At 39.2% G+C, this 72,089-nt stretch overlaps 1 protein-coding gene and 1 pseudogene across 1 annotated transcript; both read right to left on the reverse strand.

Moving 5' to 3' along the window:
- Positions 1 to 10,611: 10,611 nt before the first annotated feature.
- LOC133763534 (histone H1.8-like) lies at positions 10,612 to 40,262 on the reverse strand. Its single transcript, XM_062197287.1, has 2 exons — positions 39,871 to 40,262; positions 10,612 to 10,882 (listed from the first exon to the last, which is right to left on the reverse strand). Exons 1-2 carry the CDS (start codon positions 40,260 to 40,262, stop codon positions 10,612 to 10,614), a joined length of 663 nt encoding a protein of 220 aa, XP_062053271.1.
- A 31,795-nt stretch (positions 40,263 to 72,057) lies between these two features.
- The window catches only part of LOC133763540 (heterogeneous nuclear ribonucleoprotein A3-like), a 23,845-nt pseudogene continuing 23,813 nt past the window's right edge, over positions 72,058 to 72,089 (reverse strand).

Here is a 72,089-nt window from a genome sequence, read left to right on the forward strand (position 1 = left end):
ATAGGCAGGTACTTGGTGCAATGTTTGCAAAAATGATTGAGATGCCCATATTCTATTTTGGAGTGCCTGGGTTCGAGTTCTGACCCTGCTCCAATTTCGATTTCTTGCTAATATTCACCCTGGGAGGCAGCAAGTGATGGCTCAAGTGGTTGAGTTCCAGCTACTCATGTGAGAGACCTGGATTGGGTTCTGGCTTCATATTTTAGTCTCACTCAGCCTTGGCTGTCCAGGGCTTTTGGAGAGGGAATCAGAAGTTAGAGGATTTCTTTTTCTGTTTCTCAAATAAATATAATTTTAAAAATGAGATCAAGCACATAGAGGGAATTTTTAGAATCTAGGCGTGGATAAATTGAAATATCGAATCTGTTAGGTGAGCCAAATGTAATTTGTGACCATAGATGTGATTGGGGTGATTCTGCTTGTGTGCTCCCTGCAATCACACAGCATACCCTGTGTCCTAGTCACAATGGCTTTGCTGAACACCGTATCATCATCCTCAGAAATGCAGTGATGCTGGGTTCTTAATTATTTTCCACTATACATTTGGCACATCAACTCTAGTAGGTTCACAGCCAGTGAGTTTCAATATAAATTTCAGTATTTTGGATAATAAATTTTGTGGCCCTATACAGCAATGCACTGTCCAAATTATGCAATGCACCATTAGAAGAAAAAAAATCATAATTTTCAGTATAACTTTTTACTGTATACTTCTAGATAATTTCCTCTCAACCTAAAATTTTTCTAGTTGGTCAACTACAAAGAGAGAAACTAGGAAAAAGAGTCCTGTAGAATAGTTAAAAATTCTCTGACTCATTTGCTCATAGAAGCAACTTTTCATCACATAATGATGAAATCAACACTTACTGCTGTGATCCCATAGCAACTCGATTAATGTTTCAGTCCAAAATTTTCCTAATCAACATCTGCAAGAAAATGTGAAACAGAAAAATAATTAATAACTGCCTAGAGTTCTGAAGAAGGCATTGAGTTACACACAGATTTCTACTCGCATTCTGCACAGCCAAGAATGGGTTGGTATATTGAATCACAAAGCAATAACAAGAATTGCTTTCTCATCTGGTCTGGCATATGAGAAAACCACCAAACAATGCATGCACTGACCCTGCAGGTGTGCAGACTTCACCATAACAAAGAAACATTATTCCCCAGACTCTTTCTAGTGCTATCATCATTTGTGCTGAGACACAAAGAAGTAAACAAATGCCCAATGTTGGCTCTGCTCCTGTGCTTCCCTCACTCTGAGCCTGAATTGGGTCAGAGAGGAGTCAAATAGGAGAGGGACTGTAGGCCAGTTTTAGCTGTCAGCTGATACATTGGAAAGGAGGAAAAGGGAAAATAACTGGACACAGTGTTTTAAGACCATGATGAAATTGAAAGGTTATTTTAATTTCTTTTAAAATTTTTTTCCATGTAAATTGGATGTATTTTAGTAATAATGATCAGGAAGAATCTTTAATTTCCTTCCTACTGCCTATCAGCAGTTTGTATTTCAGATGTGGTTGACAACCCCATGGGTTTCATTGCCTCATTGTAAAAGTTTTAAAACAGGAGACACATCCTCAGGATTCCTCCTTCTATAGTGTTGAGCCTAACAAATTGTCAATTGAAATTGTTAGATTTAACAGTTTAATTTTATATAAAGCTCATTAGGTGAGCTGAATTTACTATTTAGTTGCTGAGAAGTCAAGAAAGTCTAAGTGCCACTGTCACATAGTTTGATGAGAGTTTTGCAAATACTTTGAATGGCTCTGTTGATTTTATAGATGCTTACCTTTAGCTTCTATATCCCATTCTTTTAATAGCATTCTGGAAATTATAAACTACAAACAATCTTTTTACCACACGAATCATATTTCTAGAAATCATTCTTCAGGGCTGTATGCTAATAAGGTCATGTTTCCAGGGCTGGCACCAAGACTCACTTGCTTAATCCTCCACCTGCGGCGCCGGCATCCCATATGTGCACCAGGTTCTAGTCCCAGTTGCTCCTCTTCCAGTCCAGCTCTTGGCCTGGGAAGGCAGTGGAGGATGGCCCAAGTGCTTGGGCCCCTGCACCCACATGGGAGACCAGGAAAAAGCACCTGGATCCTGGCTTCGGATTGGTGCTGCACCAGCCTTAGTGGCCATCTAGGGGGTGAACCAACGGAAGGAAGACCTTTCTCTCTGTCTCTCTCTCTCACTATCTATGTCTCTACCTGTCAAATAAATTAAAGAAAAAAAATAAGGTCATGTTTACAATAATATTCAAATCATGATCATTGAAGGCCACACAAGACCTTAATAAATCTTAGCCCTTCTCCTAATGCCAATGAGATGTTTCTGAATTTCCTGGGGGGAATTTCCTGTATTATATAGGTTTGCTTAGTGCCCAGATCCATACCTGTTTTTTTGTGGTATTTCCTTGTCATGCTGTAGGTCATCCACCAGTTCCTCCCCACCTCAGTGTAATCAATCCAATGGTTGAAAGGAAAGCCAAGGAGGATCCCCTGAATAGTCTCATTCTCTCACTTTTCAGTCTAATCTACCACTGTTCCCTATAGACTCATCCAACCCTGTCCTATTTCTACTTCACAGTCATTTCACATGCCACAGTGAACTCCCAGCTTCAGGTATCTGCCTCTCTAATCCTGAGGCCCTCTCACTTCAACCCCTAGAAAGGCAGATTGACCTTGAAGTAGTTGGAAGTCTTGGTGGGGGATTAACTCCCATCTTCACCAGCATCCCTCAAACAATGATTCTCAGAAAATTTGTCTATAAGGTTCTTGATATATCCATTAGAATAATTCAGAATGTGTGCTATTCAGTTTCTGCATGAGGGTAAAATCTATCCACTGTCTATTGCAGTGGTTGGCTTAGTAACACACCATCACCAAGTGCCTTCCTTTCCTTATCTTCTATTCCTCATTCTCTTAACAGTGTGCTGGTACCTTCTGGATAAAGTACCTACACTTAAATCTTTGTCTAAGAGTAAACTTTTAACACAAACTATAAAATCCCCACATCCAAGACACATCCTGAATTTATTGTTCCATATCATCTACCTTGCTATTACTCTACTCCCTGCCTTGACAATAGGAAGAGCTCCCAAAATGATATGTCAGCTCAAATGTTTTGACTACTGAGGTTACTCCTGAATGTCATCATCTTAAGAGTTGCTTGAGAGGTCAGTGCTGTGGCACAGTGGGTTAAAGTTCTGGCCTGCAGTGTCAGCATCCCATATGGGTGCCGGCTTGAGTCCTGGCTGCATCACTTCTGATCCAGATCTTTGCTATGGACTGGGAAAACAATAGAAGGTGGCCCAAATCCTTAGGCCCCCACATCCATTTGGGAGACCCAGAATAAGCTCCTGGCTCCTGGCTTCGGATCAGTCCAGCTCTGGCCATTGCAGTCATTTGCGGGGTGGAGCTGTGGATGGGAAGACCTCTCTCTCTGTCTCTACATCTCTGTAACTCTTTCTAATAAATAAAATAAATCTTAAAAAAAGAGTTGGTTGAATAGATATCGTTGCAAAAATAATCACTCATTCAATTCAACTATATTTTCATAATTTTTTTAGAGTATCCTGCTGTAAATGTCTAAAGAGTTGATGAAAAGAACATTCAAAGAGTGAGAATGGGAATTCTTCCACAGGGGTCACTCGTGTTTCTGGCCCAATTTATTCTTAGAGCATTGATCTGAATGTTCTGCCTAGTCAGTGCTGTCACATGCATATAATGAAATTTTTCTCCTTCCCCCTGGTAGGGATAGACCTCTACTGTTCTCCAACAGCAGAGACTTGTTTTTCAGAGTCATTCCAAATATCATCCAGTTGTCCTTGAATGTAAGAGTGATACTTCTATATTTTCAATGCTTACATCAGAATCTACTTTTTGTTGCTTTATATTATATAACATATTTTATATACATGTGGGAAGGCATAAAATAATTTCAAAGAGGAATGAAGCTGGATGAGGGACCTCAACAATGTTCATGGAAAAAGCACATTATCTTTCAATTCTGTTTTTTACATAAACTTTTTTGAAGCCTCCTGGTGTGTATTCATCTGAAGCATGCTGCTAAAGAATTTGTTCCCATCCTTTTACTATTTATATGCACATATGGAAAAACATATTAATTTGCTTTCCATGTTGATCATCTTTGCATTTTTGGGATGACTTTTGGTTGGGCATGGTGAATTTTCCACTTAATTCTCTTGTGCAGTAATTGAATTCCTAGGACTGTGGTTTCACTGTATTTAAGGATTGTGCTTCAGTAGCCACTTTGATGAGAAAAGAAATGCATGGAAAAGCAGAGGTTTTTGTACACACACTCCTTCAGTTGAAACTTATATTTCATTGTTTCATGTATTGCAATTTTGTATTTGGGGGATCTGTAAAAGGTTCTTTGATATGGGAGATAGAGTTTTTTGCCTATATGAAAGCTATTTGGCAAACTTCATTCTTTTTGGATACTAGAACCTTGATTTTGTACCAATGTAGCTGGACAATGATCACAGATTAAAAAGAGGAATCTTAATTCAATGAAACAAATTAAGGTACTCCCAGTCTACTTTGCCATTCATTGAGGTTGGTATAAATGAGTGGTACTATCACGGAGATAGGAGGGGAATCTTGTGAGATTCTTTTAGTTGAGATCTTCTGCCCTGATACAAAGAAGGATTTGTAAAGAGTGTCTAATCCTCTCCATCCACCTTTGGATGTATTCCTTAGGATGAAATGGTTTCAACTGGGATAATCATCGTACTACATGAAGTGAAAGTCACAAGGAACAACACAGACCCATCATTTCACTAGTTTTTGAATGGACCCTGACGTAACCTATTTCTGAATTTGTCTTTATATGAAAAATATCTATCTGCTGCCTCTATTGTTTAATCCATTTTAATCAAATAGTGAAATGTAGTCTAACTAATGCATCTACTTAGAAATAATGTTTTTAGATATCTGGCATATTTCACTTCTTTTTTTAATTTGATACATTAATCATCCTAGATTAGTAACTCCTCTGAAACAAGACTACTTTAAGGGCAACCTCTGGCTATAAATATGCATTAATTCTGATCATTAATTAAGACAACAGTTTTTCCATTCATGTTTAATAACATTGGAATGTAAGAATCTGATGTAACAGGAATATAACTATGTTAAAAAAACTGAATTTGTGTTTATTTATTCTTTTGAAAGATGGGGAGAAACTTTTAGATCTCCCATCCACCTGCTCAGTTTTCAAATGGCTGATTTGGCTATGTGGATAGACAAGACTGAATCCAGCAGTTGGGAACTCAATCTGGGCTTTCCATATGGGTCAGAGAGATCTCCTGGTGTACTAGCAGGAAGCTGTGATCAGTTGTGGAGCTGATACTCAAACCCAGGCACTCCTATGTGGCAAGCTGGTATCCCAAGCTGTGTCTTTACCACTGCATCACATGTCTTTTCTTATGTTTTCAGAAATTCTATTCCTAAAGGCTGTTACCAAGGACTTTACTGATTCAAGTTGCAGCTAACTTAGTCTCAGGTAACAAGAGGACAGTTAAACTCAGCTAACACATTTTCTAGGTCATCCTAAATCTGTTGTTTAATTTTGATAATTTTGTATTTCGACAAGTATTATTCACATTATATCACAGGATTGATCAATACATAAACTTAATTGAAGTACAAAAGTAGTGATGAAAATAGTTGTTATATACAAATAGTGCCCCGAATTCCAGTGGAAATTAAATCTATATACTCTGTGACAAATTTACTTGCAAGTGTGAAGATGTTACACAAGCATTTGTGAAAGAAAGATTAAACTACTGCAATGGGGTGATTGACATGTTTCTTCCACTTCCCTTAACCTCCTTGTCCTCTCTATGTTGAACTCAGTCAAGCAGTAGTATGAATGTTTTTTCTCATGAATTCTTTCCACAAAACTGAAAAGTGATCTGCTGTATGGAAAATTAATGGAAATTTTCTGGACTAAGCAAAAAAGAAGTAAATTAAGTTATTCTTTTTAAAAGAGAGAGAGAGAGAGAGAGATAGTTCATGTGGCAGTATTCGAGGTTAAATTTCTTAGTACAAATCTAGGTATAAGTCATCCTATTATGAAGATACTTATAAAACTAAGAGTGAGGATGAGAATTCTTTTACAGGGGTCACTCATGTTTCAGTCCCAATTTACTCTTAGAGCATCGATCTGATGTTCTACATAGTCAGTGACATCACAGTGACTTCAGTCAGTAACAAATTCTATACTTACAGAGAAAGCATAAGGAGTCACTAGTTACTTCCTTTGTCAAAGCAACATTGTGGGACTTCACTGTCATAGCCCAAAAAGGAAGGGTTACTACCACCAGTCGAGCTGCCAGTGAAGATCTTTCCTTTCGGAGTTGGCGAAACCACCAGTGGGCAGAAAATGAGTTTTCTCTTAGCAAATGAACACAACTAGGTGGGTCCTTACACGTGGAAGAAAAACACTGGCATTTGTTCTCACTAGCAGTGAGAACTTTATTCTTTTTTTGTTTTGTTTTAAGATTGATTTATTTATTTGAAAGGTGGAGTTACACAGAGGGAGAGATGCAGAGGCAGAGAGAGAAGCCTCATCTGCTGGTTCACTTCCCAAATGATTGCAATGGCCAGGGCTGGGCCAGGCTGAAGCCAGGAGCCAAAAGCTTCTTCTAGGTCTCCCATGTGGGTGAAGGGACCCAAGTACCCAGGCCATCTTCAGTTGCTTTCCCAAGTGCATTAGTAGGGAGCTGGATCAGAAGTGGAGCAGCCAGGATTTGAACTAGTGTCCATATGGGATGCTAGCACTGCAGATGGCAGCTTGACCAGCTATAACACAGCCCCCATCAATACACTTTAAAACCTACTTGGAAAGTCCTTTGGGGACTTTTATGACTCAACAACAGAAGCAAAATCATTGTCTTTGGTTTCAAGTGGCAAATATCTGGCTTAGAGTGGCAATCTTGAATAACATGAATGGTGTGTATGAGACAAACAAGGCCTAAATAATATAGGTTTATTTTATTTTATTTTTAAAGATTTATTTATTTATTTGAAATTCAGAGTTACATACAGAGAGAAGGAGAGGCAGAGAGAGAGAGAGAGAGAGAGAGAGAGAGAGAGGTCTTCCATCCACTAGTTTACTCCCTAACTTGGGGCAACAGCCAGAGCTGGGCTGATCCGAAGCCAGGAGCCACGAGCTTCTTCCAGGTCTCCCATGTAGGTGCAGGGGCCCAAGGACTTGGGCCATCTTCTACTGCTCTCCTAGGCCTTAGCAGAGATCTGGATCAGAAGTGGAGCAGCCAGGACTCAAACTGGTTCTCATATGAGATGCTGGCACTGCAGGTGGTGGCTTTACCCACTACACCACAGCGCTGGCCCCACAGCACATAATATAGCTATTTTTTATTAGTAGGATTCCAAAGTGGTTTTAATTATGATGTACATACCATTAAATCTTTTAACGTTTGAATTTTTCCCACTTGTTAGACAATCAGTGACACATTGGTATAAGTCAACTACAAACAAATGCATCTACAGAAAATCTAGATTATTTTACAAAACAGAATTCAACCAAAGACTAGATTAGGAATTTAATCCTTGCTAATCCAAAATTGAAAATTCCATCCCCTCCTTTTTAAAGCCTTTGCTATTCACAGAGCAGACAGTGTCAAGGAGCTGTTCCAGTGCCTGAGAGTCAGATCATCATTGTATTTATGACACAGCATATCTGTGAGGATTCAATAAATGTATGCAGATAAAGTATCTAGAATTTTCCTCAGATGAGTGACAGCAGTTTATTTGCACACATTATACTTAACATCTTCAGACAGAAGAGAACAGTGTTCAGTGAGAAATTTCTTTTTCATGTCAGTTGCCTTATCCAATTCAAACACCCAAATGTGTTTTATGGCCACCCAACTCTTGTTGTATGTTCCGATGACCTGCAACTAAGGCGCAAACTTTTCTGCTGTGGTGAAAATCAAGACTAAAACAGCGAAGAAGAAAATAAAGTGATCCATGATCCGTGCTATGCTTTCAGATAACACTTAGAAACACCCGCAAGTCCATATCTCATTCAGGTCTGTCACTGATTTGATGCATGTCCCCTTACATGTTCTTAGAATCTGACTAATTTTCCTTGATTGGGTTTTTCATATGTTTAGAACTGAAGAGCCTATATCTCGTACCTATCTCTATTCAGCACAATCCAGCTGGATAAAATGATCCATTACTGAACCACAAATGAAGATTATTTTCAGAAGGAAATATTTATCCCAAGTGAATAATAATTGAAAAGGTGTAATGATTACTTTTGTTCTTCTCAGTCAATGTTTTAAGGTTCAAGGAAGGTATTTAGAATGAGTTTTATTTAAAAAAAATTCACAAGAGTCCCTTCTCCATTGTGAACGACTCCTTAGAGAGAAGAGTGGCCATGTGCTTGTCGATGAGCAGTCTCGTCAAATTTAAGGAGATAATAATTTTTGATATGCACTATACATTCTAAGTCATTTTGGAGAAAATATTGCTACTGTCAGGAACCCCCAAATGCAGTTCTTCTATACCTAAAACTACTGAAAGAGAATTTCTGTAGACCGGAAATTTCAGAGGTAGGGAACAATAATACGAAGCTGGTATTTTCTTCCCTACCATGGTGGTGTGTATGCCCTTATTTTCATTTGATTTCTTGGATTTTCTTTTCAATCAGACTCATGGGTTCTGTTCCCAAAATCCTTATAGTTAGGCAATACCAAATTTTCAAGAATATTTTCATTTGGAACCAGTCCAGTTCTCAGGAGAATCATTTGCACACAAGTATCGATGCTAATTATAAGCATCGATAGCATTGGGGGCAGACAACCATCATGTTGGAAAGAGATCTAAAGTGCAAAGAAAACCCATGCCATTAGAAGAATCAGCATAATTTTCTAAAGCATACCTTGTGCACTGTGGTGTCCACCAACAGGCACCATTCAGATTTGTTGGAGAGTCCCAGCCGTCGTTTGGGATCTCCAAAGGAGAGAGTCCTTTGCAAGTAGAGTCCCAGCATTGTTACTGAAGACACACTTAGCACGTTTCAATGTTTAGCACAGGCCCATATCTGTCAAACACAGGACTCCCCTAATGGGTAACCTGGCTGCAAAACTACCCATTGGCACAGCCCAAAGATTATTGAGCGATGCAGCTTTCTTAAACACTTCCTACCACCACTCTACCTTTCCCCCTCTGCCCCTGACCCTGGGTCTCTATCTCTCTCCCTCACAGGCATGCTCCTAACAAACCTCTTGGGCTTTAGTCCTGCCTTGGCATCAGCTTTCTAAGAGGCTCACGCAGACACTGATTGTACATGCATGATAGCATAAATAGCATTTTGACCAAGAGAAGGGAACTACAAAACTATTAACCTGCTCCTTTGCGCTTGTTTTTCATGCTAATGTATTGACAATATTTCACCATTAATTATTACCTGAAGATATGCTTGAATTTTTTTCAAAGAGGCTTATCCATTTACTTATTTTACATTTTAAAATTTTTAACTGACATGTAAAATTTGGAAATATTTATGGGATATCATATAATTTTTTAGCTTCTATCAGTTATAAATTGCCTGATCAGGGTATTTCCTTTCCTAGCTCTATTTTTAGAGCCATATGCCGTACATTATTCTGACCAGTAGTCACTCTACTGTGTAACAGAACCCCACTACTTTTTACTCCTCTAACTTAGTACCTATTAATCAACTTTCCCCACTTCTTCCTCTTTGTCGCTCTCTTCAGCCTCTGCTAACGGAATATTTTCTTCTCATTTTATGGTAACGTATTTTCTATTAGTTGTATAGTTTTCTTTTCTTTTCTTTTCTTTTTTTTTTTTTTTTGACAGGCAGAGTGGACAGTGAGAGAGAGAGACAGAAAGAAAGGGAGAAAGGTTTTCCTTTTGCCGTTGGGTCACCCTCCAATGGCTGCCACGGCCTGCGCGCTGCGGCCAGCGCACCGCGCTGATCCGAAGCCAGGAACCAGGTGCTTCTCCTGGTCTCCTATGCGGGTGCAGGGCCCAAGGACTTGGGCCATCCTCCACTGCCTTCCCGGGCCATAGCAGAGAGCTGGCCTGGAAGAGGGGCAACCGGGACAGAATCTGGCGCCCCGACCGGGACTAGAACCCAGGATACCGGTGCCGCAGGTGGAGGATTAGCCTGTTGAGCTGCAGTGCTGGCCTAGTTATATAGTTTCCTTAAATTTAGCCATGGACAATATAATATTTCAACTGATATAAGTTATTTATATTTATAGTCATTTATATATTACTTCCTTATTCCAAATAATTTTGTATACTCATATACTCCCATCCCTTAAACACAAACACACACGCAAACATATATGCATTAGGGTATTTCTAAAAATTTGTGAGAAAATAAATGGATAAGTTAGTTTTTAGGAAAATTTGTGTTTTTTTTTTTTTTTTTTGTTCTCTGTACATTTCTTTTAATTTTTTTCCCTAAAAAAAGGAAAAAAAAACACGCTTGTGTACTTTTCTAAACAGAATAAGGTAAAACAGCACAAAGTTCTCTTCTTTCTGCCGAGTTCACTGACTCTGGGCCGGGGGCTCAGTCCAAGGAGATTATGTCTGGGATGATGCCGAAGATGGACGCCGTGTCCGTGCCGCTCCTGATGGCCACCGGGTGGCTGTGGCTCGCCCGCAGGCTGTTGGAGGACACGAGGCTGCTGTTACTGCCACTGCTGCTCCCGTTGGTGGTCGGCAACGAGGTGCTGCCTCCTGCACTCAGCTGATCCAGAAACATCTGCGAGGAGGTATACGGGAAAAACCGCGAGGAGTGCAGGAGGTCAGCAGCGAGGTGTTGTAATGCTGATTGTCTCCTGATAAGAAAGGGAAGAAATCTAATCCTTGCAGGTCGTAAGGCATGGGTGTCATGTGGAAAGGATGCCTGTAGTCTTGGATGAGGGACGTGTTGATGTAGCTTGTGTCTACAGCAGGAAGGCTGGGGGTGCGAGATACTGGAGATGCTTGATGTGGAAGACTTAAAATGCCTTTATTATTTAGTGGTGACGTGGGGGACAGGGAAGGGCAGGTCCTCTTGGCAGATGGCTCTTCCTCCTCCTCATCAGATGAGCTATCAATGGTGATCAATCACCTCGACTTTCTTGTTTTTATTTGAGGACGAGTGGTGGGAAGTCACCTGATGCTCCAACGTGGAGCTCAGGCATCCATCAACTCCGTTGTAAGAGGCAGGAACTTCCTGTACTTCCTTTTTGGATCTCATGGGTGCCCAAGAGCCATCCTCCTTAAATTGTATTTCATCACAGTCTGTACAGTATTTTAGGATTTCCATAAATAAGCCATCTATAATAAGGTGTTCATATGAACACCTTATTATAAATTTGTGTTTTTAAATCCATTCATAAGAACCATCTTCAGAAAGAATGTGAAAATGTGTATTGTTAAAAAACTATACATGAATTTAAAAAATTTTGCACCAAAGCATCTTTTAATTTCATTTCCACTAACTTTTTGAGGTTCCCTTTTGTATACACACACACACACACACACAGACAGACATGCATTCCTCTCCCTTCCATTTTCAAAAGGACCTGAATAATGCCATTGTCTTTGAGGAACACTCTCTTGCCTGTTCCTTGCATTGCTATGGGACATTTCACCAAGATCATGGCATGAGTGTTGCCTTGTCAAAGGCTAGCTTTCTTAACTGTAAAATGGGCCTATGGCATGTGTTTTGCAGCACAGCAGGGTGAGCTACTTCTTGGGATAGCTGCATCTCATATCACAGTGCTCGTGTTCAAGTCGTGCCTCCATTTCCAATCCAGCCTCCTATTAATGTGTGTCCTGAGAGATAGATGATGCCTCATGTATTTTGGTCCTTGCCACCAAGGTTGGCGATCTGGATGGGGTTCCTGGCTCCTGGCTTTTTCCTCACTCACTCTGGGCTGTTGTTGGCATTTGGGGGAGTGAACTAGTAGATGGAAGATTTCTCTCTCTCTCTGTTGCTATTTTTCAAGGTAATGGTGAGGAGTTTCAGCTGAGAAGACTTCCCAGGGAGACGTTCCAGAGCAGAAATCATCTCTGAGCTAAAGCCTCATACCCTTTCTCACCTGGAGCACCACAGAACACATTGCTGCCTCTTAACAGCAGGCATTTTGTGCTTTCTATATAACATTCAGGTCTTTTAATATTCAAGTGTAGTCTCAGAGGTTCTGGTCAGTCCCTCTCTATAGGATTTTCATCTGTATTCTATCCCCATCATAGACTTCTCCACAGGAAAATGAGTTTCTTTGAAGTGAGACATTAACCCGACTGGCCAGGAGCTAGCTTATAATTTTTAAATGCAGAAAGAATATTAGTCTGTATCCAACATAAGAAAGTGTGTTATACTGTTTATGGATGTTATTGCAGATAATTTTCTAATTGTGAAAAACATGGATTGTTTGTACTGGGCACACAAACTGGATTATTTTCAATAAATGTATAAAGACTACTGTATTTAAATTACAGTAATACGGTAAATTTATTATTGCCATTTTATCTTCTCAGTTGTAGTTCTTCAGTCTGTCAGCAGGTTGCAGCAGAGGGCTAGCTTTAATTTTAAACTAGCATTTAAAGGGCATTCATGGGCCTTTCTCTCCTTTATTTCTTCCTTGCCTTCCTCTTTTTCTCTTAATTCTTCCTCTCTGTGTACTTGACTGCCCAACTCTTCAGCCCTTTCTCATTCTTCCTCTCTCTCTCTGTTTACAATCTGAACGTGACACTGATTATGTTTTGTGAATGGAATTGGCTCAATAGAAAAATGTGTGTGTGGGACCCACATTGTGTCACAGCATGCAGGTACAGCCACTGCATTTGACACCCGCTATGGGCATCGATTCGAGTCCTGGCTGCTCAACTTCCAATCTAGATCCTGGCTAATGTGCTTGGGAAAGCAGCAGAAGAAGGTGCAAGTGCTTGGGCCCACACATCCCCATAGGAGAGCCAGAAGAAGCTCCTGGCTCCTGGCTTCAGATCAGCTCAGTTCTGGCCATTTGGGGAGTGAACCAGTGGATGGAAGTTCTCTCTCTCTCTCTCTCTTCCATCTATGTAACTCTGCTTTTAAAATACGTAAATAAATATTTTTAAAAAAAAAGAAGAAAGAAAAATGTATGTGTGTGTGTATTTGAAGTCAACATTTGGTTTTAAATGATGTCACTGATATCTGTTTCCTAATTTTCATTTTTATTTCTCTCTCTCTCTCTTTTTCTTTTTTAGATAGAGAGATAGAGAGAAAGGTCCTCCCTCTGCTGGTTCACCCCCGAAATGGTGGCCATGGCTGGCGCGCTGTGCCAATCCAAAGCCAGGAGCCAGGCGCCTCCTCCCGGTCTCCCATGCGGGTGCAGGGCCCAAGGACCTGGGCCACCCTCCACTGCCCTCCCGGGCCACAGCAGAGAGCTGGTCTGGAAGAGGAGCAACCGGGACAGAATCCAGCGCCCCAACCGGGACCAGAACCCGGGGTGCCGGCGCCGCAGGCAGAGGGTTAGCCTAGTGAGCTGTGGCGCCGGCCTGATTTTCATTTTTAAATAAGTGTAAGAGGACAGAAGCCATATACTGAAGACTAGAATATCAAGAAAATCAGAAATTGAACTCTCACTTTAACTAACAAAGATTATCATATGCAAACCCAGATATGATTTAAAATATACAAACTATGAAGATGGCATTCGGCTGGCACAGCATATGTAAATGACCTCCTTTCTGCTGCTCCATTTGGAAATGTGGCAGAGGGAAAAGGCATTTCAATCATAGCTCTCATCAGTCATTCACTGTATCCAGGCCTCTCGGATTGTGTTTCTTTCTTTAATGTAATAGTAAGCAATAATCTCACAGCTGTGCTTTGTAGCGTGAACTCTATAAGCATCTATATTGAGATTTCACACACACACACACACACATAACATAAAAGGAAGAGAAGAGCATCAAGAACACTGCCTGCCCCATTGCAAAATCATACAAAAGAACTAATGACTCTCAGAACAGTTGGTAGAGTGACCAGCTGTCAGACTTGATTTGTATTCCATATTGGAACCTCTGTTCAAAAAGTGATTATTTCAAGGTATACTGCCACTTTTTCTTTAAGACATTGGTATCTTTATTTGTACACTGTCAGTGTAGGTCCCTGGGATGACAGGTACCTAAGCCAAAATTTGTCTTCCTTTCAATTTGCTCATTCAGTTTATCTACCTACAGGTATTTACCCAAAGCTTCCCAATCAATATTGCTCACATGTGTAATAAGTTGGTACTGGCTTTTTCAGTGGTGTTTGAAGATGGGTGCTGGTTGTTACATGGCAAGTGTTTTGAATCTGAAGTGTAATTCACAAAACTGTCATTCTTGGGTAGTTTACAGTGTTCTGCAGGTAGAGTTTCTTAGTATTAGTATGGATATGTCACAATGAGGTGCATTCCGGATTTATCCCACAAGTATTTATGGAGCTGTTATCCCAATCCTTGGCATTCATTAACATGACATGGCCGTGCTCACCTTGGGATTTAGAATGGAGCATGAAAGGAAGACAAATTTCAGCTGATAATTACGCTGATTTTTAAAATGATTGTGATTGTGTTAAGTGCTATGAAGGACAAGGATACTGTGTTATAAGAACACACAGGAAAAGTACTTGAGTGGGGAAATGGATTACAGAAGCTTCCCCGTGTGACTGATGGGGAAATTCATTAGCAGTTTAGAGTGAAGTTTGGTTATTATCTTTAATTCATAATTAAGTGAAAGAAACTATAATTAAGCATGAAGCAAACCTTAAATAATATAGCACATTAATTTATTGTATGGGATAATCATTGTGGTAAGTAGCAATACTTGGTAGAGTGGCCTCATTTCAATTGTAATGGCTTGAATTGTGTGCACAAAGGTTGTCTTAAATTATGGAATGCTCACCAAACTGGGGTTATTCCTGCTCACTTCAGTCAAAGGCACATATTTTAAATATTATGGCCATCTACAAGTTAGGACTTTGTCATTTTAAATCTTGCTGTGCTCTATGGGTAGTAAAGGTACCTAGTGTATTTTCCCAGAATCCATCTTACATATCCCCCACCTTTGAGGGATTTTTTAAATCTCTGCTTTAAAAGTCATAACTGATATAAACTTAGAACAGAGACTCTGTAGCAGTATTTCATGGGATGGTGTCTTCACATATATTCATTCTTAAGTAGAGAGAATTAGCCAACTAGCCTGCACTATAGCTAACTAAATGTGATGAAGAAGCGATAGATAGGAAATTTCATAGCAACAGGACATTCAAATATCATTGGTAACAGAAAAAAAAAGACAAAGGAGTAATAAAGTTATCAGAGAAAAATAAATTGTTATTCTGTAAATGCAAAACAAATGTAAGGCACTGGGAGCTCAACAGAATACATAGGTCGCTCTGAGGATGGTATCTATAGGAGATGATGGGTGTAAAAATGAACGGAAAAAACACCATTTCCAAAATAAATGCTGGAAACAGGAAAACAAATAAAAAGAAAGTGAAGACAGAAATTCACTCTCACCAAAGTAGAATCTTTTGGGGAAACCTGAGATTTTTTTTTTTTTTTTTGGAAACTTGAGTAAAATATATTTTATGAAGTGTGGAACTAGGATAAGAGTAATTGAGCATTATAGAAATGAGTAAAAGCACTTAAAACTGGAAAAAATTAAGTTTAAGAACAAAATAATCAAAAGTACATGAACAGTACAAATGCTGAAAGCTAAAGGATATTTTACTTTTTAAAAAAGAATCCTGTTATTTTATTTATTGTTTATTTAATAGGCAGGGAGCGAGGGGAGGAGAGAGAGATTGTTTACTTGCTGGCTTACTCCCCAAATGCCTGCAACAGCCAGAGCTGAGCCAGACTGAAGTCAAAAACTCAGTCTAGATCTCTCATGTGGTTAACAGGGACCCAGGTACTTGAGCCATCATCATCTGCTTCACCTGGTGTGCATTAGCAGGAAATTGGAATTGAGAGACAAACTCGGACTCCAATCCAGATGCCCTGGTACATAATACAGTTACCCCAAGTAGTGTCTTTACCACTGCACCAAATGCATGCCATAATTGTACTTTTTATTAAAAGAAATCAATATGAGAAAAATGCTAAAGCTAACAGAGTCTAAAACGAGGGAAAAATGAATGGATAATGTGACCCATGGACTGTTGTCATAGATTAATTCCAAGCCATGAGCACATATATAATCTTTTCAAATTTTAAGAATGAGGTTAATAAAATAATAAAAATAGTACTAGAGGTTTTGATGGCTCAGATACTAGAATATTTCAAATAGCAGTGTTCTCTGACATTGGGTTCTATGTATGATCCACTTCAACGTCATTGAGGTAGAACAGATTTCTCCAGTGAAATCTGTCCACAGCTCACCCAACACTTTCTCAGGATGGAAACTGCATATTTGATTATTAGAGACAAACTTACAATTGCCCTAAATCATTTAACTTATTTAAATCCTATGTCAAGCTTCAAAATCTTAATTTCTAGAATTACATTCCAGAGAAAGGAAAAGAGACATTATTTTATTTTGCTATACATTTTGTTACTTTACCAAAGGTTGTAATTAAGTCCGAGGGTCTTTCTGGCAGATTGTTTGCCTAATAGAGATATTCTGACTCAATTATCTGGGAAGAAAAAGAACAAAAGAAATCCATTATGCAAATGTCAGCAAACGAAGGACACACAAAGTTTTCTGGGTTTCAAACAAATTAAAAATTAATATCTAGCCTGTCTTTGCATGTCATTAATATTCTAAGCTCCAAAAGGTAAGAAGAATGGAAAAAATATGAGACATAACTGGGTGTAAGAAGAAGTTTGAGCATACTGTGAGATTTAGGCCATATTCTCAATGTCAGTTTTTGGCTAACTGATCAAGTTCCTAGTGGAATTATTTACAAAATCCCTGTTGCACTTAAAGAAATCCTTAGCTTTAGTTAATAACTAACAATCAAATAAAAAATCAACCCAATATCTTTGAATTACTCTTTCTTCCTTTAAAATCCAGTGATATAATTCAACAAAGAATTGGTTCAAAATTTTACTTCATTTTTTTGATGTGAAAATGGATGGAATTAACTGTGGCAATAGAAACATTAGAGTCTTATATGGAAATTTGAAGGCAAAAGTATATTCAAGTTGAGATAGTATTATATTCTTCAAGGAGCTCGGTATTGTCCCCAGGAAACCTTTATTAAAATTCATTGGTTACCAATCATCAATACTTCCATAAGCAGATTGAATTCCATGAAAAACTATATTGTATATATATCTATGTATAGATACACACATTAATATTTACAAATATATTCATGTACAAAACATTATTTTATGTATATGTTTGATATTATATGCATCTTATACATTAATGTACACATTTATGCATTAACATTTTAAAAATATGTTTTTAGTATGTCTTAATTTTGGAAATTTTTTGAAAATAATCCCCTTGGTCATGGGGCTCTGGGTCATCTTCTCTCTACAGTTAGTAATAATGAGTTCTGTGATATTATTTCAGCCTTATCACTCCTAAATACAAAGGTGATCCATGACTTACTCCAATGAAGAGTTAAGTATCTATGTTTTCAACTTCATGCCTTCTCTTACTCATACATCAGCATTTTTTATTTCCATATTTTCTTCAGTAATTGACACTTTTTTTCAAGTTCTTGTTCAGAAGTACCTCATCTAGAGGTTTTGTTTTCATGGTGAATGAGATTCACTCACTGTTTTCTTCCATTCCTCTTTACCCATTGGTGAGGGAGAAATTTTCTCTTAGCATGTAGAGGGTAACCAGACATCGGACACCCAATGCTGAACAGACAAGATAGATGGCTCCTTTCTTGTTCTTTTTTTAAATTTTATTTAAGTTATACAAGTTTCATATATAAACATATTTAGGAACATAGTGGTACTTGCCCCCTACCCTCTCCCACCCACACTCTAACCTTTCCTCCCCCTCCCTCTTGGATTCCCACTAAAGTTTTACAATTATCCATTTTCAATACTCTTAGATAGTACAGTTAACCCTATTCTAAATAAAAGAGTACAACAAAGAGTTTGAAAAGAAAAAAAAAAACACTATTCTTCAACAGAAGAGACAATGGCGATAAACAGTCATTGAAACTCAAAATGTCTATTTCATCCTAATCTGTCACTTTTTAGGTACTCTATTAGTTACCTAGAATCAGATAAGACATTTGATATCTGTCTTTTTGAATCTGGCTTATTTCAATATGTATAATGGTGTCCAGTTGTATCCATCTTGTTGCAAAAGACATGATTTCATTTTTTTAACATATGAGTAGTACTCCATAGTGTATATACACCACAATTTCTTTATCCAGTCAATAGTTGATGGACATCTGGATCGATTCCGTATCTTTGCTATTGTGAATTGTGTTGCAATGAACATGGAGGTATAGATAACTCTATGCTACACTGATATCTTTTGGTTTGGGTAAATTCCCAGGAGTGGGATGGCTGGATCATATGGTAGGTTTATATTTAGATTTCTGAGGTATCTACATGCTGTTTTCCACAGTGGTAGCATCAGTTTGCAATCCCACTAACACTGGCCAGAGTACAATTTTCCCCACATCCTCACCAGCATTTTTCATTTGTTGATTTCTGTAGGAAAGCCATTCTAACTGGAGTGAGGCAAAACCTCATTGTGGTTGTGATTTGAATTTCCCTGATGGCTAGTGCTCCTGAACATTTTCTCAAATGTCTGTTGGCTATTTGAATTTCCTCTTTGTTCAAATCCTTTGCCCATTTCTTAACTGGATTGCTTGTTTCATGTTGTTGAGTTTCTTTTTTTAAATCTTTATTTATTTATTTAGCCAGGCAGAGTTAGACAATGAGAGAGAGAGACAGAGAGAGAGAGTTGTAGACAGTGAGAGAGAGACAGAGAGAAAGGTCTTCCTTCCATTGGTTCACTCCCCTAATGGCCGCTATGGCCGGTGCTGCGCTGATCTGAAGCCAGGAGCCGGGTACTCCTGGTCTCCCATGCGGGTACTGGGACCCAAGCACTTGGGCCATCCTCCACTGCACTCCCAGAGCACAGCAGAGAGCTGGATTGGAAGAGGAGCAACAGGGACAGAATCCAGCACCCCAACTGGGACTAGAACCTGGGGTGCTGGCACTGCAGGCAGAGGATTAGCCAAGTGAGCCATGGTGCCGGCCTCTTAGGAGTTCTATGTGCTACCTCTACTTGGACTTTCCTTTCTTTCTCCAAGTTAGGAAGAGTTTCTGTAACTATTTCACTATTTAGGCTTTGTAGCTCATTCTCTCTTTCCACACCATTAGGAATTCCTAAGACCCATATATTGCATTGTTTGATAGTATCTCATAAATCCCCAACACTATTTTTTTTAAGTTCTCTTTTTTCTTTTCTCTCTCTCTCTCTCTTTTCTTTTTTTGGTCTAACTAAGATTTCTAAAAATTTGTCTTCTAATTCAGATATTCTTTCTTCTGCCTCACCAGGTCTGCTGTTAAGGCTTTCCACTGTATTTTTGTTTGATCTATTGAATTATTCATTTTTAATATTTCATTTTGATTTCTCTTTAAAATCTCAGTTTAATGGGAAAAATTTTTCATTCACGCCATGTATGTTTTTCTTTAGTTTGCTTCTGATTGCTTTTTTTTTTCTTTTTGATGGGCAGAGTGGACAGTGAGAGAAAGAGAGAGACAGAGAGAAAGGTCTTCCTTTTGCCATTGGTTCACCCTCCATTGGCCGCTGCGGCCGTGCGCTGCGGCCAGCGCACCACGCTGATCCAAAGCCAGGAGCCAGGTGCTTCTCCTGGTCTCCCATGGGGTGCAGGACCCAAGCACTTGGGCCATCCTCCACTGCACTCCTGGGCCACAGCAGAGAGCTGGCCTGGAAGAGGGGCAACCGGGACAGAATCCGGAGCCCCGACCAGGACTAGAACCCGGTGTGCCAGCGCCGCAGGCAGAGGATTAGCCTATTGAGCCGCGGCGCCGGCCCTGATTGCTTTTGCATAATCCTATGGTTAACTTTTGAGTTCCATTTCCAGCATTTCCTCAATCTCTTCATCTTCACATTCTAATATTGAAATGTTGTGTTCATTGGGAGGTCATAGTGCCTTCGTTATTCTTGTTTCTTGAATTTCTGCATTTCCTTTTAGGCATTTGTGGGGTTGATGCTTTTTTCTTCTGATGGCTTTAACTTTGAGCCATACCTCCATGGCTTAGTGGAATGTCTGCACTTTCAGTGAATCCCAAGAGTTGTGTGGTAGGTGTGGCCAAGGAGCTCTGGTCAGTGCTCTAGGGTGGGATAGTATCCAGGGTAACACTCAAGTTGGGCATGGTAGGTCTCGATACCCAGCTATACCTTGCACCTTCTCATGTAACCACCATGATCTCAGCACACAAGGCTCCCACAGTCACCAACTTCAGAGGTTTCTCTCTGCCCTGTCACCCTGTCCTGTCAACAGAGAGGCAGATGTTCCCTAATACAGCTCCTCATAGGCATCTTGACCGTGGGAGGCTGCCCACTGTACCACGTGGGTGCCCAGCCACCTCCCAGCCAGGCTCAAAGTCAGTATGGATTGTGGAGCACTCCATCCACTAGAATCTCTGGATCGTTGGCTAGTCGTTGACTAGACATTGCTCCCTGCCCACCACTATTGCCAGACTGCTGATAAGCATCCTGTCTCACTCAACTGCTGCACACGTTGCACAAAGGCTGCCTTAACCCAAAATGGTTCACATCCTCTCTCAGCCAGGCAGCAGGCACTATTGTGGTGAAGTTGAGGCAAGACAAACATGCCCCCTCCACTTCCACTAGGTGCACAGGCATCTGCCAGCAATTGCAAACCCCCAGGGCTCCAGTCCATACCCACTCTACGCTATCCCTCCAGCTATATTACCATGGGTTGATGCAGCCCAGTCTCACTTCCATCTCCAAACTGCCATCTGTGCCGGTTCTCAACCACTGCAGCTGTTCTCAAGTTCATGCTGCATGTCCACACCTGCCATACAGGTCCACAGAGTTCCTCCTCCCATAGGACTTCCAGTGCAGTTTTCACTCCAATTCTCTCCTAGAAAGTGCACTTGCTACACTTCTCTCTTCACTGTTTTTCTTCACTGTTTTTCAACACAGCATGTTGCTACCTAATCTGCCATCTTGGAATCCTCAAGATTGGCAGTTCTTTATTGGTCAGTCAAAGCCACTGAAAGAAGGATCCAGAAGCAAGTGGAGGCAGGTCTTGTGGTGCCAGGAGGGTGGGCTGATCCCTTTCCTTCCTCCCACTTTCATGAAGGAATGTGACTGGCTTGTTTGAATAACTTTGTGGGCTAGCTGGAAAGTGAGCCTTGCTGGGTGGCAGACCTGGCAGAGTGTAGTTTGTCAATATAACCAGTGACTTGGGGTCTTTCAGGTTGAGCAACAGCAAGGGAAATCTGGTAGGCCTTTGGGGTCATGTGAGATTCAGCAAAGCCACAGGAGAATTTACAATTTTAGGTCTTGCAATACATTGACCTAATGATTCCATTTAACTGTTTAATTCATAGCGCATGGTTTTCCTTTTTCTCACCAATCTGGCACAAAAGGCTGCTTTGTGTTGCAGTTGTTGGCTGGCAGTCATATGAGAGTTGACCTGTCTTCCCAATTAGATTGTAAAACTGGAAGACAGAGGCACTTATTGTTTTCTTCTAACAGCTCCCCCCAAAAATCTAATCTTTCACATACATTTGATGCATAAATATGCTATTGTATTAGTTTCCTAGGGCTGCTTCAAAAAATTACCTCAAAGTGGGTCACCTGAAAGATTGGAAATGTTCTCTCTCTCTCTCTCTCTCTCTCTCTCTCTTTTTTTTTTGACAGGCAGAGTGGACAGTGAGAGAGAAAGACAGAGAGAAAGGTCTTCCTTTGCCATTGGTTCACCCTCCAATGGCTGCCGCGCCCGGTGCACCGCGCTGATCCAAAGGCAGGAGCCAGGTGCTTCTCCTGGTCTCCCATGGGGTGCAGGGCCCAAGCACTTGGGCCATCCTCCACTGCACTCCTGGGCCACAGCAGAGAGCTGGCCTGGAAGAGGGGCAACCGCGACAGAATCCGGCGCCCCAACTGGGACTAGAACCCGGTGTGCCGGCGCCGTAGACAGAGGATTATACTATTGAGCCACGGTGCCGGCCCGGAAATGTTCTCTTAAAGTTCTTGGGCCAAAAGCCTGATGTTTATGAATTGACAGGGCCGAGGTTGAATGGGTTAAGACCAAAATCCCTGTGCAGGTGCTAGGGCAGACTCCTTCCTTGCTTCTTTCAGCTTCTAGGGGTTACTGGGATTGTTGTAGCATTCCTGGCCTTGTGCCAGCATCACCTGTCCTAGCTTTGTCTTCTTTGTGTGTTTCTGTGTCTCCCACTCCATGTAAGGGCATCAGTCATTAGATTTATAGCCCACCTTAATCCCACATGATCTTGTCTGAACTAGATTCCATCTGCAAAGACCCTATTCCCATTTAAGCTCTTATTCCTAGGTACTGGAGGTTAGAAATTTAGTATGTCTTTATGGTGACACAATTCAACCCCTACACATGTGATTAGACATCTGTGTGTATGTGTTTGTGTGTGTGTAACATTTTTATAGACACAGTCCAAAGAAGCTCCTAAAATGACTTGTCCAAGATTAAATAAAGAGGCCCATGTACCAGCATAAGAAGACCTCAGACTTCTAACCCCCAGCGAAGGTCTTGTTGATGACTAAAAATGAATAACACACATCAATGTGGCTTGGTTCGTAATTCATTTCTTGGACATAGTAAAAATGTACTCAGTGTTATGGTGTTTTCTCTGAGGTTGAAAGACTCTCTCAATGCATGCCAATTCTTCAGAGAAAGTTACTATAATTAACACTATGATAGGAGAGAGGCAGAAATATCTGTGTTGGCTTTAGCTTGTGGTTTTTCTCTCCAGCAAAAGAACATATAATATAGGCACTGGAACAAATGGTCATTTCCCTTTTGTGAGTGAATGAACCACAGAATGCTATTTGAAGCTTTCTTGGCATTTTCAGGATCTCCCTTCCGTTTCTGTCAATTTGTCGTTAATCACAATTGGCAGAATTAGCAGTCCTGCTGTGGCTGAAATGTCTGTGTCATTTCCTTACAGCAGTGATTTCATGTTTCTTCCAAGGTCAACGAAGCAATTACATTAATCACTCTCTTTCCTGTTATGGAGTGGGTCCACAACCATGAGGTGCTTGAACTAGCAATGTGGGAGGGGCTGCTGTGATAGGGTGTTAAATGTAAAAGAACAAAGACGGACCAAAGAACAGTTTACTGCATTTATACTAAAGTATCACATTTGCTAAAATGTCAACGTTAAAATTCTCTTTCCCTCACCAATTGTTTGTTTGAGGAGTAACAGAGACTGACCTCAGGGAAAATGCTTTACATTCGTCAGTTGAACCAATTTCACTTTTGAGAAAGACTTCAGGAAACATTGGCTGCATACTGATTACCATTGGACAAGGATTAGTAAAAGGTGAAAGCTTTATATGATCTGAAAAGAAACCAGAGTGTGGACAAGGATCAGGATGAAGCCGAATCCTATGAATTGAAAAGAGTTGCAGGGTGGTCTATGGGCACAGTGGTTAAAACCCTGCTTCTAATGCCCATATCCCATTTTGGAGTGCCTGGTTCTGCATTTTTTATTATTGATATCTGGTTCTGCTCAGGGTCCCAGCTTTCTGTTAGAGTAGTCCCTAGTAGGCAGCAGGTAGTGGCTCAAGGAGTTGACTTCCCACCACCCACATAGAAAACCTGAATTGAGCTCCTGACTCCTGGCTTCAGCCTGGCCCAGCCCCAGCTGTTGTGGGCCCCATTTTTCTTTTTAAAGATTTATTTATTTATCTGAAAAGTAGAGTTACAGAGAGAGAATGAGAGACAAATGGAGAGAGAGATCTTCCATTCATTGGTTCTATCACCAAATAGTTACAACTCAAGCACTCGGGCCAGCTGCTGCTGCTCTCCTAGGTATATAAGCAGAAAGCAGAGCAGTGAAAATTCTGATCAGTCCCCATAGGAATGCTGGCATCACAGGCAGTGGCCCAAACCACTGAAACTCAAATATGGCACCTGTTATGGGCCTTTGTGGAGTAAACCAATGAATTTAAGATCTTGCTCTATCTCTGTCTGCCTCTCTTTCTTTGTCTCTTCCAAACAAAGAAAATAAATAAAAATAAAAATAAGGGCTAAGTGTTTATAACTCTTGTTTCTCTTAAAACTGAAGGGTGCTTTCCTAGATCAATGTTCACTGACAAGTATGTAGAGTTGCTTGGGACCTGCTGCTATTATGCTATTATTTAGCGACTTTGCAAATGATGGTGACAAGCATTTTGGATTGTCTTTAATGCTGAGGTTGCAGTATCATAACAGAAAAGTAGGTCAAAGAGAAGGAATTTCCATACGAGATGGCCTCCTGCTTTCCTCACTGGCCTTGGTCAATTTACTATAAGTAGTAAAAGGTGTAGCAGCTTATTCACCTAACATATCCTGTTCTCTTAAAGGTGTCACTACTAATAAGGGAATCCCTACCTCAACATCTTGCATTCTAAGGGTCCAAAAAAGTCTGGGCAGCCCAACTTTATTCCTGCTGTGTGGCAGGGTAATGAAGCTATTAGTTTCATTGCTTAAGGCTTCACTGCCTTGGCTGAGAAGATTCTAATGGAACTGAAACCCTTTTCAACAACTTTCTAGCCCTTGGACTCTGGGAAATTGTTTTCAGCACTCTGTGTCCAGTTGTCTCATCTTAAATGGGATGAATAGAGGACTGGCAGATTTAGGAAATAAGTAACAGAGCACACTCAACTAAGTTTGAATGTCAGACAAATAGTATTTTTTTCGTTTACTATATAATATGTCCAATGTGATATCTGAGACATTATACTAAAACATTTGTTGTTTATCTAAATTAAAATTTAATAGGGCATTCTAGAATTTATTTGCAAACAATAAGATAATAGGTACATTTACCACATAAGGTCCTTATTTTTTTTTTTGACAGGCAGAGTGGATAGTGAGAGAGACAGAGAGAAAGGTCTTCCTTTTTGCCTTTGGTTCACCCTGCAATGGCCGCTGCGGCCAGCGCATCGTGCTGATCCGAAGCCAGGAGCCAGGTACTTCTCCTGGTCTCCCATGTGGGTGCAGGGCCCAAGGACTTGGGCCATCCTCCACTGCCTTCCTGGGCCATAGCAGAGAGCTGGGCTGGAAGAGGGGCAACTGGGACAGAATCCAGCACCCCGACCGGGACTAGAACCCCATGTGCCGGCGCCGCAAGGTGGAGGATTAGCCTGTTAAGCCTCAGCGCTGGCATAATGTCCTTATTAAGTTAAATGTGATGATATAAGAAAAGCATTTAGCATGATCCTCAGCACTTACATATCCTTTACCATCTAATTGCTACTCCTGTTTAACATTAGGCATTTCTCATCACAACTCCACCAAAATAGAATGAACATCTTCAATTTACTAAATAAATATGGATTGGATTTGAAATCTGCACAACTAGTCTCTGTGTGGCTTCAAACTGAGGTCTTCCTAGTTTACCACGTTGGCTTGCTTCAAATTTTAGGCAAGAGACTCTGAAGTTGATCAGGGTGTATACTGTTTTAGCAGAATGGGCTATAGTTAATGGTAAATTTTTGGCATTTTCAGGATTTAAGTCTCCCTGTTCCATACACTTTCCCTGGATTAGATATAGCAGTGGGATTGAAGAGAGAGTTCTGTATAAGAATCTCAGCCCTTTGGAAAATACCCATTACAACACCTATCTTCTAGAAATTCAAATCATGGGGGAAATATGGAGATCAATGGCATGAATGTGGCATTTGAGGTCTACATCATTTATTATTCTCCTTGCAAAGGAAGACTTGGTGAATACTCTGTGAGCCCAAATAGATCATTATGTAAATTCCAACTTGGATGCACATTTGAGAAATAATTACAAGCTATAGGAGAAGGCAGAGAGTTCCAACCAAAGGGCTAAAAGGGAATCCTGATAAGAATCTTCCGCTCCTCTTCCCAGCAGAGCGGGGGTTGGGGGAACATTGGTGCCGGAGCTTCGAGAAACATGTGTGGTCCTGAATGGATGCTGAAGCTATTTGGTTGCCTTAATAAAAAGGATTTCAATCCTTAATTCACTTACTGTGAGACAACTGAGTACTCATCTCTAAGGAGAGTTCCACAGCAGTCAGCAGAATGATGCCAGTGCCTGCAACTTTTCCTGTAAAAGACTTGAGTCGTCTGTGGAGACAAAGTCCTTTCCAGTTTTGAAATGATTAATATGGGGACAAATGTCAGACTGACTGAAGGGAGGTTTCACTCATGCTGTCTGAAGCCCCCTTCTCTGAGGATGGTTTGAAAATAGGGCATTTTTTGGAGGGCCACCAATGGTTTTTAGAGAAGATCACTGTGTTTCTTGAGAACACAGAGGATGTACATAACATCTGATGCTGTGCACCTTGTCCTATCAGTGCATTATGCTGTCTTAGGCACAGGTGTGGTTCAATTCAGCAGGGCCAGTTTTCTCATTTGGTAGAAGAATGATATTCAAGACAGAGTCCCCACCTCCTTCTCGTGTCACTCATGAATTGGTTGACTTTTCAGCAGCTTCTCTGCCCAGCCAGTTTGTTAAGCCCTGCTTTCTTGTCTAAATGCTGTGACTCACATATGTTCAGGTTAATCACAGAAACTGGCATGTGTGAAGCACAACGTAATTTCCAGTAAATTGGAATTCACTAATAGGGAGAGGCATACCCAGATCTCCTATAGATCTTGCTTTCCCTAGAGTCTCATAGAAAGTTATTTCTGATGCAGCTGATAGTCCAGGTAATTTCCATGGATAAAAGAAGGTAAACCACCTATGAAATAGGACAACTGGGGCTGCCATTCTTGCTTAACAGATGAAATTGCCATTTGCAGCAACATATCCCATAGGAGAGTGGGTTCAAATCCTAGCTACTCCACTTCAGATCTAGCTCCTTGCTAATGTGCCTGTGAAAACAGCATAAACTGACTCAAGTACTTGTACCCCCGCCACCCACGTGGGAGAACCGGATGAAGTTTCAGGTTCTTAACATTGGCCTGGTCCAGCCATAGTCATTGTAGCCATTTGGGGAGGGAGCAAGAGGAGGGAAAAATCTCTCAGTCTCTCTCTGTGTCTTCTCCTTCACCCTTTGTAACTATGCCTTCCAAATATATGAAATAAATCTTTAAAAATGATAATAGACACCAGCTAGCACTTGAGCTTCATTTTGTCATGTAGATATTCATAAATATTCCTACTTCTTTTATCTCTACTTTCAATCTTCCTTAATATATATTTGACCATGAGCAGAGTACAAAGACTCATGCATAATATTTGCATAAATATTTAGAATTAATAAATAAAGGTAAACATGGTTAAATATATTGAACCAATGGATGAGCACTCTGTTTCCCCACCTCTCAAAAATTTTAATAAACAGTAATTAAACATATAGCCTCAGACTGTGAAATAGATTTGACAGTCTCAGCTCACCTAGAATAAAACTTTGGAACAAAGATTTATCATCAAAGCGATCTGACACTGAATAAACAGAACCGTAGAATCTGTGCTATGCTCAGTTATTGGCTAGTGGATGCCAGGAAAAAACTTGAAAACTGAAGCTAACTTGAAAACTGTGAAGTTGGTCACAGTCATCAAACTCATGAATAGAATGAAATGTTAATATTTCTACAAGAGATATCCCAGGTGTATTCCTCCATGGTTGCCACAGTCTTTATCTTATTCTGTGCAGATCCAACGTTCTATTCAGAAAAGGAATAGAAGCAATTTCTCCAGGATTCCATTGGGCCTCTCTTCCTGGTGGAAACCTTACAAGAGGGAGATTAATGAGATGAGCTACATCCATCTCCCCAAGCAGCTACTGGACTTGGGTCTCCAAATGGGTCTCACTGTCCCCAATCTCCCTATGTACTCCAAATTCTCTTTGCCCTTAGGTGTCCTCATTGCATATCCTGATGGTTATTGTGAGAGATCCAATACCCTAGGACCCAGACATTTCTCAGACCAGTGCTGTTGCCCTCTTCCATTCATTGTAATAACTGGGAAATGGGTACCTGGTGGCACCAAACTTCTGATTCACACATATTCCCCATGCTAATTGTATAGCAGATGCTCTGTCTCTTGCTGATCAGGATCAGTTACTTTCCCAAGATGATGACCACTTTTCCTGCCTGCTAGTCTTGGAAATCAGATGTCCATTGTGCCATGTGGCAGTGCCAACTTGTCCTCCAATGGAACCCCTGCTATGTCTCATGATAAGAGTGCTTCCCCCTTTTGGGGGACCTTTCCATGGAGTCTGAAGTTGTAGAAATAGGAAAAAATGTTTTCTAGTTAAATTGAAAATCAATCTTGATGTGAATGGAAGGGAAGAGGTAGTGGGAGAGGGGAGGGTTGCGGGTGGGAGGGAAGTTATGGGGGAGAAAAAGCCACTGTAATCCATAAGCTGTACTTTGGAAATTTATATTCATTAAATAAAAGTTAAAAAAAAGAAAGTTAGTGGGGTCATTCTTTCATCGTCTTCTGGGTTCTGGATCCATAAATTCTTAATATTGGGGCTATAGCACCAACATGAAGAAAATAAATAGCCTTAAAAAACTGGGAAAAAATTTGAACAGTCTATCAAAAAAGATATACAAATGGAAAATAAGCATATGAACATTTTCAACATTATTAGTCTTTAGAAAAATGCAAATTCAAATCACACTGATATTTCCTTAAACACCAATTAGAATAGCTGAAAGGGAAGAGTAACAAGCTGCTAATGCCAAGTGCTTGCAAAGATGTTCAACAACTGAAAGCTTCATACACATCTCCCAGAAATACAAAATGGTACTTTGGAAAGTTGCATTTCTTGTGAAGTTCATATATACTTACCATGTGACCCAGCAGTCCTATTTCTAAATATTTTCTAGGACAGAAAGCATTCATGTTCACATAAAAGCCTTTACATGTTTATAGTAGCTTTATTCATAATTCATTTCACCTGAAAAGTAAATAAATGATGGCACTTACTTACCTTGGGATTCAATTCAGCAATGAAAAGAAACAAATGACAACAATACAGATAAATTTCAAACGTATTACCCTAAGTGAGAGAAGCAAGATTCAGGAAGTTGCAAATTAAAAAAATGTGGAGGTGCTTAAACAACTCCATGCACTTGTCAACACTCTCAGCCCTGCTCCTAAAGGAGTGGTGTTCACTGTGTTAATTTTTTAAAGGAAAATCAAATAAAAAGGTGTCATTATTGTGAACCAAATTAAGCCTTTCAAGGAGCCAGGCAATCCCACTGTACCTTCCTATTTCACATGCACTCCTTCCTCAACACAACTTCACTTTGTTCTACTTTCCATCCATTTCCAACCCTTCCTTTCCTATTTTGTCCTCCAGTGATGACCTTGATTTCTATTCACTTGAATAAACAGAAACAACTGGAGAAGAAATCACACAAGTTCCCACCTTTATATCTGCTCCTGTATTAAATACTCTGAATGACTATACTCCTGCTACTACTTTTGGTTCATTCTAAAGGCTGAAGATCTGTCTGCTCCACTTCTGATCCAGCACTATGTTAGTGCACCTGGGCAAGCAACAGCAGATGGCCCAAATGCTTGGGCCTCTGTGCTACATGGGAGACTAGGAAGGAGTTACCGGCTCTGGCTTCAGCCTTGCCCAGCCTAGGCCCTTGGGATAATTTTGGGGAGTAAACCAGTGGACAGAATCTCTCTCTCTCTCTCTTTCACTCACTGTTTCTCTTTCTAACTCTATCTTTCAAATTAAAGAAAAATAAATCTTAAAATATAGAATTTATTACCTAGAGTAATTTTAGACTTACAGCAATTTGAGCAGAGGGTATAGAGATTTCCCAAAGACTCCCTTCCACAACAGAAACAGTTTCCCCATGACCAACATCAGCCACCAGAGTGGTGTACTTATTACAACCAATGAATCTACATTGACATATCACTTTCATTTAACGACCATAGTAAGTGAAGGAGCTTCAAAAAGTTAATGGAAAACTCAAGCAGTTCTAGTAATATGAATTTTCCATTAACTTTTATAAGATCCCTTATGTGGAACAGATGGATTTCAAAATAATTTGTTTTCACATGAACAATTTGAGGTACTCTCATGCATTAGGGTTAACTCTTGATATTGTGTAGGCTGTAGATAATCATTACTGAATAATGATTATTTGCTATCAGAGAATAATACACAATTACTCCACTGCCCTAAAGTCCTCTGTGCTCTCCTATTCATCCCTCTTACCTTCCCAACCCAGGAGAATCATTCTCTACCTTCCTCAAAGCTTTCTCTTTCCTTGAATGTCATAGAATTGGCATCATATGATATGTGACCTTCTTTCACTTAGTCATATGTATTTGTTTCATTCATGTTTTTCTTGCCTTAATAGTTCACTTAAACAATTGTTTTTATTTAATTTCATTTTGTTTAGAAGGCAGAGAGAGAGAGAGAGGCAAAGAGGTAGAGAGAGACAGAGATGGGGAGAAAGGAAGAGAGGGAGGAAGTGAAGGAGAGAGCGAAAGAGAGTTCAGCCACAGGTTCATGCTCTAAGTGCCCATAACAACCAGAGCTGATATAGGCTGAAGCTAGACCTTATAAATATAGTTTGAGTCTCACACATATATAGTAGAGACCCAAGTACATGAGCCATCCTCTGCTTCTTCTCAGGATGCACATTAGCAGGATGGTAGATTGGAAATTGTGGAGCTAAGACTCAGTCCAGGCAGTGAGAAGGGATGTGAGTGTCCCAAGCAACAACATAAGCACTGCTCTAAATGCCTGCCCCAAGAACCCATTTTTCCTAATTGCTGAATCATTGCTATTGTCTAGATGCACCATATTTATCCATTGACCTACTGAAGGATATATTTATTTCTTTCAAGTTCTGGGAGTTATAAATAAAGTTGCAATAAACATCTCTGTGCAAGTTTTTTTTTGTGTCAGCATCAGTTTTCAGTATTTTTGGGTGAATACCAAGGAACACAATTCCTGGATCCTCTGGCAAGAACAAGTTTAGTTTTGTAAGAGACATTCAGTTGTCTTCCAAAATGGTTGCACTGTTTTGCTTTTCTACCAGGAATTATATCAGTTCCTGTTTTTCAACATTCCCCCATCTATGGTTTGTCAGTGTTCTTAATGTTGACATTCTAATAGGTAGATGGTACATCCCATGGTTGTCTTACTTTGAATTCCCTTGATGATGTATCATTTTGAGCCTCTGTTCATATGCTTACTTTTAATCTATGCATACATAAGGGAGTCTTCAAAAAGTTCATGGAAAATAGATATTTTCTTATAATTCTTATTGTGCATGAACACTTTCAAGTCCCTTTGTATATGTCCTTTGCTAAAAAGTTATTGGCCCATTTTAAAATAAGTAGGTTGTTTTCTTATTGGGAAGTTTTAAGTATTTTTGTATTTTGAATAGCAGTTCTACATCACCTGCATCTTCTGTAAGCATTTCCTTCCACTCTGCGGTTTGTCTTTTCATCCTGCTGACAGTTCTTTCACAGAGCCGAAGTTTTTAATTTTAATGAAGACCAGCTTCATTAGAATTGTGTCTTTCATGGATTGTGCTTTGATGTAGTATCTAAAAAGTCATTGCCAAACCAAAGCTCATTTATACTTTCACTTATGTTGTATTTTAGGAGTTTTATGGCCTTGTGTTTTACATTAGGAATATGACCCAGTTTGAGTGAATTTTTGTGAAGGGAGTATCATCTGTGTAAAAAGTTGGATATTTTTTGCAAGAAAATGTCCAGTTGTTCTAACACTAGCTTTTGAATGATCTTATTTTTTCCATTTTATAACCTTTGCTTATCTGTTAAGACATTCCTTCTTGAACTTATCTCCCCATTCGCCTCTCACCCTATTTCTCAGCCCTCACTTACATTAAAACTCCTATGATGTCTCATTTCTTTCCATTATCTTTGGTTCCTATCCTCTCATCCCTAAACAAGTCTTCAATCAGGTTTCTGAATCCATCACTGTACTGCCGCTGTTCTTATCAAGGTTATGGGTCACCTCCACTTTGGAAGCCTAATGGAAATTCTCCATACTCATTTTACTTGACCTCTTTGCAGCATTAGACAGAGCATTGAAGACTCTGCCATCCTTAAAACCTTTTCTTGACCTGACTTCCCCAACAAGACCTACTTCTGATTTGCTATCACCCGGACAGCTCTTTTAGACTTTTGCCACTCTCACCTGATGCCCCTAAACTCTTCCTTGAGGAGAATCCTGTGGTTCCATGCATAGCATCCCCTCTTTCTCACTTGCATCCTCACCACTTCCAAATGTTTATTTGTAAGACTTGAGCTCATTATGAAAGTTGGGATGAGTTATCCTCTTCAACTTTTCCATGTGGTTATCTAATGGATGTAATCAATAGTATAAGTCACAAAGTGCAACTTCAAAACTTCCCTTAAAACTGGCTCCTGTGAGGATCAGCATTGTGGTGTGGCAGGTTAAGCCCCTGCTTACAGTATGGGCATCCCACATCAGAGTGCCAGTGTGAGTCCTGTCTGCTCTGCTTCCCATCCAACTTTCCTGTTAATTGCCTGGGAAGGCAGTAGAAGATGACCCTTCCACCTTCCACGTGGGAAACTAGGATGGAGCACTTGGCTCCTGGCTTTGGACTGGCCCAGACCCTACTATTGCAGCCATGTGGGGAGTGAATCAGTAGATGGGAGATCTCTCTCTGTCTCTCCCTAGCTTTCTGCCACTCTACCTTTCAAATAAATAGACCTTTAAAAACAATCAAATTTGCTCTTACCAATTAATGACAACTTTGTCTTTCCAGTTGCTCAGATCAAAACTTGGCTCTTACTTTTTAAAAAATATTTCCTTATTTATTCGAAAGGCTGAACAAGGAAGAGACAGAATGAGATCTTGCATCCACTTGTTCACTCTCTAAATGGTTACAACAATCAGGTATGGGCCAGGCCAAAGGTGGCAGGGGCCCAAACACTTGCAACATCTTCTGCACCTTTTCAGGAACATCATCAGTAAGCTAGGTCAGAATTGGAATATGTGGGACTCGAACCAGTCCTCTGATACGGGATGTTGGCATTGTAAGTGGTAACTTACCCTGCTGCACCACAACACCAGCCCTGGATTTTATTTTGGACTCCTGTTGTTTATGTCATATTGTAGTCCCTATTCACCAGAATACCCTTTAGCTCACCTTCAATATGTCTTTAGAGAAGGAAAATCTCTTACTAGCTTCACTGCCAAAATCCAAGATTCTATATCTAACTGAATTATTACAAAAGTCTTATGATTTGCCTTGCTTTATTCTTGCCTCGTTATACTCAAATATCAGCTGTATTAATTTGAAAAAATGGCCAAATATTCTTTCACTCCCATCAGGAAATAAAGTCTATTTTAGCCCTTAAACCTGAATAATTATTAGCTTGTTTGTTTTGATCATAAACTAACATGATGCAAACAAAGGTATAAATAGCATTTGCACTTGCTCTATCTCTGTGTTTGGGAATCCTGGTAATTTCAATAAGGTGAAGAATACCTGGCTAGCCTAGTGGATGCTGGCACACACATGGTCTAATTACCCTGTCTTCTAGTATGACAACCCTCTAGACTAGCAGCTGACCACAGACACGTAAATGAGCCCAAGGAGACCAATAAAAGTCTACAGGCTGTACATGTGTGGGGCTCTCTTACTTATCCGACTTCATCTTCTATTACTCTTCCCCTTCTCGAATCCTGCAGCCACACTGAGGTCCTGCTGCTCAAACTCAACACATGCACTCCACATTGAGACCATCACATAGGCTCTTCTCATGCTTAGCACATCTGTAAGCAGGTGTCCCTTTGACTAAACACCTCACCTCCATCAAGTATTTGCTTATCATCTAACCATTTCATCAAAAATTTTTCCCTCACTTAGAAAGAACTCAGTATACTTACTATGATTTATTTTTCTGTCTGTGGAAGTGATTTAATATATGCTTTACTTATTCATGGTATTTATTGCCTAACTTTTCCACTCTGTAACACGTAACACTTACATCTAAGACTTTTTGGTCTGTTATTTATACTTATGACTTCCCAGCATGTACAGTAATTTCAGGCACAGGCTTCTTTCAAAATAAGTGTTTATAGAATGAGTGAATTGTTGAGGGCATGCAGAGAGGGATAACAAGTGTAATCTCTCATTTTAAGGAGCTTTTGTTTGAAGAGGAGACAAATTTGGCTATAAAATTTTATTTATAAAATTAAAACTTCTTGTTCCGTGCTAATTGGTACACATGTGTATGTGGGTGTCTGTGTGTATTAACTGACAGAATTATCGGAAAAGGCCTATTGTGTTAGAAGGGGGACAAAGTGCTCTCCTCTCTTCTAGTTATTAAAAAGGTCCTGTTAGAATAAAAAGGGAAGTGTACATTGATGCTTTTAAACTGTGAGAAATGAATAGGTGTTTCAAAAGGTCAGACTCGCTGATTATATTTTAAATATTCTCTTCTCTGTAAAATATGCCATATTTATATGGTATTATCCTTTGCATTGTGTGACCTGTATGTTGGTAAAAGACAGCTACTGTGTTCTGTAATTCAATGTTCCATAAGTCAGAGTCAAACGGTCTCTTTACAAAACGAAGTTTGAAAGTAAAATGATGCTTTGCCACTACTCTTAATTCTTAATAAACATACCTTTAATCTTTCTGATACCTGAGTATATTACCTTTCATGGACTTTGCAAAGGTCAGAGAAGATAATTTCCTTTTTAAATAGATCCCTTGTGAACATCTCATATCTGATTTGTTTGAAGATGAGCCTTTTAATGCTTTTCTCTCCCTTTTCTTTCATTGCTAATGAAAAAAGTTAGGTCCTGTGAATCTTGTACTCTGATGTTTGAAGTGTTTAACTTTTCTCTTCATCATGACATTCACGTTCTGAAGCCCAGACTCATTAGCATGTTGGTCCCTGTGCAGACTGTCATGCTTCAAAAACTCTTGGTTAAGACTTGGAATAAAAATATGGACAGAATTTGGTCTAAAATAACGGTAAGGTTCATGAGAGCACATTTCACTCACTCACTCATTCAATCATTTATCCATTCATCCAATAGCAAATTATAGGGGACTCATTGTTAAGCAAGTTCCCTGCTAAGCATGTGGAGAACAGAAATGTCACACATAGGACTTTTTCTGTAAAATGTTAGTTTACTGGTGGAAGTAGACAGGTTCACATGATACAAGCTACAAAGGAGGTTCCTGTGCTTTTCTATATTTTCCAATACCAAACAACCAATTTGAGCACATATTCCATTTTTATAAACTATTCCAGTATTCTGTAGGCCAACTTGAATGCATCTAACATCTAACATCAGAGCCCCCTTTTCCCCTTCTGCTGTTTGACATAAAGATAGCATGGGGCATATTTGATTAAAAGTCTGGGAGTGTTCAACACCCATAGTCCAATTTTTGCTTTTTGTCTCTGCAGGAAGAAGCAGTTTGAGATGCAGTGGGAAGGGATCAGGATGCACTGCTTGCAAGTAAAGTAAACGAATTTTTACACAAAAGTCTGCCTTGGACTAGCTCCCATGTGTATATAATAATCTCAACTCTTGCCAGAATGTCTGAAATTTACGTTCATTATGTTTTGTTATATTACTTTAAAAAAAACTTAGAAAAATCCTCTATTCATTTCATTTGATTTTGTCTTACTGTGTGATGTTTGGGCTTTTATTCAATATCTTAGCATCAGGCGTCACACACACAGCATCAGAGGCTATCCATGTGATTTCTAGTTTCTTTAAGCTTGAAAACCCATCTGAGTATTGATGATTGATCAGGGCTCAGGTGGTATAATTGTCAGTCTTCCAGATGGAAGAGAAAGAACCCCCAAGGAGACAGATACATGTTAGAAATGCATTTACAGCTGTAGATGTGTTGTAGCAGAGAGTGCTTTGAATTACTTAAAGGTAGCATTTACCTTCATGAAAAGAGTCCAGTACACTAGTCCAATCCTGCAATCTAGAAAGTAGAGGATATATTAGTGAGTCCAGTGGTAACTGCCTATAAAGCTTTATGGCATGGGGGTTTGGCACAACAGTTAAAATACCTTGTCCCACATCAAAGTACTTGGATTTGAGTCCTAGCTCCCATTTCCAGCTTCCTGAGAATGCAAACCTTGGGAGATAGTACTGATGGCTCGAGGGGTTGTGCCTCTGCCACCCGTGGAACAGACTGAATCGTTTCCCACTTGTTTCAGCCTAGCCCAGCCCAAGCCATTGTGGGCATTTGGGAGTGGACCAGAAGATGAAAAACTTCTGTATTTCTTCTTTCTTTTTTTGATATTTATTTATTTATTTGAAAGGCAGAGTTACAGATGCAGAGGCAGAGAGAGAGAGGTCCTCCATCCCCTGGTTCACTCCCTAAATGGCTGCGATGGCAGGAACTGGGCCAATCTGAAGTCAGGAGCCTGGAGCTTCTTCCAGATTTCTCATTTGGGTAGAAGGGCCCAAGGACCTAGGCCATCTTCTACTGCTTTCTCATGCCATAGCAGAGAGCTGGATCGGAAGTGGAGCAGCTGGGATCTGAACTGGCGCCCACCTGGGATGATGGCACTGCAGGAAGCAGCTTTACTGGCCACACCAAAGCACGGGGCCCAAGACCTCTGTCTTTCCGTCTGCCTCTGAAATAACAGTAAAAAATAATTTTTAAAACGAGAAGGTTTTAAGTTACGTTTATCCTGGGTAAATCATTAAAACCCATATATCAAGTTGTGTAAGGGTTGAATCATAGAATTCACATCAGAAATTTTGGAAGTGTAAAAGCAGGATCAAAATATGGTATAAAGACTTGCAGAAAGTACAGTGCAAGGGCATGTTCCTATGCAAATATCAGATACAGGAAACAGATTCCGTAAGTTTTAGTTTAAAATGAACACTTAGAAGTAATAATGAGGTAGTGTTGTGCTCAATTGCAGAAATGACATTTTTATATTAAAATTTAGGAATATAAAGATTACACATATATAAATAATGTTTAAAACTTATACACAGAGGCCGGCACCGTGGCTTAACAGGCTAATCCTCTGCCTTGCGGCACTGGCACACCGGGTTCCAGTCCTGATTGGGGCGCCGGATTCTATCCCGGTTGCCCCTCTTTCAGGCCAGCTCTCTGCTATGGCCCAGGAAGGCAGTGGAGGATGGCCCAAGTGCTTGGGCTCTGCACTCGCGTGGGAGACCAGGAGAAGCACCTGGCTCCTGGCTTCAGATCAGCGTGATGCGCCTGCCACAGCGGCCATTGGAGGGTGAACCAACGGCAAAAAGGAAGACCCTTCTCTCTGTCTCTCTCTATATCCACTCTGCCTGTCCAAAAAAAAAAAAAAAAAAAAAAAAAAAAAAAAGAAGAAGAAGAAAAACAAACAAAACTTATACACACAGAAATACAGAGAAATCATTAGAGAAATTTGGTTAAATTACAAGATAACATACAAATATGAAATAAAATGGTAACAGAATACTTAATCAGAAAAAAGTAGGTGTGGCTTCATGAGCAATTGATTAAAAGTCATTAGGTTAAAAAGTGCTCATGGCAGGTACTAATTTCTCAGATATGACCTGAGCAGCCATAACAAATTACTGTGATGTGTTTCAAAGAGCAGTACACAGAAGACTTCATTAGACTACTCTTGCTACAGTTATGACTATTTCTGCCCTAGATTAATGACTCTCTTTGTCCTCGTCTGACTTACATGAAAATCCAAGGAACACACTCATCTGGTTAATGAACTGGAAGAAGTGGAACTTCATAAGAGAAACTTCAACCTTTCTGGACATGCATTTCTTTCTTAGGCTCTCAATGATTGAGAAGTTGCAAGATCCTTTGGATTATCTGATGGAAAACATCAGCAATTCCTATTTCTATCACATTGTGTTATTTTACAAAATATTTTCAAATCTACATACCTAATGTTTCTGGACTATTTCTTTTAAGTGTGTATTTCGAGATGATTTTCAAAATGTTTAACTAATCATTTGTTCTATTAGAGTAGATGTTGGCCCTAATGACTATATTAAGAATCAGTCCTAAGTTTTTTCTGTAATTATCTTTTTAAAGGAGATCTGTTATTATTTTACTACATTACTGTTTATTTAAAAGCCATATATTTGGTGACAAATCATATTTTAGTCATGGTGATTTTACTAGCTAGTGACAGAAACTAAAACTGAGTTAAGCATAACCAAAGAACCTAATCCAAAAACTCCCCAAAAACAAGAACAAAGAGAGAAACCCACAGGCTTTGTCCATGTAGCTGGGAAGTCTAGACATGATTGATTCAGTGGCTCGATCCAAATGACATTAGCAGAGATCTTTTTCTTTCCATCTTCCAATTTGTTTTTCCTAGATTAACCCCATTCTCCCCCACTGCATAAAAGGGAGTTGGGAAGAGACTTAGGACTGCATCTGTATGATGTGAAATCTAACAAAATCTGAAAGGAGAAAGTCTCTCTTTCAGGACCAATAAACAAAATACCAGTTTTCTAAATGGTCCCCCAGTGATGTTGTGCAGATCTATCACCCTTCACAGTGGCATGATTGGTAGGATTTGGGTATTATGCCCACCTCTGTCTAGGGCATAGCTAGGCATCATAGTTCATGGTATTACTGGAATTACAAAGGGTGGAAAGGGGAAAAAATTCCCAAAGAAACCCAAAGGGAAAGGGGTTCAATTGCTAGGTGGAATTTAACATATTGCTACAGTCAAGTCTGTTTTGTAAAGTGAGTCACAAAGTAAAAACATACTTTAGAAAAGGTACTTAATGATTAGAGTCATAATTGTTTTTCCCTTGGTCAAGTTTTCTGTGCCTTCATGAGCTCCTAAGGAAAGAATAAGTCATAAGTATAAAGATTTTATGTTCAAGAGAGCAGTGAGACTTCACACAAGTTGGTTTTGATGCTCACTTTTGTCAAATCAGTGGTAGAAAACAAATCAGGTAGCTGTCTCCAGTGTTATTTTGTCTGATATAACACCAGACATCAAAGCATAAAGAGAAACTCCGGGAGTGCTCAATACGTAAACTTGGCATCTCATGTTTGTTTTTTTTCTTTTTTTTTTTTTTCCTGTGACACGTGTTATTTTGTCCTGACCCAGAGCAATATAGAGAGCTTGTCTTTGGATTTTACTCTCCAAAGTGGGGTGGTGAGATGAAGATAGAAAAATGGAAACAAGTCACACACAGCCCATGTCAACCCCTCAACCTCTGTGCCTCACCTGTTCCTATTCTTCCTACTCTCAAACATCAAAGTATTATCTTTTATCAGTGTTATGCATTCAGAAAATCAGTGAACCTAATCTGCTTTACAGGATCTAGGCTTTAAGCATGGAAAATGTCCCTAAATAATGGATCCCAAAATATATGCCCTCCCATTCACTTAGAACTTTCATTCCATCTTGTTCTGCTGCATAACCACAACCACATTGATCCATGTGCAACCCCTTTTGTTTTCTTTCATATAGACTCCACTCATTTCCCAATATACCTAGATCAACACTTTTTCCCTGACTCCTTTCAGTAAGGTTTTTTCTTACATTAATAATACAATTAGGTTCTCTTTTCACAATCTGGATTCTTTTTTTTTTTTTTTTGCAAGGAAGAAGAAACAAAGCCTTTATTAATAAATAGGTGGCAGTGAGACAGAGCACAGCTCCGTGGGAAATAAAAACACGCACGTGTGTGTCTTCACCCGAGCCCCGAGCCCTCGGCTTTGGCCTTCTTGCCGGATGTCTTGGACGCCGGGGCCTTGGGGGGCAAACCAGGCTTTCTCGGGCTCCTGGGGCCCTCGGACTTCCCAGACAGGGGCACAGGCCCCACCTTGGACCCAGGGCCCTTAGAGGGGGTGGTAGCCTTGGCTTTGGGCCTGGCCCCCATCCCGGGGACCACCCCTCGAGGGGCCTTGGTGGTGGTCTTCTTTCTGGACGGGGAGGCAACACCATTCTTGACCTTGTTGGCAGTGGGTTTGGAGCTCTTGCTGCCAGCGCTGGTCCTCCCGTGGGCCTTGGAATGTCCTTGGCTTTGCCCGTGGCCTTTGATCTTGGACTTCCCTTTGCGCACACTGGGACTAGCAGAGGCCTGCATGGCCTTGTCTAACCCCTTGGACGCCTACAGTGCTAGTAAAATAAATATATTTGATTATTTATAGGGTCTAAAGCATGTTTATATATTGCATTGGGGTTTCCCATAGACAAAACCAAAAAAATGTGGTAAGATTTATTGTGATAATTGGCTCAGAGAAATTAGAAATATAAGATTCCCCATATTTTGCTGTCTGCAAATCCAGTGGCACAACTTAGGTCTAATCTGGAGGCCTAAGAAACCGAGGAACTCAAGGTGTAAGGCCTGGTTCTAGCCCCAAGGCCTGCAAACCAGGAGTATTGACATCCAAACACAGAAGATGGATGTCCCAGCTCAAACAGAAAGAGACTTGTGCTTCCTCTATCATTTTCTTCTAGTTGGGCTCCTGATGGATAGGATGATAAGGACCCTCACTGGTCAGAGTGATCTGCTTTACAAAGTCTATTCTTTCAAATACTAATTTCTCCTAGAAACACGCTCAGATACACATCCAAATACCAGCTACCTAGGCATCCCTTAGCCCAGTGAAGTATGTGCATGAAATTACATCATATGCATATTCAATATATTCTCTAATATTTTCTATATAATCTATCACTTGTTCTTTAAAACAACATTTTGGAGTACATATTATTATCTTTGATTTACATATGAGGGTATCAATATTGGGTAAATAATTGATAGAGTGAAGAGTCATGGCCGGAGCTCAATAAGCTAATCCTCCGCCTGCGGCGCCGGCACACCGGATTCTGTACCAGTTGCCCCTCTTCCAGTCCAGCTCTCTGCTATGGCCCGGGAAGGCAGTGGAGGATGGCCCAAGTGCTGGGGCCCTGCACCCACATGGGAGACCAGGAGAAGCACTTGGCTCCTGGCTTCGGATCAGCCTGGACTATTGTGGGCATTTGGGGAGTGAACAAGCAGTTGGAAAATCTCTCTCTCTCCACCCCTCCCTCCTTCCCTCCCACTCTGTCTCACTTCCTCCCTCCCTCCCTCCCCCCTTCCTCCCTCTCTTTTTCACTCTGTCTTTCAAGTAAGTAAAAAGTAAAATAAATACTAAAACATAATACCATTTACAGTAACACCAAAAAGTGAAATATTTAGGCATAAACCTAACAAAAATATGTAGGATTTAATTGTGGAAAACTATAAAACTAAGTCAAAGAAAACCTAAATAAATGAAAAGCCATTCTGTGTTCATGGATTGAATGATTATATATTATTAAGTTGCCAAATCATCTGAAACTGATTGACAATTTCAAATCTGTCTCAACCCAAATCTCAGAAAACTACTTTGTATATAGGCAAAATGATACTACAGTTTATAGGAAAAGAGTAAAGATCAAAATGGCCAGTCATACTGAAGAACAAAGTTGAAAGACCAAACCTGATGGGCTTCAAGACAATATTAAGCGACAGAAATCATGACAGCATAGCATTGCTGAAAGAACAGATATATAAGTCAAAGGAACAGAATATAGAGCACAGAAGTAAACCCACACAAACACAGGCCTTTTACAAAGGAGCAAAGGAAATTCAATGGAGCAAGGATGGTGTTTTCAATAATTAGGGAAAAAATTCTATACACAGAAGCTCCATACACAGACTTTCCATCTTTCACCAAATTTAATAGGTGAAAACTAACCATACGAAAAATGATCAACATCAGATGTCATCCGACAACTACAAGTGAAAGCAAAAATTGCAAATCATACTTGTTATCTATTAGGAGATTTATTTGTTTTTTAAAAAAACTGACTATATGAAATGCTGGCTAAAGTTAGGTTGGGGAGCAACAGAAACACTTAAATGCTGCTGGTCAGCCTTCACACTGGCATATTTCTCATAAAAGTAAACATAATCTTACCATGCAATCTAGTAATTGTTTTCCTAAGTCATAACCCAATTGATATGGAAACCTGTGCACACACAAAGATCTGCACACAAATGTTTATAGCAACTTCGTTCATAATCTCCACAGCTAGAAGCAACCAAGATGCTCTTCAATAGCTGAATGAAGAAACAAGTTCTGGTATATCCACACTACGGAATATTCTATCTATTAAAAAAAAGTAACTATCAAGTGATGAAAAGACATGGAGGGAATTTAAGTGCATATTATTAAGTGATATAAATCTTATTTAAAAAAAAGATTATATAATTCCAACCAGGTAACATTCTGGAAAGCACAGAACTATGGAAACACTAGGTTGATCAAGTTTGCCATGGGTACAGGAGAGGAAGTTACATATAGACAATGCACAGGAAATTTTAGAAGAGTAAAATTATTCTGTTTGATACTGTAGTTGTGGCTCTAAGGCATCACACATTTGTCAACATCAACAAAACCCGAAGCACCAGGAAGTTAATTTTTAAAGACTAAGACATCCCAGTAAAGAATCCAGATTCTCTCAACAATTTTTGTTTATTTTTGTGTTTCTCTTGGTAAATATATTTCCATAAATTTCACTATTGGGTATTACTGAATACCATCTCTAATGAGTAAAGAAATGAGAAAGAAATGTGCCAGATAGTAATAAATCAAACTGTCCAGGAGAATCTTAGAAGCCAAAGAAGTCTATTGATTTATTCTACTTAAACCAACAAAGCAAATCCTCTCATAATATCTGGGTTTTAATAGGACAATTCAAATCTTTACCAATTATTCATACAACATTGATACCCTCATGGATCTCCTTTAAAAACATCATCTACTTTGGCTTTCAAGGTAATTTGTATCCACATTTCCTTTTCCACCTGTGTTCAGTATTCAGAGTGTCCAGAGTATTCTAGAAAGTATTGGAAGAAGTAAGGTGGGAATGAGAAGCTCCCCAAGCTTTCAGAGGTCTGCCTTTGTCACTTCTCTGTGCCAACAAATAAGACAATATAATCCATAGCTTCTGTCTTGCTGGGTCTTTACAACATCAAAAACCCCCCATTACCAACCATCTGAGATGGCCTGATAATTCAGATCCGGGTCTGATTGTTAAAAACAACTTCTTTAGAACCTTTCCAGTCTTGTTTGTGACATTGTGGCATTCATTACTATTTCATATCTTGCATCTTTATCAATAAAATAACTATTTGTTATGATATATTTGGGGATCTCATAATACTAGCTAATTTTTAAAATTCCTCTTGAAAATATAAACTGGTTCATAATTTTCCTGTTATCCAACTTTCAGTTTGTCTTCCAACTTTAAAACAAACCAACAAAAAGGATTCCTTAAGTTGGTCTGAAAAGGTCTTCCAACACTCTGAGTCTGGTGCTTGGTGAACAATCCTACCCCATTCCTGGTAACTACTTCTTTGCTGACTGTGTTGTAAGATGTATATCGAACGGGCTACCTAATGTTGACAGTGCTTCTAAGATCTTGAGATGTCTGAATCTTCACTTAGTCTATTGTGGCCTGTCAAAAGTATTTTGACATTGCTCTTGTTTTGATTTTTAAAGAAGGTAAAAAAATATTTGTTTACAATAAAATCTCATAATATTGGTTTCTTTACCTCTTGTTTCTTAGTTGGCCTATCTTCTCTTCCTTTAATCTCTTCCTTTCATATTTGGAAAGCTGTCAAACCAATGACATAGACACATCCCTTGTGAGTCCAGGTTTCCATTTCTTTCTTTCTTTCTTTCTTTCTTTCTTTCTTTCTTTCTTTCTTTCTTTCTTTCTTTCTTTCTTTCTTTCTTTCTTTCTTTCTTTCTTTCTTTCTTTCTTTCTTTCTTTCTTTCTTTTCAGTTTAAGCTCCATTAAGTGGATTGTGAATTTTCAGAGATGAAAAAACAAAATGTAAAATGTATGTGTTCATCTGGATACTATATTCCTTAAATGATTCCAAAATGACCTCAGTGTATAAATTAAGGTGTTTCATATTTTAACATACATTATATGCAAGGCAAGCAAATGTCCAATCCTGAATTTGAATAGCTTAGATGGCTTTGTAAGTAGCAGAATCACAGGGACTGAAAACCTCCCTTACTCCCTTGACTAGGTTCAAAGAATCTCTCAGTCACTTCTGCATGTGCTTGGAATATATCATCTGCTGGTTATTAGAACATAAAAGCAAGGTTTCTGCTAAAAAATACAAATGTATCATGTTGGGAGGGGTGCCATAGGAATATCATTATCATCACCAACAATTTAGAAGAGATTAGATAATATGTGAAGAATACAAGAGCGTGAGAAAGATGGTAGACACTTTTTAAAAAATATTTTATTGATTTCATAGGCAGAGTTACAGAGAAAAGAGAGGGAGGGAGGGAAGGAAGGAAAGAGAGAAAAAGAGAGAGAGAGAGAGAGAGAGAGAGAGAGAGAGAGATCTCTTCCATCCACTGGTTCACTTCCTAGATGACCACATCGGCCAGAGCTGAGCTGAACTGAAGCCAGGAGCCAGGAGCCTCCTCCAGGTTTCTCACTTGGGTGCAGGGGCCCAAGGACTTGAGCCATCTTCTATTACTTTCCCAGGCCATATCAGAGAGCTGGGTCCCATGTGGAGCAGCTGGGACTGGAACTGGAGCCCATATGGGATGCCGGCATTGCAGGTGGTGGCTTTACCAGCTATGTCACAGCACCAGCCCCAAGTTACGTTCATTTTATGCCTAATCTTTTTAGACTTTTTTTTTTTATCATGAAGAGCACTTGAATTTTATCAAAGGCCATTTCTTCATCTGTTGATATGACTGTATGTTTTTTCTCCTCCATTTTGTTGATGTAGTGTATCATATGTATTGATTTGCATATGCTGAACAATTCTTGCATCCTTTGGATGAATTCCACTTGATGATGCTCAATGATCTTTTTAGTGTGTTGCTGGCAATCAGCTCATTATTTTTCAGGAATTTTGCATTCATGTTCATCAAGCTCATTGGCTTATGACTTTATTTTTTGTTCTGTCCTGCTGGTTTGGGTATCAAGGTAATATTGACCTCATAGAATGAGCATGGGAGAATATTTTCTCTGGTATTTTTTCAGAAAAATGTAGATGGTATTGTTGTTAAGTCTTTAAGTGCTTGGTAGAGTTTATCAGTGCAGTTGTCTGGTTCTGGACTTTTCTTTGGTGGGAGATTTTTCTTGCTGATCCAATCTTGCCACTCATTATTGGTCTATTGAAGTATTCCATTTCTTTGCTATTCAGTCTTGGTAAGGTGCTCATGTGCAGGAATTTGTTCATTTCTTCCAGGTTATCAAATCTGTTGCCACATAATTGCTCATAGTAATCACTAACAATCTTTTGTATTTTTCTGGTTTCAGTCATAACATCTCCATTTTCATTTTGTGTTTTATGTATTTGAATCTTTATCTTTTTTCTTCAACTAAGGATTTTCAAATTTTTTTAATCTTTTCTAAAAACCGGGTCTTTGTTTTATTGATTTTCATATTCTTTCAGTCTTTACATCATTTGTTTGTGCTTTAAGTCTTATTATTTCTTTCCTTCTAAATATTTTGGACTTGATTGTTTTCTTGTTTTTCCAGCTCCTTGAGATGGAACCAAGTGTTTATTTGAGATCTATCTGCCTTTTTTGTTTTGTTTTTGGTTTTTGGAAGCAGGCATAGGCAACTGTAAACATCCATCCTAGTATTGGGATTTGGTATGTTTTGTTTCAAGAAATTTTCTAATTTCCTCATTAATTTCTTCCTTGATTCATTGGTTGTTTAGGAATAAGTTGTTTAATTTTCATGTGTTTTGTACTTTCCAAAGTTTTTCCTGCTATTAATATCTATATTGAATTTAAAAAAAAATACAAGATTATTTCTATTCTTCAGATTTTGTTGAGACTTGTTTTGTTACTTAGCACACGATATATCCTGGAGGACATAGCATGCGTTTTGAGAAGAATGTATATCCTCTAGCTATTGCATGGGATGTTTCAATGATGTATATTAGTTGCAATTTATCTGTGATAACTTTTAACCTTTTTCTATGTTGATCTCCTGTCTGGATGATCTATCTGTTTCTGAAAGTGAGGTGTTAGAGTTCTCTACTTTTATTGTTTTAGAATATATCTCTTCCCTTATTAGTATTAATATTGACCATATGTATTTGGGAGATCAGTTATTGTATGTATATATATCCACAATTGTTATTTCATCTTGCTGTATTAAAACCTTTATTATTACATAATAACTATACCTTTGCATTTCATTTTCATGGGATATCTTATTTCACCCTTTCACTTTCAGGCTAAGTATTTCCTTACAGATGGAGTGAGTTTCTCTTAAGCAGCATATAGTTGGGTTAAAAAAAATCTATTGAATCTATTCAATTACTTTCTGTCTTATATATACTTACATTTAAAGTAATTACTGGTAAGTATGGTCCTACTACTGCCATTTTGATATTTTCTAGTTTTATTGTTTTGTGGTTTCTTTCTTTCACCCTTGTTTACAATGTTCCTTTGGGATTAAGTGATTTTTCTCTAGTTGTGTATTTTGATACTTTGTTTATTGCTTTCATAATTCTATTAAGGATTTTTGCTTTGTGGTTTCTATTATGCTTACAAAATCTACTTTAAGTTATTACAGTTATTTTGAAATAATAGATCAACATTGATTATAAAGATAGAATAATGAGCAAAATTAGAAAGAGATAAGAAATAATACTAAAAACTCAACACTTACACTCCATTCCTCCTCATAGTATGAATTTTTGATTTCCTATTTTACTCTTTTCTATGTTGTCTGTCTATACAGCCTGTCTTTTAATACTTTAATTTATTTATTATTATTGTTGAATTTTTTCATTCTTCTCATGAAAAATATTACTGATTTACACATCAGGTTTCCAGCATTAGAGAATCCTAACATTACCTGTATAGTTACTCTTACCAGTGAGTTTTGTTCCTTTGAATACTTTGTTCTTCCTCGTTAACATCTCTTTCAGCTGGAAGAACTCTTCAGCATATTTGGAAGATTTTTCTGGTGATGATAAATTCTCTCAGCCTTCTTTGTCTAGGATTGTTTTTATCTCCCCCTCATAGATGAAGAATAGCTTTGCTGGGTATAATAGTGTTGGCTGGTATTTTTGTTTTTTAATTTTCCTTTTGTACTGTGAAAGTCTTATCCCATTCCCTCCTGGCCTATAAGGTTTCTCCTGAGATGTCTAAAGTCAGGTGAATTGGGACTTCTTTATATGTCATTTTAAAAATTTTATTTAACAGCTTTGAAAATCCTTTTTTTCCACCTTGAAGATCTTGATTATAATATTTATTGGAAGAGTATATATTGGTAGGGTTGAATCTGTAATGTGTCTTTGAACTTTTCTTTACCTAGATAATTGAATCATCTTGCTCTAGACTTAGAAAATTTTCTGTCATTATCGCTTGGAATATACTTTTACTCCTTTGACATTCTCAAGTTTGTTTTGAACCCCAATAATCTGAATATTGTCTCTTTTCACACTATCCATACTTCCTTGTAAAATTTCTTCATTTCTCTTGATTCATTTTCCTTTTCTGTCTCTCAGCAGGGTATTTTCAAATAGCTTGCTTCAAGCTCACTGATTCTTTCTTCTATTTGATCTGTTCTCCTATGGATGCCTTCTGTCACATTTTAAACTTTTCTTAATGTACTTTTCAGTTGAAAGATTTCTGTTTCATATATTTTAATTACTACCATCTCTCTGTCAACTTTCTCTGTTAGTGTATTAAAGTATCTCTCTTTGTTCTCTTGAAATATGTTCAGTTTTCTTAAAACAAATATTTAGAAAGTGTCAAGTCTTTGAAAATTTTAATTAGAGTTTATTGGTTTCTGGAACCTTATTTTGTTTTTTAGGCAAATTCAGTATTTCTATACATTCTTGACATGTGTTGGTGTACAATATCATTCACACATTGAAGGATTAGTTACAGTGATATGGCTTCATTTTTGCCTGCTTTTCTAGAAATTCTAAACAGTCTGTATTTTCTCTGAGACTGCTGATATTTCTACCATTTCAGAACTAGATTTGAATTAAGTTGAGATTTGGGGGTGGTGCTGTGGCATAGTAGGTTATGCCTCTGCTTGCAGCACCTGCATTCTATATGGGCACTGGTTTGTGTCCTGGCTGTTCCACTTCTGATCCAGCTTCCTGCTGATGGCCTGGGAAAGCAGTGGAAGATGGACCCAGTATTTGGACCCCTGCACCTATGTGGGACACCTGGAAGAAGTCCTTGGCTGCTGGCTTTGAATCAGTCCAGCTCTGGCCATTGTACCATTTTAGGAGTGAACAGGGATTGAAAACTTCTCTCTCTGTCTCTTCTCCTGTGTCTGTAACTCTGCCTCTCAAATAAATAAATAAATCTTTTAAAAAGTTGTGGTTTGCTGCCAGTACACTGGTGGTATAATTTTTACTGTTCAATCCTAAAATATTCCCTAAGTTCAAATTTGCCCCAAGTCTGCAGTTGTTGTGTTGTGTAGAATGAACTGCAGAAGTATTTAAAAAAAATGGGATGATCCATTCTTGTAAGCAGCTTTGTGGAGGTTATGTAGATCTATACACCACACCACTGCATAACACCTGCAGTCCACAGTTCACTGAGTCTGGCACAGACTGGAGATAAGCCCAAAGCTCACCATTCTTTGTTCTATCTTTGGCACAAGTGGACTCACTACCAGATGCTGATCTTACTAATCACCATTGATATTGTCTGGGGTATAAAACTGATCAACTAATCAATTGATCAACGCAGAACTCCACTTGACACAAAAGCAGGTTTAGCAATTTCATCTGTAGGCAGTGCTGGAAAGCAGGGGCTATTATAATGAGCTCAATGTTGGCTTTTACCAGCCTGTTACTGAGTCTCAATACAGTCTTGTGGTTCCCTGATGGTTTCTCAAGGTTGAGAGAGAGGTGAGAAAAGAGTGCCTTCTCAGGCAGGCACTAGATGGATTACACCCGGTACAGTCTTGTTTCAGTCTTGTACAATCTTGGGGTGCATGCCAGACCCATCTGAGATTGGTAGTGATATACACCAAAACAAGTCCATCCACCATGGTGGAGGTCTCCACCTGAGATTGGGGCAAGCACAGAGACCCCATGCAGAGGAACTGGCCTAGGAATTAGGACCTTAGATTCTACCTAGGGTTGGACTGTACCAGCCCAGCATTGAATCCTAATACACAGTTCTATGATTCCTTGCTGTCTGCCAAAGAATGGAGGAGAGATGATAAAGACAGACCCTTGGATTCCCAAATTGGTACTAGGCTGTGTCACATCTTTACTTCATACTCAGCAGTTTTATGAGGGATCAGGGGTATATGTCAGGCTCACTTTGGGCTAGCAGTGTTAAATGCCAAATGAGTCTGCACCACCAGAGGACAAAAGTATACCTGATTCTGAGACAAGTCTATAAGCTCTATGTGAGCATACAGGCCTGAGCGTAGAGGCATTTGGGTTTTGTTAAATCCTGGGTATAGAAGCAAGGAGGAGGGCCTGCTTCTGCTCTTAGGCAGAGTTCAAAACCCTCTATCTTGCCCTGATCCACAGTACCTGGAGTCATACTGCTTTCTTCTGGAGATTGGGAGAAGTGTAATAGATATTGTCCTCTGGCCACCTGGCTATGGAAGATCCAAATACTCTGTCTACAGGCATGTTCCTGAGCTAGGGTTACAGGATCCTGAATGATTCTGAATTTTATGGAAGAGATTCTGGCACTGGGATTCAAATCTAAGGACTGGACTTAATGTTTTCTCCTTCCCTCATGCAGGAGTCTTTGTCTCTACACTGTGCCACTTAGAGCTAGGGGAGAAGTGATATAAGTAACTCTTTTCTTCCTGTTTTATTAAATGTGACTTTTCCTGTTACTATACTAAAATCAGGCACTATGGTTGCCCCCCTGGATTCTGTACCTGTTTTGTAACTGTTCTGTAGCTGCTTTTGTAACCATACTTGCTGCATGTATATTTGTTCACATCCGTGTCTCTGTGAAGATGTGGTCACTGGACCGTGAATTCAAGCTTCCACCTTGTTCCACCTGGCTACATTTGATGGTGGTGAATTGGGGGATGGTATGGGCATGAAAGCAATGGCAGAGATGGAACCCTGACAATGAGGTTCAGAAGGAGAGAGGAGGTGAGCACACTTGATGACACTCAGTGCAACATTAAGTTATGGACTGTGTGTTATCGGTTTTATGTAAAAATTAGGTCTCTTGTACAATTTTTTTTCCCCTTTGATTCAACAAAATGCTAGACTCCCCACCTTTGTACCTATTTAGGAATGAAAGGCAGCTACAGATCATGTTATTTAGTGATAAGTTTGATAGGATAGACATGTAACCTTTTGAGTAATATAGGCCATACAGCAACATTGAATTCCTATAGTGATATATTTGTAGAGTTAGGCTGTTTAAAAAAACAACTTCTTTTTCTTTTTTTTTTTTTTGACAGGCAGAGCGGACAGTGAGAGAGAGACAGAGAGAAAGGTCTTCCTTTGCCGTTGGTTCACCCTCCAATGGCCGCTGCGGCTGGCGTGCTGCAGCCGGCGCACCGCGCTGATCCGATGGCAGGAGCCAGGTGCTTATGCTGGTCTCCCATGGGGTGCAAGGCCCAAGCACTTGGGCCATCCTCCACTGCACTCCCTGGCCACAGCAGAGAGCTGGCCTGGAAGAGGGGCAACCGGGACAGAATCCGGTGCCCCGACCGGGACTAGAACCCTGTGTGCCTGCGCCGCAAGGCGGAGGATTAGCCTAGTGAGCCGCGGCACTTCTAAAATATGACTTTTTATTCAGATATACCTTAGGAAACTCTCCAACTTATCTAAATCTTGCTATGGTACATTAATTGTATCATGTACTTTAAAATTTATATTAGACAAAAACCACAATATTCAGAAGCTGTCACACTTTCATCACCAAATAAATAAGAAAAATCTATTTTAATAGAGCAGAGAAAACACACTGCAAGAGATGGCATTTGGTGTACAGGAGAAGATGCTTTTGGGGATGGCCACATTGCATGTTAGAGTGAGTTTGAGTCTCAGCTCTGCTTCCAATTCTAGCTACCTATTTGTGCCCACCCTGGAGACAGCAGGTGATGGCACAAGCACTCAAGCCTGTGCCACTCACGTGGGAGGGTAGGTGTGAATTTTGGGCATCTTGCTTTGGCATGTTCCAATTCTGGCTGCTGTGAGCATTTGAGGAGTGAACCAGTGGATGAGTTTTGTTTTCTCTCTCTCTCTCTCAACCCCTCCACTGAAAAAAAAAATTAAAAATAAATTAATTTTTCAAAAGCCCATTCCAACTCAAATCTTTAACTATTTTATGTTCTCCAAAATATTGTCTAACAATCAAATTTCCCTTTAGGGTATTTGGCTTAATTTGGTTAAGCAATAGGAATTTCTTTTTACTTTTTCAATATGTACCACATTGGGTTTTATTTAATTCTTTATGCTTGGACTGATGGATGAATTTAAAAGTAATATTAGCAGCATATGTACAAGTTTTCTAACAATTATTCTGTTTTAGTAAAGATGGACAGTGGTTAAAAATATAGTTGCAAGCATCTTAGAATAAATTATTTCAGCCTGGGTGAGACCCCCGCATTCCATATGGACTCCCCATGCAAATCTGTTTTTTGCTGTGTTTTTCAAAATGAGCCTGTTAAATGAGCCCTTAATTTTGTTTAGAAGCTACTAATTGTTCTAGAAAATTTGGAATAAATACTTAAATACAAGTGGTTTGCTAAATTAAACATGAAAGAGTTATGTCACATTGTGCTTGAGTAACATGCATATGTTCAAAGTAATTGACCAAAGTTTGGATAATTTTTACAACTAATTGTGAGATTTAGGATTTTCTACTTTAACCCAAGATTCATGGTATTCATATGCTTGAAATCTGCTGAAATAGCTACTTAGTCAAACCAGCCCTCCTAACCAGATGAGTCATTTGTTTGCTTCATTTCTTCCTAAGACCTGTGAGGGGTTTTCAAGCTATCCCTCTTGCAGCAGATGGAATACTCACAGGAGTCCATCCCTATGGCAACCACAGCTGCACTGGGCAACTGATGATTTCTGAACAGCATGTGAGGCCACTGAAGTCTGGACTGGGTTCCCTGTTTATTCTGTTTGGTTAATGTCTAGTGTGACCTGTTTCTCAGAGAAGACCACACTGTCTTGTATATGACTTAAGAGAATACTCAACTTGAAAATAGAATTCTTTGGGAAACACCCTTTGTTTCTTGACTTTTTGCCATTTAAGTCGTATATTTTGAATAGTTGACATATATCATATGAAATTAACTAGCATAGATATATGTAAACCGTAAACTTGGTGGTGAGGGTGGCTCACTTAATTAGACTTTTGATATGGACTAAGTATATTAATGGGGATTTAGCAGTGTTTAATGGAAGTTTTCATAAATTAAGAACACTACTGAGAACAGAGTAGGTATTTAGGGAGATCCTCAGAAACTCCTTTCTGGAATTTGGAATAGACTTGCCCTTGTCCAGACACCTTGCAATTTTTTTAAAAGAATTTCTTGGAAGGTTTATCAGTGATCTTGATAGATACAAACAAATTGGGTTACAGTCATGACTACAAACTAATTGCAGCAAAGTCATAGGTTCTTTTGTGTGTTACAAAAATGTTTTGACTATTCAAATGCAATCAGTTTAATGAGGTTTTAAATAGTGCTCTTGTTGTAACACATAGCTTGAAGTTTGAAGGGTGTACTTGGGGAATAATTTCAGCAAATAAAATATTTGCCTATATTAGCAAGAAAGGTGTATTGACTATGACTAGCAATCTTGAAACATGATATGGTTTCAGTCTTTATTAATGTCCACTAACTCATCTGAGCTTAACTATCTTTTTCCCTTTCCTTCTCATGGAAATCCCTGAGCTAGTTTGGGTTAGACAGATGGAGGGATAGAATCTGTACAAGTACAAGGTATGGCTTTTGTGTTGTGCATTGATGTATTATGGCCAATACTGCTGCATGCAGAGTTGATGAACTGAAGAAACTAGAGACTATGTGGAGTCATATGAAACTTGTAGATTCTGTCACTGAAGTTAAACTTTGACAATTTCAAAAGGTAGATTAAATATTTAGGGTTTTCAAGAAAAATCGATTTCTAAAATCAAATTTCCATGCCTTAGCTTAAGATTGCATGTAGGCTACAACAAAGTACTGAAGTGAAAAAGGAGTCTTGTCATTCAGATAGTTCCAAATATACACTGGTTTTCTGTCTATCCTAGTCCCCACATTTCCAGTAAACAGACAAGATCACCATTTTCCCCACATTTGGTGTCTGATCTTCAGAGTTTCCGTGGCATGTACACAATTCTATATGATTGCATATAGTTTCATTGAGAATTTCATATTTATATATTGGAACTGCACTGTAACATGAAATCCCTGTCTTGGACTCTCTCCAAGGAGGTTTTGACTTCTTGGAGGTGTGCACAAAGATGCTCATTGTAACATGGTCTTGTTTGTAGCATGGGCCATGTGTGATTGCATTAGGGGAAGGCTCTGTTTTCCAGGGGAATGTTTCCTTGCCAGAGCATTGCATCTGCTCCCTGCATGCACATTTGTGCTGCTGCCAGCTGTTCTCTGTTATTGTTTTGCAGCCTGCAGGCTGAGTCCTCTTAGAGGCAGCTTTCTCTATGGTGAGAAGTAAGCAGAGACAGCTGCTACTGAATTCAGATCCTTTCCTGTTGTTGCTGGTATGCAGAATCATTACTTGTGCTTGCCTTAGTCCTGGGCTCCCAACAGTTTGGCTGGCTACTTACAGTTGCTAGACCCTCCAACCTCCTGCCCCTGTTTTCCCATTGCCCTTCATGTCCTGAGAGTCTGCTATTTGCTGAGGATTTCTGGATGCCTCTGGCCTTCCTCTTTCTCAGTATCCATGGCCTCTGTGTTTCTCTAATTTATCAGACCCCTCACCCTGCTACTGCTCAGAACCTACATCAAGTCATGTGCTTTTCCCTCAAGCCATATCCCAGTGTCCCATTAGTGTCCCACTTATGTTTCCTCTTATTACCTAGAACTTTTAGACATGGAGGGAAACAACAAAGCTTTGAATTGTCATGAGTTGGAGTTCAATTATCATGCATTTACTGTATCATTAGAGCTTGTTTTCTCAGACAACTTGGTGTGATGGTGAGTAAGCTCATTACCAGAATTTCTTTCACTATAATCAATGCATTAGTCACTTTAGAAATTTGGGTGAATCAAAAAGAAGAAAACTAGTAGCTTATCTGTTCTAATTATGTTCTTTGGAGAATCGTCCAGAATAAATGAACAGGTTCATTTATTCCCCACTACCCAATACAGAGCTCTCTTTTTTTTTTTTTTTTTTTTTTTTTTATTCTGGCTAAGCCTGGGGAACTGTAACTGAACAAATCAGTTTCCAGTTTGGGAGGGAATAAAATTTTCAGAGTTTATGCTTTCTAGAAACACAAGAGTTGGGACTGTTTGGGCATATGTATATGGTTTTATATACAAGATTTATATATGTATATATGATTATGTTAGGAGCATATTGTTAACATTTTATTTATCCTTATTTAAATTTGACAGAATTTCAAATTGGAAACTGTCTTTGTCAGACTTGGAGAATGATCTCTGACAATTACTTGCAGTGTACATAAGGAAAGGAAAAGTAACCAATCTTGGTAAATGGAAAACTTAACAACTTGTCTCCAATTGGCATATGTGTTTTTTGTTCTATTTCTGTGCATTTGCATTTCTTTTCTGAATCTCCGAGGACTGCAATTTGAAAGCTATGAGCCTGTAACTCTGTGAGAGAAGACAGACCCAACCAGCTCTTTTCCCACAGCTGTACTCTCCTGGTTAAGAAGGTGGCATTCCCACTTAAAGTCTGAGCCCGTTTGGTTCTCCAGATTTTATGTGTCTATCATCCTGAAATGTATACTGGGAAGTAAGTGCTCTCTTTACCCAGGGGGGTCTAAAATGTGAGCCCCAAATTTCTGAGCACCAGATGCATCTGATGACCAGGTGAGTACACACGTGTGTATTTTCTTTGCTCTGACAATTCCTTGCAGCTGTGGACTCAATGAGCAAACTGGGCCTCCTGGTTTTAGCTTCCATGAGTCCCTCTTTCCTCTTTATAAAGAATGCTGGCATCTGTTGGGATTCATAGCTCTTTAACAGGCTTTCCATATAATGTGAAAACATGGTGAGCAATTGTTATTCACTGTATCAATTAAAAAACTTTTATTAATATAAAAAGACCATTTTTCACGTATTTCATAGATGAAATTATAAGGGGATAACCATACTTGCCTCCTTCCTTCTCTCCCTCAATCCCACTCCTTCTTTCCTTTTTTGTTTTCTCTTTAATTTTTGCAATAACATACTTTCAATTTACATTATAATCACAGACTTAATGCACCACTAAAACCAAAGACTACTGTTCCACAGAAATATAGAAAAGGGCTATAAATGATAATAAAATCATGTCACTTTCATTCTTATACATTTTTATTCCATATTGAATATCACATATTATATCTGTATTTTGGGGACTGACTTATTTCAGTAAGCATAATGATCTCCAGTTGCATCCATTTTTTTTTTTACAAAAGACAGGATTTCATCCTTTTTTGTGACTGAGTAGCGTTCCATCATGTATATATACCATAGTCTGTTAATACAGTCATCAGTTAAGGGACATCTGGGTTGATTTCATATTTCCTCTATTGTGATTTGAGCTGCTATAAACATAGGGGTATAAATAAGTTTCTCATAGATTTATTTTCAAATTCCTGAGGAATTTCCATTCTGTCTTCCATATTCTATTTTAGATTACATTCTCACCAACAGTGTATTAGAATATCTTTTTTTCCATATCCTCACCAGCATTCTTTTTGTTTTGATTTTTTATGATAGCTGTTCTAACCAGGGTGAGGTGAAACTTCATCGAGGTATTTATTTGCATTCCCCTGATGGCTAGTAATCCTGAGCATGTTTGTTTGTGTCCACTGGCCATTTATATTTCATCCTTTGAAAATGCTTGTTTATATCCTTTGCCCATGTCATAATTGGATTATTGATTTTATTGTTGGTTTTGTTGTATTCCTTGTATATCCTGGATTTAATCTTTTGTGAAGTGCATAGCTTGCAAATATTTTCTCCTATTTTTTTCAGTTGCCTCTTCATTTTATTGGGTGTTTCCTTTACTGTATAGAAGTTTCTTAGCTTATTGTAACTCCGTTTGTCCATTTTTGCTTTTATTGCCTGTGTTTCTGGGGTCTTATTGAAGAAGTCTTTTCCTATACAAATATCTAGCAAAGTTTCCCCAACATTTCCCTCTAGTAATTTGATGGTATCAGGTCACAGTTTTAGATCCTTGAACCACTGTTAGTTGATTTTGTATAAGGTGTAATATAGGAGGTTTGTTTCAATCTTCTGCATTCAGAGATCCAATTCTCCAAGCACCATTTGATGAAGAGACTGTCCTTTCTCCAGAATGTGATTTTATTTCATTTGTCAAAGATCAATTGGTTGTAGATGCATGGGTTAATTTCTGGGGTTTCTATTCTGTTCCATTGGTCTACATATCTATTTTTGTGCCAGTATCAGGCTGTTTTGATTATAACTATCCGGTAATGTGTCTTGAAATCTGATGTTGTTATGTCTCTGGCTTTGTTTTTGTTGTTTAATTTTGTTTTAGCCATTTGTGGTATCCTGTATTCCATGTGAATTTTAGCATTGTTTTTTCTAGATCTGAGAAGAATGTCATTGGTATTTTGATTGGAATCATATTGAATGTGTGAATTACTTTGTGTTTCTGGAATTTTTTTAAATTTTTATTTAATAAATATAAATTTCCAAAATACAGCTTTTGGATTACAGTGGCTTTTTCCCCACCATAACCTCCCTCCCACCCACAACAATCCCATCTCCCACTCCCTCTCCCATCCCATTCACATCTAGATTCATTTTCAATTCTCTTTATATACAGAAGATCAATTTAGTATATACTTAGTAAAGATTTCAACAGTTTGCACCCACACAGAAACACAAAGTGTAAAGTACTGTTTGAGTACTAGTTATACCGTTAATTCACATAGTACAACACATTAAGGACAGAGATCCTACATGAGGAGTAAGTGCACAATGACTCCTGTTGTTGATTTAACAATTGACACACTTGCTTATGGCATCAGTAATCACCCGAGGCTCTTGTCATGAGTTGCCAAGGCTATGGAGGCCTTTTGAGTTTGTCAATTCTGATCTTATTTAGACAAGGTCATAGTCAAAGTGGAAGTTCTCTCCTCTCTTCAGAGAAAGGTACCTCCTTCTTTGATGGCCCTTTCTTTCCCTGGGATCTCACTCACAAAGAACTTTCATTCTTTCATTTAGTTGTGGGTTTTTTTTTTTTTTTTTGCCACAGTGTCTTGGCTTTCCATGCCTGAAATACTCTCATTGGCTTTTTAGCAGGATCTGAATGCCTTAAGGGCTGATTCTGAGGCCAGAGTGCTGTTTAGGACATCTGCCATTCTATGAGTCTGCTGTGTATCTCGCTTCCCATGTTGGATCATTCTCTCCCTTTTTAATTCTATCAGTTAGTATTAGCAGACACTAGTCTTGTTTATGTGATCCCTTTGACTCTTAATCCTATCATTATGATCAATTATGAACGGAAACTGATCACTTTGACTAGTGAGATGGCATTGGTACATGCCACCATGATGGGATTGAATTGGAATTCCCTGGCACGTTTCTAACTCATTTGGGGCAAGTATGATTGAGTATGTGTCACTCTTGTATTTAACAGGGATCATTTTTCAGTTAAATTTAAACACCTAAGAATAATAGTGTGTTAATTAAAGAGTTCAACCAATAGTATTAAGTAGAATAAGAAAATACTAAAAGGGATAAAATATTAAGTTGTTCCTCGACAGTCAGGACAAGGACTGATCAAGTCACTGTTTCTCATAGTGTCCATTTCACTTTAACAGGTTTACTTTTTGGTGCTTAATTAGTTGTCACTGATCAGGGAGAACATAGGATATTTTCATATGTTTTCAAAATATGTTTTCTTTTTCATGTTTTTTTTTTGTTTTTCTATTTTTTATTTTTTTAACCTTTTATTTAGTAAATATAATTTCCAAAGTACAGCTTATGGATTACAATGGCTTTTCCCCCCCATAACTTCCCTCCCACCCGCACCTCTCCCATCTTGTTTGTGTGATCCCTTTGACTCTATTCCTATCAGTGTGATCAATTGTGAATTGAAATTGATCACTTGGACTAGTGAGATGGCATTGGTACATGCCACCTTGATGGGATTGTATTGGAATCCACTGGCACATTTCTAACTCCACCATTTGGGGCAAGTCCGATTGAGCTTGTCCCAAATTGTACATCTCCTCCCTCTCTTATTCCCACTCTTATATTTAACAGGGATCACTTTTCAGTTAAATTTAAACACCTAAGAATAATTATGTGTTAATTACCTGTTGAAGTGAAAGGGACACTATGAGAAACAGTGACTTGATCAGCCCTTGTTCTGACTGTTGATGTACAATTTAATACTTTATCCCTTTTAGTATTTATTTGTTCTAGTTAATACTATTGGTTGAATTCTGTAATTAACCCAAAAATATGTTTTCAAATATTTTCATATTTGTCCCTTTGGGACTGGCTTAATTCACTCAGCATGATATTTTCCAGATATCTCCATTTTATTGCAAATAACCGGATTTCATTGTTTTTTTTTTTACTGCTGTATAGTATTCTGTAGAGTACATATCCCATAATTTCTTTATCCAGTCCACTATTGATGGATATTTAGGTTGATTTCAGGTTTTAGCTATTGTGAATTGAGCTGTAGTAAACATTGAGGTGCAGAGAGCTCTTTTATTTGCCAATTTAATTTCCTTTGGGTAAATTCCAAGGAGTCAGATGGCTGGGTTGTATGATAGGGCTATATTCAGGTTTCTGAGGAATCTCCAGACTGACTTCCATAGTGGCTTTACCAGTTTGCATTCCCACCAACAGTGGGTTAGTGTCCCTTTTTCCCTACATCCTCACCAGCATCTGTTGTTGGTAGATTTCTGAATGTGAGCCATTCTCACCGGAGTGAGATGAAACCTCATTGTGGTTTTGACTTGCATTTCCCTGATTGCTGGTGATCCTGACCATTTTTTGATGTGTCTGTTGGCCATTTGGATTTCCTCTTTTGAAAAATGTCTATTGAGGTCCTTGGCCCATCTTTTAAGTGGGTTGCTTGTTTTGTTGTTGTGGAGTTTCTTGATCTCTTTGTAGATTCTGGTTATCAATCCTTTATCTGTAGCATAGTTTGCAAATATTTTTTCCCATTCTGTCGTTTGCCTCTTTACTCTACTGTCTGTTTCTTTTGCAGTACAGAAACTTCTCAATTTGATGTAATCCCAATTTTTAATTTTGTCTTTGACTGCCTGTGCCTCCAGGGTCTTTTCCAAGAAGTCTTTGCATGTGCCTATATATTGCAGGGTTTCTACAATGTTCTCTAATAATTTTGTTCATCAGGGATATTGGTCTGTAATTTTCTTTCAATGCTTCATCTTTTTCAGGCTTAAGGATTATGGTGATGCTGACTTCATAGAAAGAATTTGGGAGGATTCCCTCTTTTTCAATTTTTCTGAATAGTTTGAAAAGAATTGGAGTTAGTTCTTCTTTAAATGTCTGGTAGAATTCAGCAGAGAATCCATCTGGTCCTAGGCTTTTCTTTGTTGGGAGGGCCTTTATTACTGTTTCAATTTCTGTCTCAGTTATGGGTCTGTTTAGGTTTTCTATGTCTTCATGGTTCAATTTAGGTAGGTTGCCTGTATCCAGGAATCTATCCATTTCTGATAGATTTCCCTGTTTGGTGGCATAGAACTCTTTGTAGTAATTTCTGATGACTCTTTTTATTTCTGTGTCTTTATTTCACATTCATTCACAAATGAGAACTTTGCAGGATATAATATTCTGGGCTGGCAGTTTTTTTCTCTTAGTACTTGGGCTGTATCTTGCCATTCCCTCCTAGCCTGTAGGATTTCTCATGAGAAGTCTGCTGTGAGTCTAATTGAGATCCTCTGAGATTAATCTGGGGTTTCTCTCTTGCTGGTTCACACCCCAAATGTCCTCAATGGCCAGAACTGAGCCAGGTCCATGTGCGTAAAGGGCCCAAGCACCTGGGCCATTCTCCTCTGCCTCCCCAGGAACACCAACAGGGAGCTGTATCAGAAATGGAGCAGACAGAACTTGAATGGTGCCCATATGAGATGCTACCATCACAGGCAGCAGCTTTACCTGGTGAACCACGGTGCCAGAAGGGAAGTAATTTTGCTCAGCTGAGCTTTTCTCCTTGATGGCAAGCAGTGCCTGAGCACTAGCCCCAGTGTGTATAATATCCCTCTGCTCTGTCCCAAGGACCACACAAACAAAGGATCTGTGCAGTCCTCAGTGTAAGCTCAGATTAACCTGCAATGTCTCTCACCGGGTTGCCAAGATTACCAAGTTTGTGGCATCTCCCATGGAGAGTACTCATGTCTCAGGCACACCATGAGTTCTCCCACACACCCTCCTTTTTTTTTTTTTTTTCACAGTCCCAGTTCATAAGCTCCACACATTCACTAGGTCTGCACCTCCTGTTATTTCTCCCCAGCAGAGTCAGGTTTTTCTGCTTGGCTGAGGGCGGGCACAGCCCTGAGCAGGAGCAGCTGTTATGTGTGTCCAAAATGGCGCCTGCTGTATGTTTTCCCCACCTTTGTGAAGTGAGTGGAGAGAGAGAATTGTGTCCGTACCGGTGCTTTTTATTTATTTATTTTTCCTCTCATTAGTTAGGCTGGTGAACTTTCCCCCACGGGGCTTCAAGCCTTGTTCCCTCTAGGCACTTCCTGCCACTTTTCCGCCAGTGTCTCGGGCTACTGTGGTTTCACCTCACCTCCCTTTCCAGTGCTGGTGCATAGACTCAGCAGCTGGGGTCCTGAGCCGTGGGCGCCTACGTCCTCCACATAGATCCACCATGTCCCACTAGTTCCAGAAGAGTTTCCTCTGCAGTTTTTTCCCTAACTCTTCCCTGAGACTACAGTATCTCCACTTTTATTAAACTATCTTTTTCTGGACTATCATTGTGCTCCCTCCCTAATCCACCATTTTGGAGCACCTCCTAGACTTTTTTTTTTTTTTTAAGATTTATTTATTTCTTAAAAGCTAGAGTTACAGAGACAGAAGGAGAGACAGAGAAAGAGGTCTTCCATCTGCTGGTTCACACCCCAAATGTCCTCAATGGCCAGAACTGAGCCAGGTCCATGTGTGTAAAGGGCCCAAGCACCTGGGCCATCCTCCTCTGCCTCCCCAGGAACACCAACAGGGAGATAGATCAGAAATGGAGCAGACGGAACTCGAATGATGCCCATATGAGATGTGGCTTTACCTGGTGAACCACGGTGCCAGCCCAAGTTTGGACATTTTGATGATATTAATTCTTCATCCATGAACATGGAAGGTTTTTTCATTTTTTTAATCTTCTATTTTTTTCTTAATATTTTGTAATTTTCACTGTAGAGATCTTTTACATGCTTGGTTATATCAATACCAAGCTATTTAATTTTTTTGAGGCATTGTGATTATTACTGATCTTATAAATTCTTTCTCAGCCATGGCGTTATTTATGTGTACAAAGGCTATTGAGTTTTGTATGTTGATTTTACAACCCGCAACTTTGCCAAGCTCTCTCTCTTTTTTTTATATGAGTTCCAATAGTCTTTTAATAGAGTCTTTTGGTTCCATAGATGTAGGATCATGTCTTCTGCAAACACGAATAAATTGAGTAAAGGCAGTCTGATCTCTGAAGGTTAGAGTCTAGAAGATAATAGAAATACTAAGTATGTAAAGACACCTAAATGTAAAAGAAGGAATCCAGTTAAGTTTTCTAAGGAAATAAGATGAGTTATCCAAAGTAACTGAAAAGGCAAATAAATTTCTGATGAATGCACTGAGATTTGAAAGGCAAGGGCTTAACTGGCAAGAAAATTTCACTCTCGATAATAATCCAAGCATTTAGAGGAGTAGATTCTAAGTTCGTAGGGAAAGGACACAGTTTGTAAAATGGAGATAAAGAAGGTCAGAATCACTGTTGTACAAAAAATGAAAAGAAGGGTGTACAAAATGTGAAAAGTACAGGTTTAGGTGCAGAAAAATGCACACTGAATATATTCAAGAGGCATTTGTACCCATGGGAGAGCTGAGAGAATGACCATCAAAGACATTGCCATCAACTGATGGAAAAGCTACTATCAAAGATTGTGTCTTGAATCACCAAAGAAGATAGTCCTCAGAGTCTCACAGGTATCCCCAAAGCATTGAAATAAGAGAGCAAACACTTTTACCTTTATCACAGCAGGATTTTTTTACAATAGCCATAAAATGATTGATACCCAAATGTCTATTAATATATCCATGGGTAGGGGCCTACGTTGTGGCACAGCAGGTTAAAGCCCTGGCCTGAAGCGCTGGCATCCCATATGGGCCCAAGTTCTAGTCCTGGCTGCTCCTCTTCTGATCCAGCTTTCTGCTATGGCCTGGGATAGCAGTGGAAGATGGCCCAAGTCCTTGGGCCCCTGCACCCTTATGGGAGACCCAGAGAAGCTCCTGGCACCTGGCTTTGGATCGGCACAGCTCCGACCATCACAGTCAGTTGGGGAGTGAACCAGTGGATAGAAGACCTCTCTCTGCCTCTACCTCTCTCTGTAACTCTGTCTTTCAAATAAATAAAATAAATCTTTAAAAAATATATATGAATGGGTAAACAAAATGAAGTATTTATATATGATAGAATATTATTCAATCTTAAAAAGAAATGGAATTCTGACACATGCTGCAACATGAATAGCCCTTGGAGATATCACACTAAGTAAATGAGATACCAAAAGGTAAATTTTTTTTTGTTTAACTTGCATGGCGTGCCCAAGTTAGGCAAATGTGTAGAGAGAAAAAAATAGAATTGTGGTTGATGGAAGACAGGAGAAGGAAGTTTCTATTTGGTAAATTCAAAACTGTTCTGAAGATGAGTTGTGGTGATGGGTCCATAACAATGTGAACTTACTCATGCATATTTGACCATAATGATTTTTAAAATTCAGAAATAAGAATCCATTAAGAGATCACTCTGAGTACCGTATCTGCACACACAGCTTGCAACTGTGAGGAGAATAAAAGGGGTTTCCTACTCTACTGTTTCCAGTTCTCACAGAAATGCTTCTCTCTATAAACATATACCTGTAACATGAAACCACACAGGGGAGTCTAGGAAATATGGTTATTTTCTTCTCCTTTGCATCTCAGAGTACTCCTAGAAGAGGGGTGGTGATTACTGAATTGACAAGAAAAAATTCAGTCTAGATATGCTTTGCCAATCTCTTTTGCTTACAAAATCTCCAAATGAATACAAACACAGCCTCATATGTCCTCTAGCATGATACAATTATATATGCATATAATTTAAGTTCTGTCCTTACCCTTTTCAAGAGGATAGCATAAAGTTATGTATCTTTGGTAATGTTCACTTCTCTAACTCTGTCACAGTATACATTATCAGTAGATATATGTTAATAGATGGAAACAGGGAAGAGAGAATGTGATATATGTAAATATAACAAATAGACATATTTACATTTGATATATGAGCAGGGAAGAGTATGCATAGTTTGGTAGTCCATATTTCTGCAACTGGTCATATGGCCATGGTAGTCACAACTCTATTCTTCCACTCTGTCTTTTGTGTTGCTCTTATCTTTAGGTAGTAAGTCATATGGTGGAGTGATCCAAACTCTCCATCCCCAGAATTCTGTCAGTAGTCATCACGACTGTATCAGTTTTCTCAAATTCCCCTTAAATTTTTGCCGGTGGACAAAAAAGAATTTAAAGGTACCCAAGAGAATTCTCTGGGTTCCATGCACATTTTCATCCCTATCCGGTCTGAATAGCACTAACCCCACTTATCTTTGACAATCAAGATCAAGCACCCAAAAACCATACAGTAGCTCCCTTCTTTGCTGTGGTAAAGTGCACCAGAAACTTCAGCTCCTGGTCCTATGGAATCCCTAGTATGGATCATTACCTTGCTGGAATCCAACACCTTTGAACAAGCAGAGCCTAAAGTCATGGCAATGAGGAGTAAAAGTATGACTAGAGGACTACAGGCATACTAGTGGCAGGAGCCATTATCTTCATCCCTTGCTTACTTGACTTTGTACTCTGGCTCTGCAAAAGTGTCGTATATATTTTTACTGATGTTTCAGAGTATAAGCTGATTTAGTAGGACAGAATCCCAGGTGTGTAAGGTGATTTTACATTGCTGGTATAAGAATCAAATCTTTACCAAACCATAGGGGTGTTCCATTAGATATACTTCTTGTGGTCGATAGAGTGTGGTAATTAATTTCAAGGTTATGAGCCCATTGCCATGATTCACTTTCTGTGTAAGGAATTCTTAGATTAAAAGTTACTATGCTGACTATCATATCAGTGCATAAAACATTCTATGAAGTCTACTCATACTGGTAATGGCCGGAGCTTTGCAGTCACAAAGGAAAATCTATATCCAGGGTAAGTGGTATTCCCACTAGAAAACAAATTGTTGTCTCTTCCATGGTGGAGGCAATTCAATATTCTACCCCTCACCTCACTCCCTTTCATAGCCTTTGGACAAACACCCACAGGCACATACACACACACACAAATGCACAAACACAGAGAGAGAGACAGAGAGAAAGAGGGAGAGAGAAAAAAGAGGGAGAGAATATATTACAAGCTAAATTTGGGTCTCTGCTTTTGTCAGGTGGAACTGAGGAATGACTAGGTAGACAGCCTTGGTGTATGTGTTACTGTGGATGCTGTAGGAGTCGTTGCCATGGAATTTGGAGCTTCTTGCTCATACAATTTAATTATACCTCAGAACCAGTTTGAGCCTGATATTTTATATAATACATACACTTCATGATGAAATACTGCTGTTCATACCCAAGTTTATAGCATCGTGGGTCACATGATTCCAATATATGATGAATAGCTTATAAACCCATCATACCTTGATATCTTTTAGTCAAACATTCAGTTTCTACCAGGATATAATAGCAAAACCAGCTTTATTATCAAATGGTAAGTATTATGTACAGAAGAGGACATGGCTTCAATTTAAATTCCTAAGGATTTCTTACTAGGATCTTCTGCAGGCTTCATATGGCATTTCTATGTGCTGTAGTCAGTTTAAACACTAAAGTAGATTGGATCTTCTGGGATGGGATCAAATGTCAATCCAGCTGTGCATTTTACTTCGTGGTAGATTTTGCATGGGAAAACAGCTTCTTTCTTCTTACTGATGGGGCCACCTTTACATGTCTCATACCACTGAACCCCTGGAAAATCCAACAAGGTAGTGGAATTTAAATTTTCACATAGTTTCATTTCCTGCCCCTTGGGGAAGAGTTATTTTTATATATTTGGCAGTAGAGTAAATAATTATGCAAGGAGATATATTGTCCCTTCATTCAACAGGCTTTCTCAGGTCTGGGAATCTCAATTGTGATTATTCAGATCACAAACCCATGATATCTAGATTAGTTTACATGCATATCAAATAATTTGAGTAGGTTGAATATCTATTTTGGTCTTAGTGAATTTATTATGTATTCACTACTGCCAAAAACATCCATAGATTCAACTGTTTTAAGTATTTCTCTGAGTCTGAAGCCCTCTTCGGTAGTCACCTGGTCTTTGGTGTCATTCATTCCTATGATAGCTTTGCCAAAATGTACACTTTATATCCTGAAACTTGAACATTAAATTATAGGTTTAATCATTTTAGCATACCTTAGATTAATGGCATCATATGGAAAAAGGGAGAAATGTGCTACTTAATTTCTCTCACTCCAGTATTGCATCATTCCTCTTGTATTCCAAGAGGCCCTTTTGATGGTGGCATTTTCCATTTGAATCTCTAGCATGTAGAGCAGCCTAATATAGACCTTTCCAGATGCTAGTAGTGGTTCCTCCACCCAGTGCACTTCTCAAAGCTTTTGCACAGGGAGTATTCACTAGACCATTACATGAGACAGAGCAGATGAGTGAGCAGTAACTTCTGAAAAACCTGCTTCAGAGTTTTTATTTCCCTAATCTCTAGGATTCGTTCACTTATAGCGTATCAAGAAAATTCCAGGGGCTGTCGCTGTGGCGCAGCGGGTTAACACCCTGGTCTGAGGTGCTGGCATCCCATATGGGTGCCAGTTCGAGACCCTGCTGCTCCACTTCCAATCCAGCTCCCTTCTTGTGGCCTGGGAAAACAGTGGAAGATGGCCCAAGTCCTTGGGCCCCTGCACCCGCTTGGGAGACCTGGAGGAAGCTCCTGGCTCCTGGCTTTGTCAGTGCAGCTATGGCCATTGCAGCCAACTGAGGAGTGAACCAGCGGATGGAGAACATCTCTCTCTGTCTCTACCTCTATCTGTAACTCTGTCTTTCAAATAAATAAAATAAATCTTTTTTTTTTAAAAGTCCAGCATCTTGCTTTCATTTTGTGCCAAACAATGCTGATTTGAGTTTCAGACAGCCCACCAAGCGAATTCTTAATTTATTTGTTTATTGCAGCCTATGAATTTGATTTAGGACATGAACAAATTTTACAATTTGTAAAAATATGTAAAATTTAAAAAAAAATCTGAATTTTAAATACGAGATAGATGGACAGAGAACTCCCCTTCACTGGTTCACTCCCAAATATCTGCAACAGCTAAACCTGGGTCAGGCCAAATCCAGGAGCCAAGAATTTAATATAGATTTCTAAGGGGTGACAGGGACCCAAATACTTGAACCTCCTTTGTTGAAAGACGGGGATAAACTGGAATAAGGAGTGGAGCTGACAGTTGAACCCACTGAGTGAAATGCCTTTCCTAGGACATGAAAAATTTGAGGTGCCTTTGAAGTGTGATGGGAGAATGCTGAGCAGGCAATGCACTCAGTCAAGTTGATTGTAGGAAGGCGTGCTGTAGGAAGGGTTTTAGGGGGTCCAGGGTCTTGTTGCATTTGCTCATTGCGGAAGCTACCAGGAATGGTAAGAATACGCAACACCTACTTTCATGGTCAGTGTGGACTTTTCACTGCCATAGAAGCTCTCCTTTCTCATAGTTCCTAAGAGAAGCTGCTGCCAACTGCTTCTTTGTAAATGATAGGTAATCAAAAATTTTCTCAGTGGTTTAATAAATTCCCAGTAATCACTCCAAAGGGAGAGATTTTTGTATAAACATTGTTAGTGCAGTATTACTCCCTCAGCAACTAAAAGACCTCACTGAGTTGTTCATGAAAAAAAAAAAAAACACCTCAAAAACTCAAGTTCTTGTTCTTTCTGTATGTTTCTGTATGTTTGTTTGTGCTTCTCCACACACACACAGAACTAGGATAGAAATCTGGCATAGTGGCTAAGATGTCAATAAATATTGGAGTGCCGGGTTCAAGTTCTGGTTCTGACCCTGTTCCAGCTTCCTGTTAATATACACCCTGGGAGGCAGCGGTGATTGGCTCAAACAGTTTGGTTCCTGCCACTCATGTGAGAGACCTGGATTGCCTTCTTGGATCCTCACTTCAGGCTGACACAGCCCTGGCTGTTGCAGGCACCTGGAAAGGGAAGAAGTAGATGAGAACTCTTTGTCTCTGTTTCTCTCTTTGTCTCTCAAAGAAAATAAATAAACACTCCAGTTACATTAATAAAGTAAGTGTAAAAGATATCATAATATTAAATATTGTTGTTATTTTTTGACTCTTTTGATTTGTTCAGGGGAGCTGTCATTCTCCTGGGTAGCAATGCCCAGGGACTTCAATGAGAATCTTTATTATTATCTAGCTTTAATAGACTTAGGTAACTAAGGAGCCTTGCATGTGCACGTATCACCTAATCTCTTGTGGACATAGATGTGATCTTTTTTAACTATTGAAGATTAAGAGTGATTCAAAGTTTCTCATAAAAAATGTGAAAACTCTTAAGACAACTCAAAAAGTATATAAAATTTTATATCATTTTCAATTATTTTATAAGGAAGATTTGCCTGTTTACCCTCATGAATTTATTCAACTGTTTATTTTTATCAATATGGCCTCAAGTATACTTATTTTATACTTTGGGTTATAATCCAGTACTATATACTTTTATTGCATAAATTATCCTACTTTTGACATTTGAAAGTTTTATGGGTTGGTGTTGATGTCCCATGAAATTCCAATATTCTTTATTTTATTTTACTTTATTTTTTGCATAGTCCTCACTTTCTGGTACTTCGTGGAATTTAAGATTCATTTTATATTTTTTGCAGTTCAATCTAAAATCAACCATTTCTTTAAGGACCTCTGGTTCCTTTGATGGGAGAATAATATGTGGAAACCAGTATCTGAGCACTGGTGATGACTTAGGCAAACAAGAAGGTAGCCAATGAAGAGCAGCTGAAGTTTGCCAGTACCTGCAAAATAGTCTCACATGAGCTGCAGTCCTACATGCACTACCAAAAATCTACCTTCTTCCATGCTATGCAGTTTCCAGGGTTTCACAGCTCAAGAGCTGGCACCTGCTAGAAGTGTCTAAAATAGCTGCAGACTGGGTTCCCATTCTATCCTTTATGTCATTATAATAAAATTATCATGATAATCACACACCCTCTCCCATCATGCACCTGGTTTCATGACAATTCTGAACTTTCCAAAAAAAAAAAAAAAAGAACATGGAAATAGGCAATATTCATGTCTTGTATCCAACTCCATCTCCCTATATAATTCCTTTCCAGACTCCACTCCCTATGCCTCCTGATAGTATAAAAAGGTAGCTCCAAAACTTGGAATGGGCAGCTTTCTCTTCTGAGGGTGCCCATATTGTCTCCTGAGTGTGCTCTTTCTCTTTGCCTTAAAGTTATTTGTCCATTCCTGCTCCCATTTATCTATGTCTCTTCTTTGAATACTTTTTTTTAAAAGAGATTTTTATTATTTATTTATTTGAGAGGTAGAGTTACATTTAGAGAAGAGAGAGAGAGGGAGAGAGAGAGAGAGGTCTTCCATGTGCTGGTTCACTTCCCAAATGGCCGCAACAGCCTGAGCTGAGCCGATCTGAAGCCAGGAGCCAGGAGCTTCTTCTGGGCCTCCCAAGTGGGTTCCGGGGCCCAAGGACTTGGGCCATCCTCTACTGCTTTCCCAGGCCATTAGCAGAGAGATGGACCAGAAGAGGAGCAGCCAGGACTAAAACTGGTGCTCATATGGGATGCCGGTGCTGCAGCTGGAGGCTTAGCCCATTGGGCCACAGCACCAGCCCCTCCTTGAATTCTTTCTCATGTGGAAACAAGAACCTGGGATAAGCCTAACCAGGGCCTCCCCTGTGACAGTATCACTTTCCTTCTGCCCACAGTACGTCCTTGAGCATGTTTGTGATACAGTGCTATAGGTAATTGTATTAGTCATTTTTTCATTACTATGCTTAAACACTGGGAGCAGGATACTTTATAAGGAAACGGGGTTTATTTTGGCTCATGATTCTGGATGGTCAAAGTATAGGGGCTCTACTGGTGATGGTCTTTATTTTGGCAGAATCCTGAAATAGCACAGAGCATGTCATGGAAACAAGGGCTGTGGATGTGTCTGTGTTTCTTTCCTCCTGTATAAAAACACACAGCTGGGTCAAGTTTCTACTTTAATACCATTAATGCATGACTTTGAGGACTAAACTCTGTGGGTCCCGGGGGACAAACTATATGCAAACTCCAGCAGTGATTAGTTCTATTATCTTTTATGTGTTTGGGAGTTCTTTTCTGCCACTCACAGTTCTTGCACACATGTGTCCTGATCAGTGTCATTTTGAAGGCTAAAGGAAACCGTCCACAGGTCTCCAGAACTATTTCTCTGTGCAGCTCTTTGCTCTCCATGCTGTGACTCCATTCTGGTAATCTGCTTTACAAATCCCAGCTGCCCTGGCCTTCTCCAATTCTTTTTTTTTCACTTTTATTTAATAAATATAAATTTCCAAAGTACAGCTTATGGATTACAATGGCTCCCCCCACCCCATAACTTCCCTCCCATCTCCCACTCCCTCTCCCATCCCATTCACATCAAGATTCATTTTCAATTCTCTTTTTATACAGGAGATCAATTTAGTATATATTAAGTAAAGATTTCATCAGTTTGCACCCACACAGAAACACAAAGTGTAAAAATACTGTTTCAGTACTAGTTATAGCAATAATTCACATTGAACAACACATTAAGGACAGAGATCCTACATGAGGAGTAAGTACACAGTGACTCCTGTTGATGATTTAACAATTTGACACTCTTGTTTACGGTGTCAGTAATCTCTCTAGGCTCTAGTCATGAGTTGCCAAGGCTATGAAAGCCTTTTGAGTTCACTGACTTAGATCTTATTTAGACAAGGTCATAGTCAAAGTGGAAGTTCTCTCCTCCCTTCAGAGAAAGGTACCTCCTTCTTTGATGGCCCTGTTCTTTCTACTGGGATCTCATTCGCAGGGATCTCTTCCATTTAGGTTTTTTTTTTTTTTTTTTTTTTTTTTCCCAGAATGTCTTGGCTTTCCATGTCTACAATACTCTCATGGATTCTTCAGCCAGATCCGAATGCCTTAAGGACTGATTCTGAGGCCAGAGTGTTGTTTAGGACATCTGCCATTCTATGAGTCTGCTGTGTATCTCGCTTCCCATGTTGGATCATTCTCTCCTTTTTAATTCTATCAGTTAGTATTAGCAGACACTAGTCTTGTTTATGTGATCCCTTTGACTCTTACACCTATCAGTATGATCAGTTGTGAACTGAAATTGATCACTTGGACTAGTGAAATATCTTTAGTACATGCCACCTTGATGGGATTGTATTGGAATCCCCAGGCACGTCCAATTCTTAAATACCTTACTCTACTTAGACACCACCAGGCTCTTTCATGTCCTGTCTTGCACTTCAGTGTGCAGGCACAGAAAATTAAAAGAAGAAAATTAGTACTTGACCTGAAGAAAGAAAATTAGAGTCAAGAAATAAATATTCTAGGGAGAAAAAAACATCAATTCAAAACAATACAATTGGGAGGATTTAAATACACGCATGAATGAGATTTTTGGGGGCACAGATTTTGAGATTTTTCTTTTGAAGGTAATCTTAAAGCTATTAAATTCACAAATATGCTAATTTAAATACCCAAACCTATTTATATAAAATACACAATGCAAACAATTATGTATTCTCTCCACATGTCAGTGACCATTCACATCATGGTTTGGAAATGGGGAGAATAGATTCTCCTTCACCCTCAAGTCAGTAGGCATTTCTTTACAGTAAACATTAACAAAATTCATATAAAACAATAATTAACAATGATCTTCTTTACTTGTTAACTTCCAAGGAAACACCTTCAAAACTGCATTATGTCAAATTTTCTGCACTAAAATTCAGAAAAACTGAACTACACAAATAATGAAAGCTAAAGATTCCTTAATTTTTTATTCCTGGTACCACTACCACAATTTACAGGGCGATATACCTGATGTAATGAAAAGACAAAAGAAAAGACAAAGCTACAACAGATACATGGCCTTAGGAATATACATCTTACTGACAATTCACTGTATTAATCAGTTGCTACACATTTTACAAACTGTGGCTATGACAGTACTGAACAAGAAGAGTTTTCTGTTTAATCTGCTGTAACTTTTCTGACTATGGACCATCATTCCTTCTGTGGCAGATTTTTATAGTTCCTCTAATGCATTTGGGACAAGTGTCTCAAAGTAACTGGCATCTTTCCTGACAACACCTTATTCTCTCTACTGCTGAGAACTGTAGCTCATTTCTTCCGTTTTTAGAACCTCCATCTACCATATTCACCACTTG

The sequence above is a fragment of the Lepus europaeus genome, chromosome 1 (assembly GCF_033115175.1).
Source record: "Lepus europaeus isolate LE1 chromosome 1, mLepTim1.pri, whole genome shotgun sequence".
Lineage (NCBI taxonomy): Eukaryota > Metazoa > Chordata > Mammalia > Lagomorpha > Leporidae > Lepus > Lepus europaeus.

Bases quoted from the DNA above. Each gene is read 5' to 3' on its own strand.
- LOC133763534 (XM_062197287.1), bottom strand. From the start codon at position 40,262: ATGCAGGCCTCTGCTAGTCCCAGTGTGCGCAAAGGGAAGTCCAAGATC. The intron at 10,883-39,870 runs GTGAAGACACAC...CTTTCTTATCAG, and splicing joins GCCGAGGGCTCGGGGCTCGG to GAGACAATCAGCATTACAAC.